Source organism: Aegilops tauschii, chromosome 7 (genome assembly GCF_002575655.3).
Source record: "Aegilops tauschii subsp. strangulata cultivar AL8/78 chromosome 7, Aet v6.0, whole genome shotgun sequence".
Taxonomy (NCBI): domain Eukaryota; kingdom Viridiplantae; phylum Streptophyta; class Magnoliopsida; order Poales; family Poaceae; genus Aegilops; species Aegilops tauschii.
The window spans coordinates 630,280,205-630,352,293 of NC_053041.3; the positions used below are offsets into that span (position 1 = coordinate 630,280,205).

The window sequence follows — 72,089 nt, forward strand, 5'->3', positions numbered from 1 at the left end:
CATCATTGCTTGGGTGGCGTTCGAGATAGATGAGTACTTTAGGAACTCCACAGTCGGTGATGTTAGCGTTCTTGCGCGTGCAGCTGAGCTTTTCGCAGGATCAATGTTGTTCTTCTATGCTCGTCGTTTAACTTGGAAAGATGACAGACGTAGGGGCAGAGTCAGGGACCAGGTAGACAGGGCCTCGACCTAGGGGCGTGGCTGGCTGACCCTTTGCCATGTATAGGTACAGCTACAGTACATGGCATTGTTTGTCATTATACATACATTGTTTGCCTCGGGCATCACTCCAACCTGAAGCCACTACTTGGCAAACAAATTGGTCCTCGAGATGGTGACGCTGGACTTGAGGCAGTGACGCAAATGGTTACTAGCGTTGATGGGTTCTTGCTCGCTGTTCGGCGATGCCATTGGCTCGTCTACCACTAGTCGATAACGGTGTGGATTCCAGCGAGTACCGAGAAGGAGAGCACTCACGATGTTACCGAGGAGCACGTTGTTGCAGTCCTTCTGTTCCTTGGCATCCAAGTAGTAGCGCCTAGTAGCAGTCTTGATCTAGAGACTAGAGTTGGGAGGTGCATGTCCATAGATCGCCGGCGGGTGAGAAGAATCCATTCACGACTCCGTGCTAGCAGCCAGTCACATAATTCTTCCCACAGAATATGTTTTAGTCTATAAATAAATCTATCTTAACTTGAGTTGTTGCCCCACACGCACATGTGGCACCCACTTATTGGCCCTCTACAATAATTCTTGTTGGGAGCCCCACAGCAAAGCCTGACTCGTCAGATTGATTTCCATCGCTATCGAATTCGCTCATGGATAATCAACCGACCAGCCAAAGATTGCCCTCCGCCACTTGCTGTGAGCGTCACTATTGTATATATTCGCGCTTCCTCTATACTGACGAGTACTTGGAAACAGACAAGAAGCAAAATAGTCTAGCTCGGCTGAAGTCATTTTCTATAGGTTCCCTCAATAATATGTAGCCGCCACATGTATAGTCTACTTGGTATTCTGAATAGTACATATTCAGTATATGAATTTGCTTTTCACTATTCATATACTAGAAACAATAACTAATAACATTTAAAATATTGTTTGATGAAACCCAAAGTAATGCTAAAAGATTTTACAAATTCAAAATAATCATCTCAAAACGACTTTGATATAATATCTTTTTTTGGGTTCGATTTTTTTTCAAATATTTCACTGATATACAAAACTTTTGAAATAATTTTACCAAAATTTCAGAAGCACAAATTCAACTATTTCATACATATTTCAAAACATTACAAATATAAATCATAAATAGTCATGCTAATTTCAAATATTTTTGTCATATTTAAATCATTTTAAGAAACATTCCGCACACAAAAATCAGTTTGAAAAAACATTTATCACAAGCTTCAATTATTTAAAAAACAACCTCACTTTTGATCCATAGTTTTCTCACACATGTTTCAATTATTTCAGACATATTTCATTCGATCTCAACCTTTTAAACATACACCAACAAATTTTAAAAAGTATTCCACGCACAATTTCACAAATAGTTTTTTGCCAAACATATTTTCAAATAATACGAAAATTCGTATTTCAAAAAACTATTTTGTACTTTGTTAAGTCTTTTTTAAAGAAAATCTGCTATGAAGCATTTTCGTTGTTCCTTTAGAAGCTGGCTCATTTTGTTTAGAGGAAACCTGGGCTCACTTCGGTAGAAACAACGTTAAGTCTTCTATTGGGCCGAAATTCTTGAAGACGCGCAGCAAAGCCTTTTCCCGACGCGGCCCATCACTTAAACCCATAAACTCTCCTCTCCATCTCCCCGTCCGCCTGCAGCAGCTGCTAGGGTTCCTCTCGCCCGCCCCGCCGCCGCCCGTCCACCCGCCGCCGCAATGGCCGCCGACACGTCGAAGCCGCTCTTCCCGGCGGCGCCGCACGCCTCCCTCCTCCCGTCCCACGGCAACGCCAACCGCCTCTCGCCGGAGGCCGCCTACTGGCGCAACTTCCGCTCCTCCACGCTCGACACGGGCTCCACCGCCTTCTCCGTCACCCACCTCGCCTTCTCCCCGGCGCGCGCCCGGCCCACGCTCGCCGCCGCCTGGTCCTCCGCCGTGCACCTCTTCGCCGGGGACCCGCTCGCGCCGCGGCCCAAGGTGACCGTCTGCAAGGACGCCGCCGCCTACTCGCCCTCCTTCCGCTGCGACGGCGCGCTGCTCGCCGCCGGCGACGGGCGGGGCGTCGTGCGCGTCTTCCGCGTCGACAAGCCCACCGCGGGGCCCCTCCGGACCCTCTCCGCCCACGCCGCCCAGACCCGCGTCGTCCGCTACCCCGAGGCCGGCGGCGACAAGGTCCACCTCCTCACCGCCGGGGACGACGCGCTGCTCGCCTACTGGGACGTCCCCTCCGAGACGCCCGTCTTCACCGTCCCCGCCGCGCACCGCGACTACATCCGCGCCGGCGCGCCCTCCCCCGTCGACCACAACCTCTTCGCCACAGGCTCCTACGACCAGAGCGTCAAGCTGTGGGACGCCCGCACCGGGAAGGCCCCTGCTTTGACCTTCTCCCACGGCGCCTCGGTGGAGAGCGTGCTCTTCCTGCCGTCCGGCGGGCTGCTTGCCACGGCCGGAGGTACCACGGTGAAGATTTGGGATGTGATTGGTGGTGGTCGGCTCGTGCACTCGGTGGAGAGCCATGTCAAGACGATTTTTGCGCTCGCGCTCGGGAAGATGGGCGCCACCGGGGAAACCCGGCTGCTTAGCGCAGGGAGTGATGGTTATGTCAAGTGCTTTGATTATGGGGAGCTCAAGATGACACACTCGATGCGGTATCCCAAGGAACTGCTGTCCGTGGCTTGCTCACCGTGTGGGACGGTGCTTGTTGCCGGGTCTTCAAAGGGAGACATCTTTGTGCGCAGAAGGAAGAAGAATGCAACAGAGGAGGAGGAAGAGGAGGTTGTAGGCAGCGAGTTCGCTTGGACAATGCCCAAGCCAGAGAAGCAGGCGCTCAAACCGAGCTACTACAGATACTTCCTCCGCGGCCAGAATGAAAAGGCCAAGGAGGGCGACTTCGTGATTTCAAGGCCCAAGAAGGCGAAGTTCGCAGAGCACGACAAGCTGCTGAGGAAGTTCAGGCACAAGGACGCTCTGGTTTCAGCATTAGCCAAGAACAATCCGAGGAGCGTCGTGGCGGTGATGGAGGAGCTGGTCGCGAGGAGGAAGCTGGTGAGATGCATCGGGAATCTGGACGTGGCCGAGCTCGGGCTTCTCCTCGACTTCCTGCATCGCAACGCGACCCTGCCGAGGTACGCAAGGCTGTTGCTTGGGGTGGCGAACAAGGTGCTGGAGATGCGCGCGGAGGATATCATAAGCGAGGATGGGGGGAAGCTGAGGGGGTGCATCAGGAACCTTAAGCGGATGGTCGTGGAGGAGATTAAGATACAGCACACGCTGCAGGAGATCCAGGGGATGATATCTCCCATGCTCGCGCTTTCTGCGAATAGATTAGAGTGAATTTTTGCTACCTGGTTGGGCTGCCATAAGTGCTCGTGTATGTTCATTTACGCTTCATAGACAACGCTTGCTTGTTGGTGAAATTTTGGCTTGTTTCTACTGAGTGAGATCCTAGTGCCTAGAGACTTTTGATCAGATTGTTCTTCTAGTATGTCCCCTTATTTTGATGATGTTCAGTATCGATTCAAGTGATGTGGTCGCTTATTCCTTGTGCTTCTCTTCCACAAAAATATTATCAATCATTCAGTTTCCAAGGTGAGACCATGTATCCTGTGCTGATCATCGTGCCAGAGCTAGAATGGTTACATTTGTCTGTAACAAATTGATAGTTTTGCTGTTCCAGAGACTGGAGCTTTTCTGTGTCTTTTTTCTTGCAGGCCGGTCTTGATATTTTTGTAAACTTTGTAATGCATCGTCAAATGACTTCTGGACTATGGCAATCCGTCTCCTGTCACGACAAAATTTGTGGAAGTTGGCTGCTGCTTTTGCACTCCTTAATCCATCCCAAAACATGCTACTTTCACCTTGCATCTGATTCTCAGGTATTTTGAATCTTACCTATTTCAGTTCTCAATTCAATGCTCTGTGATTACCACATGGCCATAATCCTGACTTGTGATCAGATTATTTCTCTAGTATGTTTATTTTGATGATATTCAGTTCAAGTGATGTGGTCGCTTATTCCTTGCGCTTCTCTTCCAGACATATATAATCAATCATTCAGTTTCTAAGTTTTGAGACCCTGTGGCCTGTGCTGATCATCGTGCCAGAGCTAAAATGCAAGAAATTGATGGTTTTGCTGTTCCAGAGAGCATCTCTTGCCCTTTCCTCAAAAAGCTGTAACTTATCAAAATTTTGTGGTTTAAGGAGTTTCTGAAATGCATGAAACTAGAGTAGACGGTAGCTGTATAGCGACCATTAGTTTTTCTTATAGCTTGTTGAATCATGTACTGGGAGTGACCTGAAGCTCATCCGCATGATACACTGGGTTGTACATGAGAACTGCTGGTTTTATCGACAAAACAGGTAGAGAATACTCAAAAGAACCTTGGTGTGTTGTCAGGCACTTGGTATGGAACATAATACATTCAGTGGCTATTAGGTCTTGCTTGCTCTCTGCATAATTCTCTGGTGGAGCCTACCAGATTATATAACACTTGCAAAAAATGCTGCTGCTTACCCTACTAGTTGAAAATGTACTGGAGACAGCTATTGCTGTTTTATTCAGTGATTTCATTGATGTTCTGAGAGGCACTCGGCGGTACATGGCAGAAGTTGAGTACGCCAGCATACATGCACTGACTCTTGTGCATGTCTATGGAAACACTGAAGAGAGAGGTATCTTTCATATATGTACTCATGTGTAGTGTATAGCTGTAGTGATTTCAGATTTGTAACAGCCCCTTGTGCTAAGAGGAATGACATGTAACACCGAAGTTTCCATATTATACTGTAAATCATGCATTAGTAGCTAGCTGATGAATACAGCTTGTGATGAAAACCACTCTATTTTAATCTATGTGTTGTGCTGAATGTTGAGTTACATGCATCTGTATTGTTTAAGTTACAGGTTAGTTGCGGGTCTCTCAAATCGTGCCTCTGCATAGAGTGCATTTATTTACAACTAGAAGTAGCTAGACATTTGTTCATTGCACTTTGAGACTTGAACTATTTGTGTGTTATCCAAGATAGTAAGAGATTGTTTTTTCTTTTTCATTCTTCTTGCAAGCCTGTCTTGATATTTTAGAAATTTTTGTAATGCATCGTCAAAAGAGTATTTGATAATGGCAATCCGTCTCCTGTCACAGCAAAATTTGAGAAAGTTGGCTGCTTCTTTCATACTACTTATTACTTAATCCATCCAAAAACGTACTACTTCCACCTTTCCATCCGTCCCTCGGAGTGAAACCGTTTTATTGATTCTTATCTCTTTCGATCCTCAATTCAATGCTTGTTGCTCAACAGAATTTGTAGTTTATCTGCTTGTTCATGAAGTGGCATAATTTACCAGTTCCAGCTTCTTGGCTTAATTATATGGTTGCATTTTTCCTATGATTTATCACTGGACTTGATTTTGTCAAGTGTTGCCTATTTGGTTACTCAACTTATTGTCTGAACTCTGAAGTGTCTACCAAGTACCTGGACAAATTTGTCTCAATATAGTTCATTTGTTGTGGATGATATATGATCAAATTTAGTTTCATCATATTTTCCCTTCTACTCCCTCCGTCCCAAAATTCTTGTCTTAGATTTGTCTAAATACAAATGTATCAAGTCACGTTTTAGTATTAGATACATCCGTATCTAGAGAAATCTAAGACAAGAATTTGGGACGGAGGGAGTACTTATTGCAGATCTGATGCTGTTTCCCCTAGTGAATGCTTAAACCCCCTTTACCCATTTGTGAATTCTTGGGATGTTAGATGGGCTACCTATGATTCCCTGAATCTTGTTTTGTCTACAGATGGGAAACCCAAGTTTGAGTTTGAGGTGGAGCCCACCAGGAAGGGGAGATATTTGACAAAGAGGCATTTGAAGCTTCAGAGGAAGTGGGAAAAGAGGAAGAGGAAGGAGGCCAATAAAAATGATCTACGGCAATATCAGCCCAAGAGGGAAAAACAAAACAGAAATTCCCTACAGCTGAAGCCTGACTCAAATATAAGATCAAGAAGGTATCAACAAAAGTTAGCCTTGTTTTCTCTTTTGCTATTTGGTTTGATTGGTTACTGCCTCACTGGAACATTTTAACAATGTGTGGTTTCCTTCGCAAGGAAGTTGTTTGCTTGCCTTTTCTATATTTGGCATAGGACTTGCTAATTGCTACTTTATGTGTTTAGATCGTAAATTGGAAGATGCTTAACATTAATAAACCTGAACATGGTTTGACAGTTAACATTCATATCTACGTTTATTCAGCAGCCTGTTTCCTGTTCATATGTCCATAAAACACAGCTGGTGGCAGCACTTGGATATGATCATTAGCCATCAGGCTGACTATATATGTGCACATCTTTTCAAGTGCCCACTGATACATGTCTTCTTTTTACCCCCAGGCAGTTGAAAAATCAAAATATGAACAATAGCTGGTGACAGTTCGTCGTTTCGTTGAGAAGGAGCTCAGACTATACTATCTGCATGTTGCACTCTGTGGAAAAAGACAATCCCAGAATGGTGATCTGGTTCATGGTGGTAGCAAGGAAGCTTCTTCACTAGGAATAGAGGAATTGGATCATGGAAAGGACCAAGGACCGCATCTGGCCTGTTACGGCCCCTGATGCATCAACGACAGCGTCCACTGAACAAGAGTCTGACGAGGAGGTGTCGGTTCCTGGAGACGGGGTTCAGTTAACTGAAGAAGGTTCAGAGAAGGAAACTGTCAAGCCCTGCCCTGACGCACCACCCGCGTGGTTCGGCCCAACCCCAAGGTCACCGGCCCGAACTGGATGCGCTGAGCATAAAGGCAAAGGTAGGGTTGTCTATGATGTTGCGAGTGGAGATGATATATGCAGTTCTGAAGACGACGGTGTTGTTTCTGATCATGGGGTGTTGTATCCAGGGGAGTGAGGTGCAATTGCCTGACTCTTGCGCCTTGTGGAACCCTTCCTAACATTGAATTGCTTCAGACTGAGCCACCACTGTCGTGTGCTCTTTCTTACTGACCAACAATAGTCTACAACAAATCCCCGTGCATGGAATCTTGCAAAATCTACTCGATGTGTCATTAGGTACAATTTTTATTTGAGTTGGAATCACTGTGACTTATTGAAGTTACCACGCCGGTAGGCTCGAAATAAAACATGGGCAACTTTGTTCGCCGAACATCGCATCCAGCAAACCTTGGACTCCATGAAGTCTTGAAGAAGTTCGTTATCATTACGCACCATTTCTTATATTCAGTTCTAATAAACGTGATTATTGTTTCTCGGCTGAATATTGGTCGTTAAGAAGCCACCTCGACATTCTTCGCCTGGCTGAAGAATAATTCATGGAATAGTCTCTATTTTTTTTTCTTTTCTTTTCGGAAAACATGATTTTTTAATAAAACGAAATGATTTATTAAAAATAAAAAATAATAGCATTTTTCTGAACATTTCTAAATGCATTTTTCAAATGTAACAACTTTTGGGAATTTTGACCAGTTTTTAAAAAGTCTGAATATATATAACTGTGTGCTTACTATAGAACGATTTTTACTATGTTGGGTATCTGTAGATATATAAGTTTGTTGTACTTTTCATTTTTGTTTTCTGTTCCTGTTTTATTTTATGTTATAATAATTTGCGATTACAAAAAGGATCTAAAATTGCAAAAAACATTGTTAGTTTTGACTTCTCAAAAACAGTTCTGGAATTCAAAAAAGGTCCATGATTTCAAAAAAATTAAAAATATATTTTCATGAACAATTTTTTATTTTTATGGAAAAATTATAAGCATTATTTTATAATGATGAACAATTTTTAAACTTGAATAACAACTTTTAAATTCGGTAAAAAATGAATTTGTTGAACTTTTTTTGAAAATGATGAACACAATTTTAATTTAATGAACATTTTTTAGGTCGGTGAACAAATTTTGATGACCATTTTTAAATCCGATGAAAATATTGAATTCAATGAACCCTTTTTTTTACATAGATGAACATTTTTTTTAATTCGATGAACAAAAAAATCTTCGTGAATTTGAAAAAGAAATTTCACAAAAAAAGTGAAAAAGTAAAGATGAGAAAAGTAGAAAGAAAAAGGAAAAAGGAAAGGAAAATGAAAGGAAAAAAGAAAGAAAAAGAAAATACGAATAAAAAAGCAAAAAATGGGCTTGCCCATGAGAACTCCCAGCACGGGAGGGGTGGGGTGCGCGGTAGCGCCGTATAGGCTTCCCCCATAGAGAACACTTGGTATTAAAAAAAAGGGAGTGTCTATATTACAAACGACTGAAATTGAATTGGCCTTCAATCAAATATACCAACCAGTAAAAATCTGAGACCAACTGAAAAAAAAAACTTGACTGAAAATAAAGGGGCATTCAACCAATTTTTTCAGGCACAACAAACATGGCACGTGTATGTATGACCTATGCGCTCTATGATCCATGAGCAAGCAATGAAAGGGCCCAAAAAGCAACACTGCCAGGTCAGTACTCTCACGACATTCTCCATGTTATTGACAGTTTTGTTTTCTTCACAATACTATTGGAAGAAAACCTGAAATTGTCATGGCATTCTCAAGGATATGAAGTTGATACTTGTGGAAGAAACTCCTGAACACAAACATACTATAAATTCATAATTAGCTGCTGTAAAATCATCATCAACCTGCTGTACACTGATAAACACAAGATGAACTAATCACATACTAAACGTTTCATCGTCATGAAGCTTTAAATACAGTGGCTTCAGTTGAAATTTACAGTCATCTCACTATGAATAAACAGTAACTTTTAAAGTGTATCACATATTCAGCTTTGATGAATTTTACAGTGTTCATTTTACTAAAATTCCAGTCAGTAACAACCAGATCACAACAAAGATACTGGAACTTCAGTAAAAATAAGGAGAAACAACCAGTAACAATGTGTGCTTTATGATCAGATAAGAATGAGAAAGAGGATGGAGGAAGAAGGGGACAGAATAGCTACACAATCAGGAAACTACAGTCACACCAAGAAGATAAACTGTAGGTCAGTACTCTCACAATCTCCTTCAAATAGTTCTTCCAGTAAAAAATGTAGCACTGTAAATTCAGGTAACTGTATAGTGTAAAATCTATCACTGTAAAATACAAAAATCACAACCTTTAGGCTACTACTATAAATTACAGAAGTTATAGGATTGTAGAACTTCAAACAGGGTAGTGTAAATTCAAACATAAGGTCACTGTAAATTCAAACAATCAAAAAAATTATAGTGCGGTAAATTATAGAAGCTATAGGACAGTAAATCCATCATCAGGTTAGTCATCAATTAACTATAATTTACTACGAATACAAACAAAAAGTAGACTTCTATGAATACTACAGTACTGTAAAATCCGAAGGTTGAGGTCGGTTGTGGCGCCCATGCATTGCATCGGAAAAAAATCGCACGCCCTTATGGTTGTCCGGATCTTCTACTTGAAGACGGCTAATCATTACGCCGTCGTCCCAAGCTCTTCCGCGCTTCCCTTGTTGTTTGATAATCTATCTAGCCCTTTTCTAATGGACCACTTGGCATGCTGTTTACAAAGCACATATCAGCACACTATAACACTGCCAGTAGTATTCATACATGGAAAGCCCACGCAACGTTCAATCCTTCTTTACCGGGTCTTTCTCTTATTGTCACGTTGTAACCACACCCCTTAACCCTCTGCACAACTGTCATTCCTTGTTCACCGGGTCTATCATTTGCCACGTTATACCCACACCTCACCCTCCTGCTGTTCTATATCTGTAAGCATTTTGTTGATCCGCTAAACATCTTGTTTCAGTAGATAAGTCGAGTTGTATAGCCGTCTAACTCGTATTATCATTGGTGCTTACTGAACCACATAAGAATTGGACTCTTGTGATCCTGAATATTTAATTTAAAAAATCCGTGACAAAAAATGCTCAACATTAAGAATATTTAATTTAAAAAATCAGGACCTGAACGATTATATGCATAAGCCTGATGGTTGCATATAATACAAAGATTGTTGAACCGGTGATTGCTAAGAGGTCAATTTCATGCATCAAATATAAACTGTAGTAGAATTTGATAATTATAAGCTTGCAAGGAAACCTGGGTACAGAAATGACCTATTGGGTGTCGCCTTCTAGGAAATCTACCCTGTTCTGAAGGCTTGTGTAGATGAATTATTTTCTATGTATATACTTGTACACGCTTCGCCTTCGCCCGCTAATAGCGGCTAAGAAGCATGATCAGCTAGATCACCATCACTGGATTTAACCAGAACAAAAACCAAACCATTTTATACATGAATATCTATAAGACTGCAGTCAGAACTAAAAGTGCCCGATTTTAAATATGGGTTGGGTGGCCTGCAGGAGTGCAGTACTTGAGAGACTATGCTAGTGTAGTAAACATAAATTTGGCCGGTCAGCTTCTATAGGGAATGCAAAACACTTATGAAATAAGAAACAGAGAACATCTAAGCAGAAATAAGGTACATGTTTGCTTACGAATGGTACTAACATGATATATTTTCTGCCCGCCGGTAAGTTATCAAGCAAGATCATCAAATGTTTCTTTGTAGACCACATTGTGAGTATTGCCAATAGTTTTCAGGAGAGTTATTTTCAGTCAAAGCTGGAATATGAAGACTGACTAAGAAATACTCACATCAGTCAAAATAAAAATCCTGGGCTGAAACTTTGAGATGTACATAACTACTATAATGTAGCAACGAACCCATACTCTTTTTTCATTATCACTGCTGCTTTTAGACACTCAAGCGGACATTTGTATTGGCGACTATAAGAAAACTGAAAAAAAATATTACATAGAGCGGGCGGTGAGGTCCCAGCTGGGGGGAGGGGGGGGGGGGGGAGGCGGCGGGGTGGCACTCGGTAGGCAGAGCGACCGATGACGGTGTGGTCGCATGCGAAATCATAGTCAGAACTTTGCATTTGAAGGTACACGCTCAAAGGAAAAAAATTGCTCAGTGCCAAAAGTATCAAATGCCTAAAACTGAAAATCACATCCTGAACTGAGCATTTTATTAAGAATCAGCAAAATAAGTTAAAGACAATAGTACGAGAACAGGTGAACGGTGATCTGATTTCAACACAAAATACTCATGAAGAAATAAAATGGGTGGACAGTGATTTGGTTTCTAAGCATAAAACTGATCATGTTTATGCCACACATTAAGCACATAATGTGTGCGTATTTGGAGCCTGAAACATCTACCAACTAAAACTACTCCCAAAGGCAATCTTCAAGTTCAATCTTAAGACGTAACACATAAAGCTACAGACTACAATTTTGATGCACAGATTTAGCTCACTCAATTCAGTTTAGAGAGCACCAACACCCAATTCTGGAAAAAATAATGTGAGGCCCAATTCTCCCGATCCTTACATCTGTGAATCTGTGATCCCCCGCTGCATCAAGCATCAACCATCATGAGATTGATTCCTTAATTGATCTGAAAACTATTGCTTGGATTAATGTACTGTTAGAACTTGATATATATCAGAGGAAAGGAGGGATAAAACCTTGAGGAGCTGCATGTCCATGGCGTCCTTGACATCTCCTTGAAGAATCCCTTGACGGCGACGACCGTGGTGGATGGGGAACTCCCATGGCGTGCCCCAACTGCATCTCCAGCAGAGGATATGAAGAGAAGGTGAGATGTAGGGGCAGCGGATCTCGGCCAAGAAGGAAGGAAAGAAGAACTTTGGACCACCGGAGACGCGCCGGCGAAGCCATGCCCGAAACCCTAGCCATGGGTGTGTGGTTGCGAGCGGGCTGTAGAGTCCGGGAGCAGAGAGTCTAGATGGAGGGGAGGGAGGCGCGGACCGTGGGCAGCTTGGAGCGTGCCGCTCTGCGCCGGAGGTCGCCGGAAGCAGCCGGCATGGGCGGCGGCCGCGGCGATGACTTCATGGGCGAGGGAGAGGAGGCGAGCCCGTGTGCGCTGCGTGTGTGGTTGTGTTTTCTTTTTTTCTTTACAAATCTGCTTGGACTGCGCGTTGAATAGTCCAAACGACAGGGGGTTTTACGCAAAAATGAATCGTTTTTCCAGAGTGCCACTTAAAGGGACTGCGGGTTGATTTCAAAGAAACAGAGTTTTTTTTAGCAAAACCACCAGTGACGTACGACCAGAAGCAATGCGTGGTTTATTACTACTAGCAAACACGCCCGTGCGTTGCAACGGAAGATAAAAAATTTAGAAAAAAATTTATGCGTTAGTCTAATAAGTTGGACTTAATACCACGACATATGAGGTTCCTCTATTTTAACACGGAGGCTCACCATGTTGCCACTTATCTTTTCTCTCACCCTCGCTAATGATGGTCGCGATGTCCAGTGATCACAATGCATTTGACGTAGTAAATTCCAAGGCTATGAGCTTGCCACTTCACGCCACACTTGTCATTATGTTGCGCAAGGGAATGTTTAAAACTTAAATTTTTCTATCTCATCAACCACAAACTACTAACACTGCTTAGACATATAAAGAGTTTTCAAAAACTAATCAAATCCTATACATAAAAGACTTTTGAATCGGCGAACAGTTTAGCGAATCGAAAAAGTTCTTTTTTGAAATTTTGGATTTTTTAAATCATAAACGTTCGTTTTGTTTATGAGAATTTTTTGAAATGCATGAATAGTTTTCGAATACTTCAACATTTTTTGACTCGACATTTTTTTAATCTATGATTTTTAAAAATATTGGAGAACTAATTTTAAATTTTGTGAATTTTTTTGAAATTTTGTGAATTTGTAATTTTTTTGAACTTTTGTTAACAAACTCTAAAATTTCATGGATTTTTTTCAGATACACGAATGTGTTTCGAATACATGGTTATTTTTTAAAAATCATGAACATGATACTATTTCCTGACCACTTTTTAAAATCATTATTTTTATAATTTGTGAACAGTATGTAAAATCACCGACACTTTTTGAATCTGAGAAAATTTGATGATTTTCCATTTTTGAATGCACAAACGTTTTATGATTTCTTTAACAATTTTTTGAAACTCGTATCTTTTAAATTTGGAATATCCCGAATGAGAAACATATGGAATATCCCGAATTTTCCATTTTTGAATTCACAAACATTTTATTTTCTGAAACGGAAATAAAATGAGAAAAGAAAAAAGAGAAAAATGAAATTAAAAAAAAGATATGCGAAGCCACGCACATGGGCCGGCCCATTAATACAGTGAACGTTTGTGAGAAAAGGAAGGGAAATAGAGCAAAAGGTGGGACTCGAACCCTGGTCTCCAGGGAAGAAAAGCAATGAGTTAGACACTGGAGCACTCATGCATCTATGTTTAATAAGGGAGTCATACCTTTAAAGAATTCAGGACGGAGGTGACTTTTGAAAAAAAAATCAAATCGTTTTCTTTACTTATGGGTGGCATAGTGGGTAATTTATAGCAACTTTGGGGTTATTTTTTTTGACGAACGACAGAAACTCAATTCTCTTTATTATTAGGTAGAGATAATAAGGTAGAGATTATGGTTTCGCCACTATGTCTTCGCTTCCATGTCAACATGTGCTGCTCCCCTCGGATGAAGGCAGTGGATCGGAAGGAGGCCAGGCACGAGACTTGACATCATGTCCGTTGAAGGGAAAAGCATTGGTTCCCGCTCGAGAAGGTACGTAGTCATGGTGGGCGGTGGCGCAGAGAACCGAAGCATGGTGGCCGGAAGCGAGCATCCCGATGGAGTTGGACCTTTGCCAACATGATGGAATTGTCTTCGATTCCTTGTTAGCACAACAACGAGAAAGCAAGTACACAGTACAACGCCAGCGGAACCCAAAGCAACACAACTGAACTAGAAAGAAAAATAAAAAAAATTCACTAGCTTACAAACAGGGTCCACTAGGGAAAAAAGCTCAAAACTCTCTTATCTCTCCATTCCTTAGGATCTTATCAGATGAACTAAAAAATAAAATAAAAATATGTTTTTCGCCAGCTGATAAACAATCCACCAAGACAACAAAAAACTCAAAGGGCTCACTATTCTGGAAAATCATGAGTGCAATTCAAACTTTTGGGGGCAAATCCCAAACCATGAGTTTCAAACTCCCGACCTCTTCATGTATTACAAGTTGAGTTAACCAACTAGCCACCATACATGTTGCGATTAGCTTACTTCTTTTTTTCTTTTTTAAATATAACGCTATAAAAAGCAGCGTTTCTCCTATTTGTTCTTTTGTTCTCTTTTCTTTTCATTTAAATTTTTTTAATTTTTAATTTTTGCTTTTTGGAAGTCCTGAACTTTTTTCATCAAATTAGCTGATTTTTTCAAATTTGATGAACTTATTTCAAATTCGATTAACTTTTTTCAAATCTGATGAACTTATTTTAAATTTGATTAACTTTTTTCAAATCTGATGAACTTCTATCAAATTCGATGAACTTTTTTTAAAATTTAAGGAACTTTTTTCAGATTGAATATTTTTTCTAAATTCAATTAACATTTTTATGAAAATTTTAAAATTTCATGGAAGTTTTAAATTTTGATGAAATTTTCTCAAATTAGATGAACCTTTTTTGTTTTGATTTTTTTTATTTTTTTAATGAAATTTTGTGAGCGCCCTATAGGAGCTCCCCACTTGTCGTGTCACTTCGGGTTGGTTAGTTATTCTCTTATCCTCTCAAAGGCACCCCAAATAGATTTATGGTCCAGAATAAATTAGTATAAATAATTTTTATATTAAAATTTTATACTTTTTAAACTTATCTGTACCATATTATAACCTTAACAGATATAATTATCTATTGTTTAGTTGACAAGGTTAACCACATAAAAATAATCTTAAATATTAACTATAAAATTCTATGTCATACAACTCTTGTGTACTAAAAAAGCTGGATCTACTAAATTTCAATTGTATGTTCTATGTTGTAATAAAATTTCTCTTTTGAGTTGATTATTTATGATAAATTATATAATCTACACTCATATGTTTGTGTGTGTATACTGTGCTCATATATATATATATATATATATATATATATATATATATATATATATATATATATATATATCATGGTAGAAATCTCTAAGATCCGTGACAAATATATATCTTATACTTATTTATTTGTGTGTTTATAAATGTGCTCGTATATATTTTAATATTTTTAAATATTATGCTAAAGATCTCTAAGATGTCTAGTAAGCATATTTGTAGAAATTCTAGAGTATAAATTGAACAATTGACAAATATGTCTTCTAAGATGTCTAAAAATATAGTATTGTATTAGATTCTTGTTTGGTATATATTTTTTAGGGAATTCTTGTTTGGTATCTGGTGGGTATCAATAGAGAAAGTTCTAAATCCATGTGGTATCCAGCAGCGAAAATTCACTGGTATAAAATGTCACCAAACTCTTGCCCACCGAACATGATATCAATAGATACACGTATCCATGGATAATATCTACACTGGCGCAAATATTGATAAACTCTTAATGATTAGTTGTTATACGCTTTGTTTTTGTTTAGTAGTATCATAGTATTTCATAAGGGATCTCTTATATTTTGAAGAGTTTTTAAGGGGTCTTATTTTGAGATTTTTGAAAAAAACATTATTTTTTTATAACAAATTCAGAAAATGTACGCCCTAGATTTAAAATTTCAAAACTATGACCCCGTCGGCTTGGCTGAATCCAAATTAGGATATTTCGGTCTTTCCTAGGCCGAAACAAGCTCTTCGGTCTATTGTGGGCAGAAGAGGTGTGGATAGGGGCCACAAAGTGACTGTCGGTGGCCCTTTGACTGAAGAGATTAACTTCGGCCTGGCGTCGACCGGAGAGGTGGACTTCGGCCTACCAGTGACTAAAGAGTTCTTTTCGGCCAAGCTGTGACCAAAGAGATCGGGATAAGCCGAGCATCTTCTTCCTCCAGCCAGTTGTTTCCTCTCTGACTTCTCTCTCTTCCTTCTCTCGCGATTTGCTCGATCTCCTCTATTTTCCGGCCAATCTCGCATCCAACCCGTAGAAATAGTAGAGCATAGCCTTTCCCAACGGCCTAGGGTCCTATCTATCCATGGGGTAGATTTTTTGGCATGAAGTGAGCATAGGAGAGAAGGAGCCATGGTGGGGGTGGAGGTGCGGCTGGGGAGGAGGTGGTGCGGCTTGGGAGAGGGGAGGAGGCGCTGGCGGTGATGAACCTTGCTGGGATGTAGTTGGAGTCCAACCTCCGGTAGCCGAGGGGGAGGCGGTGGTGGTGTCGGGTGGTGCAAGAACCCCGGGAGGTAGCCGATGGCGCTGAGTTGAAGAGAGGAGCAAGAAGCAGGCGACCCACACGTTGAAGGTATAACCATGTCGGCTAAAGATATTGGAGTACACACACCACAATGGCTATTTCAAAGGTTGCTCGATGAAGAATGAAGCAAGGTTCAATGCCTGGTTTTATAGGTTCGATGCACACGCATGCGGGAAATGGTTGGCGGGAAAATAAGAGGTGAACGATGGCGGGAAATGCTTGGCGGGAGCGATAGTGGTAAAAGAGCACTCTTCGCCCTAGTGTAAACCGAAGAGTGGTGCCATGCAACTTCGGTATGCAGTTCACGCGAAGAGGTGGGCCCCAGCGAACTCTTCGACCTGGTGTAAACTGAAGAATTCTTTCGGCCGTTTCCGCATCTTTTCGGTCTACAATACACAAAAGTGTTGTTTTCGGCCTACGTACGACCGAAGAGTATCTCTTCGGCTTCAGCTGGGCCGACGGGGTCATAGTTTAATTTTATTTAATCTAGGGCATACATTTTCCGAATTTGTTATAAAAGATATTTTATTTTTTTTTCTAATTTTGAGACCACAAAGGACAGGGTGGACCTAGCGTTTAGAAAAAAATAGTGATGGACCTGGGTCTAGTGACCCTGGACAATTTTGTCCACGTTATTTCACTTGAAAAAAGAAGAACAAAAAAAATAATTCTACTAAAAATAATGACACTTCATTCTTGTGGTTCACAATAGTATACTCTCGTTTCAAAATAGATAACCCAATGAGTCATCTGCTCCTATCTTCGAACGGAGTAACGGAGGGAGTAGATATCTCCCATTCCCTCAATCCCACGGGACGCCGGCCGGAATCCGCCGCCGCCGCCGCCGCCTTCACTGTGTTTTCTTGATTCAAGCGAGCACCGCAAAAAGCCATGCCCCTCCTCCACCTCCTCCTCTTCCTGCACCATACATCGCTGAAGCGCTCTCGCGCCGGATCCCGGCGGCCGTCGGGGCGGAGGATTGAGGGACCAAGCCGGGACTTTTCGAGGCCGGCGGCGGAGCGCCAAGGGAGGAGGCCGCGGCGAGTAGAGGGAGGGAGCGAGCATCCTCGAGACAGAGCGCATCCAGATCCACATGTGCGTGCGTGTCCCCGGAAGTCAAGAACAGTAAGCGTCTTCTTGCTTCTATTTTCCTCACGAGCACGTCCTGCCCAGCCCAGGCCATTATTGCGTTTGAAACAAAGCTCCTAAATTCGTCGTATGCGCCAGATTGGTCCTAGAGCAGGGCGTACTCTACTCTCCACCCCACCCACCCCTGCAAAGTTCTAATAATGGGGCCAGAAACATGCATATTTGGGGAAGAACACTTCGTCCTATGGCCATTGGATTCGCGGAGATGCCATTGAAGAAGCCCCACCATCTTTCTCAGCTGAGGCCATCATTGCCGGTGCCCACCTCTGCATGCTCTCTGCACTTTGGTACCTCTGCTCACAAGATGAACAGCGCTCAAGCCACAGGTGAAGTGAAAAATTGCTTGCTTATTTGCTCCCACATGTACCAGGCATTGTTTCCTTCCATGCTCCTCACAAGCAAACAAACACACTTTTGTTCACACCATATTTGTCCTCTCCACCTTGCGAGGCGCTCCAATGGCGGCGACGGTGGTGGTCAACATCGTGGTCGGGCCGCTGGTCAAGATCGTGCTGGAGAAGGCGTCCAACTACCTCCTCGACAAGTACAAGGTGATGAAGGGCATGGAGGAGCAGCATGAGATCCTCAAGCGCAGGCTGCCCGCCATCCTCGACGTCATCGCCGACGCCGAGCAGGCGGCAGCCCACAGGGAAGGGGCGGCGGCCTGGCTCCAGGCCATCAAGAAGGTGACCTACCAGGCGAATGAAGTGTTCGACGAGTTCAAGTACGAGGCGCTTCGTCGCAAGGCCAAGAAGGAGGGGCACTACAAGGAGCTTGGCTTCAGTGTGGTAAAGCTCTTTCCCACCCACAACCGCTTCATATTCCGTAACAGGATGGGAAGAAAGCTCCGCAAGATAGTGCGAGCCATTGAGGTTCTTGTGGCTGAAATGAAGGACTTTGACTTCAAGCATCAGCAACCACTGCGGGCATACAACCAGTGGCGACAGAAGGATCATGATATCTTTGATCCGGAGAAAATCACCAGTAGATCGAGAGCCAAAGATAAGAAGAAGCTTGTTGATATACTGGTTGGTCAAGCTAACAATGCAGATCTCACAGTTGTTCCCATCGTTGGAATGGGTGGTCTGGGAAAGACCACGTTAGCTCAACTTGTCTACAATGACACTGAAATTCAGAAGCATTTCAATTTGCTGCTATGGGTGTGTGTCTCTGACAACTTTGATGTGGATTCTCTGGCTAAAAGTATAGTTGAAGCAGCTCTCGAGAAAAATGGTGCAGAAGCAGCTACTTCCATGAGGACGAAGACACCGCTGGATGGCCTTCAGAATGTAGTGAGTGGGCAAAGGTACCTCCTTGTATTGGATGATGTCTGGACACGAGAGGTTCATAAATGGGAGCAGCTCAAGGCCTGCCTTGAACGTGGTGGCATGGGGAGTGTGGTCTTGACAACAACTCGTGATAAAGGAGTTGCGGAAATAGTGGGTACTGTTGAAGCTTATAATCTCGGAGCTTTGGATGGACAATACATAAAGGAAATTATCGAGACAATGTCGTTCAGTTGTTTGAAGAAGGGAGAGGAAAGGCCAGCCGTGTTGATGAATATGGTTGATGAGATTGTGGAGCGATGTTCTGGCTCTCCTTTAGCTGCAATGGCTCTGGGCTCTGTACTGCGTAACAAGACCAGTGAAGAAGAATGGAAAGATGTATCAAGCAGAAGCAACATTTGCACCGTGGAGTCTGGAATCTTACCGATACTCAAGCTCAGTTACAATGACTTGCCGCCACAAATGAAGCAATGCTTTGCTTTTTGTGCTATATTTCCCAAAGATTACGAGATTAATGTGGACAAGCTGATCCAACTATGGATTGCACATGGCTTTATTATCCAAGAAAAGCAAGTTCGTCTTGAAAACATTGGCAAACAGATTTTCAATGAACTAGTCTCAAGGTCATTCTTTCAGGATGTGAAACAAGTCCAGACCACAATCGGTGAAATTGAACAGGACGGGGCGTGTTATGTCAGAAGTACATGTAAAATCCATGATCTTATGCATGATGTTGCACTGTCTGTAATGGAGAATGAATGTGCCTTGGCAACTGAGGACCCAGGCAAGATTGGATATGTTTTCTCAACTGAGGAACCAAGTCAGAGTGAGTGGCTTCCAGACACGGCTCGGCATTTATTTTTGTCATGCAAGGAACCAGCAAGAAAATTGAATAGTTCTCTCAAGAACAGTTCTTCAGCCATCCAAACACTTCTGTGTGATAGCTTTATGAGCAGATCATTGCATCATTTGGCAAAATACAGCTCCTTGCAAGCATTACAGCTCCGTTTGTTGGGATCATTTCCGCTGAAACCAAAACATCTGCATCACCTGAGGTACCTAGATCTCTCAAGAAGTTTAATAAAAGCACTTCCTGAAGATATGAGCATTCTATACAACCTGCAAACGTTGAACCTCTCTGGCTGCGTATCTCTTCGTGAACTTCCAAGACAAATGAAGTATATGGCTGCCCTCCGCCACCTTTACACTCATGGTTGTCCAGAGCTGAAAGGCATGCCTAGAGACCTAAGAAAACTCACATCCCTACAGACACTTACATGTTTTGTTGCAGGTAGTGGCTCTAATTGCAGCAATGTTGGAGAGCTCGGGAATTTAAACCTCGGTGGTCAACTAGAGTTACATCATCTAGAGAATGTGACAGAAGAAGCTGCAAAAGCTGCAAACCTCGTGATGAAGAAGGAAGTAACAGAACTGACATTAAAATGGACTGTTGGATCGGATAACGTTGTTGATGAACCTAGCAGTCGGGATGATGCGAAAGTGCTCGAGGAACTTAAACCTCATGATGGGCTGCATGCTATAAGGATACACACCTATGGAGGCACCACCTTTCCAACATGGACAGCTATGTTGCAAAACATTGTTGTGATCCATATTTCTCATTGTAAGAAACTGCAATGGTTCTTTAGTGGTGACATTAACACATCCTTTGCATTTCCAAATCTGAAGGAGCTTACGTTGCAAGAGCTTGTCTGCTTTGAGAGATGGTGGGAAATAGATAATGTAACGCAAGGAGAAGTGGTGATGTTTCCTCGGCTTGAGAAGTTGCGCATTAGTCAGTGTGAAAAGTTGACAGCATTGCCAGGGCAACCGACCTTCCCAAACCTCCAGATCACTCGTATTGAGAGATGTCCAGAGTTGACGACTAGAGTTGAATCACCAAAGCTCAGTGTATTAAAGATGGAAGGACATGATGTACAGTTGTTTCAGTGGGTAGCCAGGCATATGACTTCATTGACCAATGTTGAACTGCATAGCCTTGTGGACAGTACAGAAACAACCTCGGCGGTGGCTGAGGATGGTTTGAGGGAAGTTCTGGATTGCAAGGAAAAATGGAATGATCATGATTTTCCTCTGACAGTTTTGGTGCTACAAAACTTCAAGTCAGGTATAACAGAGCTGTGTTCATGTTTTGTACACCTGCAAGATTTGTCAGTTTGGAGGTGCCATGCGCTCCTCCACTGGCCAGAAAAGGAGTTTGAAGGATTGGTATCCTTGAGGAAGCTTGTGATTCACCAATGTGAGAATCTGACTGGATATGCACAAGCTTCTACCGAGCCATCAACATCGTCAGAAAAGAGTCAGCTCCTTCCACGTCTAGAGTTACTAGTGATAAGGAAATGTGAAAGTTTGGTTGAGGTCTTCAATGTCCCTGCATCTCTCAGGGTAATGGAAATTCTTTATTGCAAGAAGCTTGAGTCTATATCTGGCAGGAGGCTGCTGCAGGGACAGTCAGCATCGTCGATTCACCAAGGGCCATCTAGTATAGCAGAGGTGTCATCATCACCATCATCTGGAGTTGGGGTGGAGAATTTAGAAACGTTAAAATTAGTCGAGTGTCATAGCTTAACAGGGGTCCTGCGTCTCCCTTCGTCCCTCAAGGTTCTAGACATTGATAGCTGCAGTGGGCTGACATCTCTGGAATCTCACTCCGGAGAGCTTCCATCATTGGAGTACCTCTACCTTTGGAGTTGCAATAAACTGTCATCCCTACTGGATGGGCCACGAGCATACTCTTATCTCCAAAGTCTTTACATTAAGAACTGCCCTGGTATAAAGGCGTTCCCTACAAGCCTGCAGCAAAGGCTGGGCAGCATCCAGGAGGAATACACAGATGCTCATTATTATGGAAGTAAGCATGTAACACTTACTTTCTCTATTACTTCTTACTAGTGAGTATTAATTGTGCTATTTAGATAACTATAATAGCATCACTCGTAGGACGGCAGAAAAATGAAGCAAATTAAATAGTCTTTTAACCTAAATTTGTCATTTCTCAATTTATTGATGTTCTTCTAAGCGCAAGTTTTTGCATTATTAACGTTTGCAGATAAGCCAAGGCCTATCCCTATCCTGCTGAAACCAAAGACATGGAAATGTGCCATCCGTAGAGATTAGAGGGCTATAAACAGAATCACGGGACGAGAATACTTCCACAGGTTTGTGATGTAGAAATATGCCTACACTGCGGGAACCTTTGATTGGTTTTCTTATTTCTTGCAAAAAGAATTAAGCTGGTGGAATTGTTTGCAGAATTCTTCCAGCATACAGGGACTGGAAAGAGAGATCACTTGGGGTGGAGCTATTCTCTTGCTGAGAGGCCCACAAGTTGTTGCCATGCTGAACTGCGAGATCCGTAATCAGGAAGCGCTTCTAATACTATTGGCTATCAATCATTTCATTCTGTTCCCAGAAGATCTTGTTGGAATAATTACTTGTATTTTTCCACCTCTGTTTACCTACGGTCATGTCCTAGGCACTGTCAGTTTTCTGTGCTAGGCACCGTCAGTTTTCTGTTGAAATTCCGTCGCAGTTTCCCTGTTTTATCTGTGAACCTGTATAAACAGAGTACCGCCATTTAGAGTCAGTATTCCGTTTATCGCATATATATAGGCAATGTTATTTACGAAGCTGTTGATTCTCTCTTGTACTATGCACCAGATTTCATGGAGGGGATTATCCCAGATGTAGCTTGCCTGTCGTCTGTCGGCTTTCAACAGGAAAAATGCATGTGGAAACAGAGGAATGACATTTTTCTTTGGGCGATGCATGTGGTCTCGTCTACAGGTTCTCTGGCACATCTGGAAGCACCAATGTTAACCTGCTGCTGGGGTTCGGCCACAGACCCTGTCGTGGTGGTCAGGCAACTGTTGAAGACTGTTCACTGAATCAGGCTGCTCTGTTAATTTTTTTTTCAGTTTCTGATGTTTTTTTGCAGTGTTTCTTCAGCTACCTTAGCAACGATATGTATCTATCTGGAGTCTTTTGACGCCTGTTACCATGCGTTTCATTTTCAATGAAACTGGGACAGGGCGTGGGCCTTTTGATCGGGTTTTTAAATTTTTATTTCCAGCGCAATCTAAGCTAGATATAAGATTTCAGTTTCTCAAGATACGATGTTCATCCGAATCCATCCTGACTTGTTCTTTTGTTTATTGACAATTATATGCATTTGAATCTGTTGATTAGTCCTCATACTCTGCTTTTGTTTGTTTCTCAAGACCAGCTGTTGGAATATTCTTCTCAAATGAGGTTAGGAACTTTGGTATACACAATTCGACGTCGCGAACCGCTTCAGGTTGTAAGTACTAACTAGAGAGCTGGGACTTCAAATTTTCAAGATATGTTGAATTGTTGATGTCCATCGCCAATTTCGACCTGGTAACTGCTCGTCAGAGCAAATCAACAATTTCAGAACCCACACACGCAAGATACATATTGTACAATAGCAGTGTGATATGTATAATATTATCATGAAGAGTGAGGAGTTCGTCAGTCCAGAGAACAACCAAGGGAGATATGTACAATAGCACTGCTCTGCTTTTTCTTCTTTTTTTTTTCTTTTTCAGTTTTCAGTAGTACTCCTATAGTAGATAAGAGCCTCCTTCCTAACGGCAGACAGAAGTCCGTCATCCTCATCGCTCATCGTCGTCGAGGAGGAAGATGTAGACAAACTTTGCTTGATCATCATCAGGAAGTTCAGAAAAAGGAATCGTGTAAGAAGTAGTTCAGAAAAACATTTGCATCACTCTAAGCAACCAATGAGGTACTGGCTACAACAAAACTACAAAAAGGACTGAATAATTACATGACAGAATGCAATGAACACGACGATCAATTAGCCGTAGCTCGATTAAGAAGAGAGGTTTATGGGAGTCAAGAAGGGCTGAGATGTGCTTATGTTTTTTCGCAGTGGGTTTCAGAGATAGTGTGTGGTTTTCAGGCCTGAGCATCCGGACTGGTCACCGACGGTATTTCGGTCCTACTCGTCGGTGATCCTGGCCTCGATCGGGCAGCTTGCCCATGTCCTGCCCTCGATCTCGAAAACGTCGGTCAGGGGCCTCAGAGAAACATGCGTGATACTGTCAGGCAAGTGCTGCAAGGTGTTGTGAACTTGTTTTGAGTCAATTAGCCATAGCTCGATTAAGAAGAGAGGTTTATTACATGATGAGGCGAGTTCATCAGTCCGGAGAACAAAGTGCAAGCCTGTTCATTACAGTGTACAGTAGTAGCACGTACTGTATTTTACATCCACCAGGAGAACAGAGATCAAAAATAATAATGCAAAAGGAAGTAATAAGAACAAAATTAGTGTTGGTTCTGTAGATATGTCAGGCTCCTAGAAAACGCAGCAGCAACCATGGAGCAAACACAGGCACAGCGTGCATACAGATTCGGGCATGCAAAGGAGAAGTTTCCTCATCCTCACCCTCCACCTGAGCTTCCTCCTGCCCAATTGGCACGATCTGTGCTTGATCTGGAACACGTTCCGGCAATCCTGAAAACGACAGAATGCTTCTTCAGACAGAGCTCGCAGACCACAGAGCAGCATCACCAGAAGGTTCAGAAACAAGGAATCATGTTTCATGTGAACAAAAGGTTCAGACAAGCAAGATTCTGGATGTTTTTTACACGACAGAATGCAGCCAACTGGAAGATCAATTTTCAGACCTGGACTGGAGGCACACCCAACATCCTGATTGAGAGGTCACCGACGGCGTTACGGTTATGCTCGTTGCCGGTGATCCTGACCTCGATCGGGAAGCTTGTCAATGGTCGCCCTCGGCATGCCGTTGGTGCCATTGATCTCTCCCGAAGAGTCCACTGCATTCCTCTGTATGTGTTCGGAGAGACATGATAGCGTTCAGTAACTGGTTTCAGACGCAATAACTCCAGTCCAGAGTCCGGACCACCGACCGGATCGACCTGCTCGCTGACAAGCCTTCCCGGAGTGAGGAGGCTGTACATCACATTAACTAAGCTGCATTGCCCAGTAATGACAACAAGTTGGCCTATAAAGCATGTAGTCAAAATCTGTGTGCTTTGATTATTTAAACAGTCAAATGATATTCACATTGTAAGGCGAAAGTAATATTCTCAAACTTGTCATGAAAAACGCTATCATATCATAGTATTTTTAAAAATATTTTTCTTTTAATATACACACATCAAATGTAACGGCCATTTACTCCCTCAGTTCAAAATTAAGTGACGCGGGGAGACAAATTTTGACTGTGGTCTCCACATTTCAAATCTCCAGCTCCAGGGTCCCAACTCGCGATCATCTCCTCCTCTGGATCCCCAGCTCCATGCTGTTAAGCTTACTTCAAAACCCCCTGGAAAGACTCAGACGTATGGCTCAAGAGGCCCATGCATGGACAAAAAGGGGGGAACAACAATTTTTAGATAAATTGTGAATGTCAGGACTTGAATTTAAGACCTTAGCCCCTAGTACCATGTTAACCTTCATGTACTAGCCAACGCAACTAAAAATCTGAACTGATGAAAAGAGCTAGACAATCCACGTATACACTTCAACACAGGCTACCCGCCGGCCAGCGCCTCCAGCACCCCACCCTAGGCACCAGCACCTCGCAGCAGAAGAAGAAGAGGTTGCTCTAGGCTCCAACCACCTCACTGCGGAAGACGAAGAAGAGCTTGCTCCAGGCTCCAACCACCTAGCCGCAGTCATGTTTCCTTGAATTTGAATTTGAGCCCTGAAGAAGAGGAAGAAGGAGCACAACCTGAATAAGAAGAAGGTGCTCCTTTCCAACATGGAGTAAAAATGTGACTTGCAGTATGTTCGCAAATATAAAACCTGTTTACAATTTGGACCGTCGACTGGAATATGAAAATATGAGTTGGAGTATGTTTACTTTCATGCTCAAACTATGTGAATATGAAAATGTGACTCGGAGTTTTTGGGAAGGATGCATTTTCAGGAATTGACATGCTCAAATTAATCATGCTGCTAGAACATGCATTTAATGAAAATTAAGCACGCTAGAACTCATGATTAATTTGAGCATGTCAATTTCTAGCATACTCAGTTAGGGCCAGTTCTTTTGTTGGCTTTTTTGGGCTTCCGGAATAAGCTGCCCCCTACCCAGCTTATCCTAGAAGCCCAACGGATATTTTTTATTTAGAAGCCTACTAGTCAAGTCTTAATTACTAGGCTTCTAAAAAAATAAGTTTGTTTGGGCTTCTAGAATCATGCTGCTAGAACATGCATTTTCAGGAAACTGGCATGCTTAGGTACTCGATGAAACTTTGAACATGCTGCTGGAGAAAATTAATAATGAAAGTTTAAATTCATCGATGTTCTCATGCACTTAGACACACCCGAAATTACTCATGCACAATCTATGTAATTCAGTTTAATTTACTCTGTCAAGCTGTGCACAAGTGTACTCCTATTTAAAGATATGTTGTCAAAGAACTCTGTCAAGAGCTGGTGTATGCCACAATACCGAATGCAGTTATAAAAGAAATGCAGAATCTGACAAATGTGTTCTCAAAGGCAGCTATAAAAGATAGGCAGCAATGACTATCAATTTGATCTCCAACAAATTTTGAGAATTTTCTTTTAAAATTTTGAACAAAACTTTAAAATTGGGGAATTTTTTTTAAAAACAAAATATAAACAAAATACAACAGACAAATGAAAAAGGCGCATGTTTTTTGTAAAAAAAATTGATACTCTCAAGAAATATTCATGAATTTGAAAAAAATTGGATTTGAAAAATGTATACGTGTTTTGGAAAAATGTTGCAAATAAAAGGTAAAAGTTCACTAGAGTCTTAGCGAAGAACTAAAAGAAAGTTTATGGATTTGGAAAACCTTCATGAAATTTGGAAGAAAAAAGTTCGCAAAGTAGGAAAAGATTCACAAGTTTGAAAAAAATCGCATTTTAAAAAAAGAGCCTTGCTTCGGTACCCCCCCCCCCCCCCCCGCTTAACGTATAAGGGCATTTTGGGCATACGGTGTTTAACGTATCCCGCACCATATGCGGCGTGCCCATACAGGTAGAGCCGAGCGCACGGCTCGAGCCGATACGGCCGGCTCGCATCTACCCCCTCCCGTCGCACGAAAAAAAGACCCACGGCCTAGCGTTGATCACGCGGCCCATTCCAATGTCGCCACGTCCGGCCGATCACCGCCCTTCCCCGCCGATCGCCGCCTTTCCCCGCCGATCTAGCCGCGATCACGCTGCCAATTCCAACGTCTCCCCGTCCGGCCGATCGCCGCCTTTCCCCGCCGATCGCCGACCATTCTCCCTGTCTTCACCCGGGATCTGGCCGCCATGGACGTTGTTGGAGTCGCCGCCGTACGCGATCTGGCCTCCGTGCAGGTCGTTGCGGTGACGTGGCCTACGCGGACGCCGTCGCCGTCCGCAACGGCGTGATCAACCTCTCCGGGAACGTCCTCGCCATCCGCAGCCAGGCCAGCGTCTAGGTTTGCCATCTAAGCCGTCTAGTTTGTCAATTTTTTTTGTAGTTGCAAATAATTATCTGCAATCACTTGTTTGTTATGAACTATTCATCGGTATGACTGTAGTACATTTAATTTGATTTTAAATTGATAGATCAATTTTTATTTTAAATGTTCCAGTGTTGGTAGTGAGGTCATTCAATGGATAAAGAAACTAGATTTACGGATGCGTTCTTGGAGACGAGTGAGTGGTATGGTAGCGATAGTGTTGAACGTACGAATTGTAATGAAAGTAAAAATGATGATGATAGCAGCGACAATGAATCCTGGTCGTCGTACGATAATTTACCTGAGGAGGATTTTCAAAAGAAGGAGGAGGGTGCTTGTATAGTGAAAACGTAAGTGACATGTACATTCATTTCGTCGGACGAAGAACCATATGGGTACTTACATGTCATGGTGTTGAATCTTTCGCGGATAACATAAGTCAGCTTCGGTCCAAACTTTTAGATGTCATACAATAATAAAAACTTGTTAATGACAACATACACTTGCTTATGTGTAATATTGTAGGCTAACTTCGATGGTTGGAGTGGTGATGATGGCTATGAGCATGAGGATGCAGCTAATATGGACATTGAGGAGGCTGAAATCCAGCAACGTGCGCTGGAGACACAGTTGAAGGTTATGGGCATAACCTTTGCATCACAATGGGAGGCTTACACGTTCTACAATAACTACGCCAAAGACCGTGGATTCAGTATCAGAAAAGATAAGGTGAAACGAGGAAAAGGTCTTTCAACCACTATTCAGTATAGGCGGTACATTTGCTCGAGGGCAGGAAAACGACTGAGTACATTTTTAAACCCGGAGGGCCGTACCCTCAGGCTAAGACCTGAGACTCGTTGCGAGTGTGGCGCACATTTAGTTGTGAAGTTGGACAAAGGACGTGGAGTTTGGTTCGTGGCAGCTTTTATGGATGATCACAACCATTTGTTGGCTAGAGCAGATGAGGTGGTATTTCTGCGGTCACATAGAGTGATGGGAGATCACCAGATAGCTGAGATCTTGGCGATGGAAGGAGCTGGGATCAGAAAGCATATCATCGTCGACAACTTCATTAGCAGGTATGGTTCGTACGATAAGTGTGGGTTTCTGAGACGAGACGTCTACAACCTATGTTGCCGTGAAAAAATGAAGTTGATTGCGAAGGGTGATGCTAACACGACAATCGGGATTATGAGGAGCAGAAAGGAGAAGGATCCAGACTTCTTCTTTGAGTACGTGCTCGATAAGGAGGGCCGTTTAAAGAGCATGTTCTGGTGCGATGCACAGTCACGGCGGGACTATCAGTTGTATGGAGGTGTGACTGTGTTTGACAACATGTATAAGATGAACATATATGGTATGCCATTCATCCCCTTTGTTGGTGTAAATAATCACCGTTGCACCACAGTGTTTGGTTGTGCCATTGTGTCCGACGAGACCGAAGCGACGTACGTGTGGCTGCTCCAGACATTCCTGAAGGCCAATTGTCAGAACAAGCCAAGGTCAACCATCACAGATTGACACTGCAATGATACGAGCTATTCGGTTGGTTTTGGTTGATGTGTTGCACCGTCTCTGCTCATGGCACGTGGGAAAAAATATGCAGAAGCATCTTAATTACAAATCACTAAATGAGTTCAGGGCACTCTTGTACTACTCCACCTCTCCGGCCAACTTTGAGGCGAGATGGCACGCTTTTGTCCTTAAATGGAAGACTGATAAAACAGAAGAGTGGCTGCGTAGGATGTACAGGAAGAGGAGTCTGTGGGCAGCATCATATCTGTCAGATGGTTTTTTTTCTGGGTATGCGCAGTAATCAGAGGAGTGAAAGCCTTAACTCTTGTCTTCACCTTCACCTGGACGGCGGTATGACTATTGTTGATCTAGTTGTGCATTATGAGAATTGCATAGTTCGACTACGTGAGAACGAGGCGCATGATGACTGTGTTTCTAATCAGTCATTGCCACCATCAGTCACAGAATATAAGGACATTGAGAAGCATGCTGCCAAAGTATTCACTCATGCCAATTTTTATATTCTTCAACAAGATCTGAAGAAGATGGGAGAGCTTGAGATTTTTGAGACGCTAGTTGGAGTTGCCACACCTTCATCGTGACATGGAGAAATAACCGCAAATTTCAGTTCATTGTGAATTATCGAGCTGAAAACTCTGAGAATACTATAGACTGCAATTGTGGACGAATGCTTCGGAAAGGGTTGCCTTGCAAACACATTTTGTATTTGTTGGTTCATCTGAAAATATCTGAAATACCTAAGTGTTGCATCCTTAAGAGGATGTCAAAAGTTGCGAGAGGTGGGCTGCCTGCACAGCGGAAGAGTGACATGTTTGGCTGGGGTTGGACAGGGGCAGAGCAGCGTGCTCGCTATAGTCAACTCAGTATAACAGGAGCAGAAGCTTTCCATGTTGCATCAAATGATCCATTCGTCTTTGATGAGTTGATGCAGTGTCTGCAGAATATAATAACTAAGAAAAAGGTCCCTGATGATGATGCTGTTGGTAGTAGAAGGAATGTGCATGAGGAGCCACGTGAGCCGGAACAACATGTTGATGTCATAGGTGATCCCGTGAAAGTTTCCACGAAGGGCGCCCCTAAACAGAGCAAGACAGGGCGGATAAAGAAAGATCCAAATGTTACAAAAAATGAAGACCGAAATCATTTTCTGAGAGAAAACTCGGTCCTCTTTGTGGCATATGTCGCGAAGAGGGCCATAGACGGCAAACGTGCCCCCAGAATGAAAAGTAAGTTTTACATTTTTTTAATTATTTTTTGTTTCTCTCTTTACAATTGTCTGATGAGTTGTTGACAATTTGTTATGTAGGAACCGGGCATAAAGATGAAGTATTAATAATCAATGGAAGGCACTGGGACAGAGTTCAATTATCATGTCGTTGTGTTGCTACACGTACTATATTTGCAGACAATTTTTTTACGTTTTATTATCGCTTTCGTGTGAGACTAAACATTTAAATGCGTGTCCAACTATCATTGGTACTATTTTGTGAGACAGAATGTTATAAGTGTGGGCAACTAGTGTTATTTGCGGCTGTGATGTTATACGTACTGTTGCTGTTTGCATTTGCGGCGGTCATTTTTTCTTTATAAAAAATACCCCCGCCGTCCTGAGTTGGCGACAACAAGGCACAGTGGCGCGATGTGGACAAAACGTGCATATGATCCCAGAACGATTCTGGTGGCAGCAGCGGCGCTGGATCCGATGATGATCGCCTGGTAGCATGATTGGCGCGCCATCCCACGAATATTCCAGCCCAGCCCGTGCGGTGGCCGAGAGCTGAGGCAGTGGCGGGCCCGCGCAGTCCAGCTAGTGCGGTCCGGTGCGATTCGTCGTGCGCCATGCGCGTGTCTGGTGGCCCAGCCGCCGACCGAGCGACAGCCGCAGGCCCGGTCGCAGACGTCTCGTCTCGCCCGACCGAGCGGGCACCTGCCGAGGATGCCACTTGGCTTTCGCGGGCTGGTGCAATAATCCCGAGGGGGATTTCTAGCGATCTGTTTCCCTCGGATCGTCGGCCCATTATCGACGCGCGTCGGGCGCGTGGGCCGGCCCTTTAAGGTCGCTTCGTGTGAGGTTGGGGACACTGGCGCGTTGCGGCGACTAGGTTTAGTCCCACCTCGCCCGCCGAGAGACACCACGACCGGTTTATATACCCGCGTCGTTGCCGTTCTCACAAGCTCACTACAAACCACTACAATGAATGCCATGTTGTACGCCGTGGCCATGCCGCTCGGTGTCCGAAAGGCCATCCCGAAGGCGTTCTAGTAAAGTCTCCATGTGCGCGCCCGGCCACGGCCTGGGCCTTTTTTTTAAATATGTTTTTTTTCACATAGATTAAATTTTTATATGTTAAACAGTCGAGAAAAGTCATGACAGCAGTAACACATTCATACAAATATATCATATTTGACACATAACAATTAAAATGCCATGTCTCATAACCTTTAACAAAGTAGCATAACGAATAAACTGAAAGTGCCATGTCTCATATCCTTTAACAAAGTAGCATAACAAATAAATTGAAAGTGCCATGTCGCATTACAATCGAACAAAGTGATAAGTACCCAACAACGGCAGGGAAACCTTCTACGGGAGTAAAACCCTACCGATGCTAATACCTATTCCTTCTTCATGATTTTAACAATTTTCATCTTGACCTTCTCTAATGTGTTCACCTCCGAAAAAATAATTTCCGCGACAATACGTGGCCTTGACGCATTAATCTCTTTCTGGTCAAATTCATATGTCCAGCGATCTCCGTCCCAGTGTTTTATGCACCACATCACAAAAAGTCCACAAGACACTCTGCAATAAACACGTGCGATCAGCTTAGGACGTAGCATGCACTTGCTTGTACTAGTTGTATGCAGTATGAACTTACCCATCTTTTTGTCTCAGCATTTCGTACTCATTTATTGGCCACGATGAGACATCTGGATATTTTTTTCCTTGAAGAGTTGAGTTGGCCTCCATAACATCCTTAGAAATTTCAGCTCTCTGAAACAAATTAATGAAACCATAATATATTTGTTCCAATATAAACCAGAATAATGTATGTCGCAATATAAACCAGAATAATGTATGACCCAATATTTTTTTAATGTGAGTGCGAAAATTATAGCGTACCAGTGTGGCAATCATATTGCGAATTCTTTAGCTAATTGCGCCATTAGAATTTGATTCAAGAACTGGAAACTCCTCCTTGACGGTGTGCATCACTATGGTATCCAATGATTCTCGTTAACGTGCATAGAAAAATACGCCTACATAACAACCAAATGATGTTAGTGCAATTAAAAACTATTGACTAAGAAAAACTAATAAATATGAAAGCAATACCTTGTCCCGTGCGAAATACGGATCCATTACTCTCGTGAGGACTTTTGTTTTCTTTGTAAGCTTCTCTGAGTTTATATTATTTACTGACTTGGTCTTTCCCCTTGCCCTATTCAACATAAATTTGGGGAACCACGTTGTTGATATGTGACGATCAGCAAAACCACGGTGTTGTAGGTGCTTACAATATGCATTGATGATCTGCATACACTAGTATAAAATTTCTATCAACTTCTGAAGTACAAATAAGGGTTCTATTAAAAACAAATCATACTTACAACGCCATTCAACCATTTAAACGTGAGGACATCATGAAGCATAGCTGGCGTGCATATGTCCCCATCTGGTGGCGGCACATTAACCACGGTTCGGTGCGCATGCTTCTTTGGCGATGCAAGAGTCTCAACAAAAACTTTGGCTGCTTCTATGTGATCCGGAGTCATATTAAGAGAACTTGCTAGAATTGAATGTGATGACGATGCAAACAGATCTAAAGCAATGCAGTTACAGTCAATTAAGTAATAAAAGAAATTACATAACGTCTGAATGAATAATAAAGTAGTATTTGACTTACTTTTTTTAACACGTTTCTTGCGGGTAATGAGAAGGTCCTAGGGGGATTGACAATATTTCGATGGATTTCGTTTGCGTTTACCTTCATTGTCCTGACTGCCATCACCATTAGCTACGTTGCTCTTTGCCGGGAAACTCTCAAACGTTTCTTCGGACTTTGTTGGTGACAAACCACCCATAGACTCACCAGAAATATCAGCATTCTGCGGGGTTCGGGACATAGACGGAAAATCTTTTGTCCGTACAGTTGATGCCGAAGATGGAGAGTTTCCATTATCATCTATAATGAAAGGATCAGTAGCTTCACCTTTACCCGGTGTTGTCGCCGGAGCACCTGTGTCATCAACGGGCACGGAGGTATCATTCATACCCGTGAAAGATGTTCCTATCATTACGTTGGTAGGTGATTCAACATCTAGCCAATATTTTGACTTGTACTTGCCATTCTGCATCCCAACTCCTTCACCTACATCATCAAATTCGTCAACGTTGTCCCTCTTATTGGGTTTGTACATCACACCTTCTGTGTTCAACCTTTCCATTACCATCTACAAACACAAATGAAACACGATAAGTAGTTGAATAATTAAAGCACATTCAATACAACTTCTAAATTACCTGTGCACATCTTTCGGGAATATTGAGAACCTCCTTGTCAAGCAGCTTTATGTATGTCATCACACGGTCCATACTATAATTCGTGTTCGATGAAACCACCGACATGCTTGGCTTTCTACTCCTGCCACCACCTTTCCGTTTAGTTTTCTTCGTTTCTTCCTCTAGGACAGTCCCTTCACGTGCAACCTTAGCACATCTGTACTCTTCGCTAATGCAGTTTTCAATCTGTACAACAAACAATAAAATGAATTAAATAACGAATATACTTAATTACTATGTGGAACAAATAAGGACTATACTTATTGACTTACATTGCCGGTACCCCGCCCGTGTATGTTGTCATAGTCGTCTCGCTTTTTCCCTTCCGTTTCTGGCCAGTTAAGCATTAGTGGGTATTCACGAGACAAAGGATCAAATGCATCCACACCAATTGGCTCGAGTTTTTCCCAGTATATATACGGCATGATAATAAACACAATTAGTCCGACACATATATCACATATAAAATATATGTACATACAACTATTACCAAATGACTTGTACCTGAAGAAGAGCCAAGTTCCCGATAGGCCAATGGAATTTTTCAAGATCTTCGACCGTTGTTTAATAGCATCCATGCACACCCCCAACATGAAATCGTTCCAACTGTATGACTTGATAGCGTTGACGTCCTCCACCATTTTGTAATAATGATAAGGAACAAACTTGGTGGATTGTGGTGCTAAGACTGTACCCATAAGAACCAGTATGGCCCTTCTCACAAAATCATCATCATATGACTGACTATCAACAATATTTTTTATCAAGTCATCGATCAGGATTAGGCCTGTTCTTTTGTCTAGAAACTGATTCGGAACAAATTTTTTGGCGTCTAGTTGTACCGTTGCTATCATGCTAATCACATCACCACCCTCGTTACATAGCCCGAATATGTCATAAACATCTTCATTAAGCACAGTGATGTCGTCAGTATTTGGCCGAATAATAAATCGCTTTCTACTAGTATCATATGTTGTAATAATAAATTCCAATAATTTTTTGCTCATTTTCACCGAAGGAATTCTCAACATACTGTCCAAATTTGTGCCACGTAGCCTCATGCGCTGTCTGGGTGTGAATTTTCCCACCAATTCGCGCCACTTCTCAACCGAGCAGTACACGTCTCTGTATTCTTGCATTCTAAATAAGATGAACGTTATTTGATTAGTTACGAGATTTAAAAAACATTACATGTGGTTTAATACCATACCTTCCGGCGACGCGAGGTGCATCAGCAGCCCCGTTGGCTATCCCCACCCGGTGTGTGTTAGTCATGGCAGCCGCACGCCCTCTACCCACATCACTGCGGTGGCCGACGACCCGCCCTAGGGTTCTGGGTGCGGGCGACTTTGCCGAGATGGCCCGGCCGGGCCGGGCCGAGATCCAAGTCGCGCGCGTAGATGCTGGAGTGTATGGCCGTCGTGAGAGCGGCAGGGAAGGGAGTTGGGACGGCCACGGCGGTGCGACCGTGGGATCTGGGTGAGGTCGTGCGTGGAGGCGGTGGGGTTAGGCGGTCGTGGGGCGAGGTAATGGCGGCGTAGTTTCCATGCCCATGCACGCACGTACGACGTCATAGACGTGGTCACGCCATAGTGGGCCCGTTGGCCCGCCCCGTAAAACTTCCGCCGGCTGGCTCATGATGCATTTATTGAAAACAAATAAATGCATTGTACTTTAACATCTCTAGTTTAATACCACATCGCTAAGCCGGCGCGCCGTTGACTCCTTTATATACTTTTATTTTTTGACATGAACAAACATCTGTGTTTGTGGGACTCTATTTGGAGGATATGCATGATCGATGTGAGACTTCACCTGCTCAGAGCTTGTGAAGGTTCACAAGGATCATGCGTATTCTTCAAAAAGAGAGCCATTATCTCCAATGTTTTTTTAACGACAGAAAATATTAATGCTTTTTTTCTGAGAGAAAATATTCATGCGTTTTTTTCTAACTCAACCATTCAACCATTCAAATTTTTGCACACTCCCGCATCATCAGGGCCATCATGCGTGCAAGTTATCATAAATTTTCGACACCGTATGAATTTCTTAGGGTTTTCCCCGTGAAACGCACTGAAAACACTGACCAGGCGTGACGCAACGTGCGTTTGGTGCCCGAATTCATTCTAATCTTGTGTGGGGTCCTACGATGGGCATGCCAACTGCCTGCCAAAATTGGGGGACATTTCATGCATGCCACCTCGTACCACTTATGCAACCAGCACTGATCGGATATGAAGGAGGTCAGCTCCGTAGTGCATTTTCTTTTCTGACTCAGCCGGTGGACCCCAAACTTTTTGCACACGCCCGCATCACCAGGGCCATCATGCGTGCAAGTTTTCATAATTTTTCGACACCGTACGAATTTCTTAGGGTTTTCCCCGTGAAACGCACCGAAAACACTGACCGGGCGTGACGCAACGTGCGTTTGGTGCCCGAATTCGTTCTAATCTTGCGTGGGGTCCTACGATGGGCATGCCCACTGCCTGCCAAAATTGGGTGACATTTCATGCATGCCACCTCGTACCACCTATGCAACCAGCACTGATCGAATATGAAGGAGGTCAGCTCCGTAGTGCGTTTTCTTTTCTGACTCAGCCGGTGGACCCCAAACTTTTTGCACACGCACGCATCACGAGGGCCATCATGCGTGCAAGTTTTCATAATTTTTCGACATCGTACGAATTTCTTAGGGTTTTCTCCATGAAACGCACCGAAAACACTGACCGGGCGTGACGCAACGTGCGTTTGGTGCCCAAATTCGTTCTAATCTTGCGTGGGGTCCTATGATGGGCATGCCCACTGCCTGCCAAAATTGGGTGACATTTCATGCATGCCACCTCGTACCACCTATGCAACCAGCACTGATCGGATATGAAGGAGGTCAGCTCCGTAGTGCGTTTTCTTTTCTGACTCAGCCGGTGGACCCCAAACTTTTTGCACACGCCCGCATCACCAGGGCCATCATGTGTGCAAGTTTTCATAATTTTTTGACACCGTAAGAATTTCGTAGGGTTTTCCGAATAATTATTAAACATTTCATAAATTATTAGTTATAGCAAAAAACTCATTATTTTCTAATAAACTGAAATATGTTAGTTCTTACTTATAAATTATAACAAAAAACTCATTATTATTTTTGACACAAATAACAATAGTAAAGTTTTCATATGTATAATTTAAATACTAAATTAATTCTTGATTAAATAATGTTTTTAAAATTATGGAACATTTTTAACCGATAAATTAAATAATAAACATTACATAAATATGAAAAATAGAATTACTAATATAATATAACTACTTAATAAATTCTATATTAAGTAGTGTTTTTTAATAATTGTGGAACATTTATTAAACGATAACGAAAGGCATAAATAACTAAAAAAATTAAGATTATTTTTGACACAAAAAACTAAAAAAAAGTCCTCGACGGCGCGCGTTGGCCGGCCCAATGACGATGCGCCATGATGCGCGTGGGCCGGCCCATTGACTATGCCAGTGGTGCGGGGGCAGGGTCGGTGGGGTCAGGACTAAAGTTTAGTCCCACCTCGCCCGCCGAACGACGCCGCGACCGCCTTATATACCTGCCTCCCACAACCCTTTCGAACTCATTTGAATCTCGCCTCGTCCCGCCACTGCTCCGTTGTGACCGCCCAGCAGGACGTTGCTGGGCCAAAAGGCCGGCCCTTTTGCCGCCCGTCTTGATCGGGCCGGACCGTTTACGTGCAGTTGTGGCCTGCAAGGATGGTTGGGCCATTTTTTGTCTCACTTTTTTTCGTCTCCTATGAGTCACGACGCAGGGGGAGGTGGGAGGGGCGCTTGTTTAGTCCCACCTCGCGCGCCGAGAGACGCCACGACCGGTTTATATAGCCGCGTTTGTGCTCTTTGTTAGATAAAATAGCTAATAATAATGTGATTTGACCTTACATAACTATCCGGGCAGCACAACACTGCTGCCCGGATAGTTGGGTAAAGTCAAATCACTTTATTACTAACTATCTTATTTTTTTGTATCATTTTGTCACTCCGTGCACTTTTTAGCAAATAATATTCTATATTCAATAGTGTTTCTTTATAATTATGGAACATTTTTTAAAGAATAACAAAATGCATATAACACTACTAAATTTGCACATAACAGTACTAAACTTTGCATATATGTACAATTATTAAGGGTGTTTTCCAAATTATTAGTTATAGCAAAAAACTCATTATTTTTTTTAATAAACTCAAAAATTTTAGCCATTAACGAAAAACTCATAAACAATTATAACAAAAAACTTATTATTTTTATTTATAAATTATAACAAAAAATTCATTATTCTTACTTATAAATTATAAGAAAAAACTCATTATTATTATGGAATTTTTTTATAGATTAATGAAAAACACATAAAAAATTGAATAATGAACATTACATAAATATTAAAAATCTAATTAACAATTCTATTTTAAGTAGTGTTTTTTAGCCATTAATGAACATTACATAAATATTAAAAATATAATTAATAATCTACACAAATAACTGAACAAAATATTTGCTGGTCGTCGCGCGTTGCCGGCCCAGTTACGGTGCGAGACGGCGCGCGTGGGCCGGCCCATTGACGCTGCGGTGGTGCGGGGGCAGGGTCGGCGGGGGTCAGGACTAAAGTTTAGTCCCACCTCGCCCACCGAACGACGCCGCGACCGCCTTATATACTTGCCTCCCACGTCCCTTTCAAACTCATTTGAATCTCGCCTCGTCCCGCCACTGCCCCGTTGTGACCGTCCTGCAGGCCGTAGCTGGGCCGAAAGGCCGACCCTTTCGCCGACTGGCTTGATCGGGCCGGACCGATTACGCGCAGTTGCGGCCTGCAAGAATGGTTGGGCCTTTTTTTTGCCTCCTATGAGTCACGGCGCGGGGGAGGTGGGAGGGGCGCTTGTTTAGTCCCACCTCGCACGCCATACAGCCGCGTTCGTGCACTTTGCTATATGAGACAGTTAGTAATAATTTGATTTGACTTTGCACTGCCAGGGGCGGCACTGCCGTACAACCCGGGCAGTGTAAGCTCATTACACTGCCCGGGCAGTGCGTCAGAGCTGCCAGTTGAAGTGTAAACTCAAATCACATCATTATTATATGTCTTATTTTTTATCGTTTGCCACACTACACAAATTTAGTCTCAACCTGTCCAAAAGAAGTTTTTTTTTCGACATTTTTCAAATGAACCCGATTTTTTTTCATAGTGTTGTACCATCATGACTAGTATGGATGACAAGTTTCGTGGCTTTTCGCCACTTTATGAATTTTTTATAATTTTTTCGGTGAAAACACCTAAAACATTGACCGGACGTGACAAAACGTGCTTTTGGTGTCGAAATACGATCAATTTTTGGATTCAGTGTGGGAGTGGGCATACTAACTCACTTGCAAAATTTGAGGTCATTTCGAATATGTCAAAAAATTGACCTCGTTCTCCGGAGCCCGTTCGGGTAGGAGTGAAGGCCCGTCTGAAAAGGAGTTTTTTTCGACATCCTTCAAATGAACCCAATTTTTTTCATAGTGTTCTACCATCATGACTAGGATGCATGACAAGTTTCGTGGCTTTTTGCCACTTTATGAATTTTTTATAATTTCTTCGGTGAAAAAACCTAAAACACTGACCAGACGTGACGCAACGTGCTTTTGGTGTCGAAATACGATCAATTTTTGGATTTAGTGTGGGAGTGGGCATACCAACTCACTTGCAAAATTTGAGGTCACTCCGAATATGTCAAAAAATTGACCTCGTTCTCCGGAGACCGTTCGGGTAGGAGCGAAGGCCCCGTCCGAAAGAAGTTTGTTTTCGACATCCTTCAAATGAACCCAATTTTTTTTCATAGTGTTGTACCATCATGACTAGTATGCATGACAAGTTTCATGGCTTTTTGCCACTTTATAAATTTTCTATTATTTTTTTGGTGAAAACACCTAAAACACTGACCGGACGTGACGCAACGTGCTTTTGGTGTTGAAATACGATCAATTTATGGATTCAGTGTGGGAGTGGGCATACCAACTCACTTGCAAAATTTGAGGTCATTCCGAATATGTCAAAAAATTGACCTCGTTCTCCGGAGACCGTTCGGGTTTGAGCGAAGGCCCCGTACGAAAAGGGATTTTTTTCGACATCCTTCAAATGAACCCAAATTTTTTTCATAGTGTTCTACCATCATGACTAGGATGCATGACAAGTTTCGTGGCTTTTTGCCACTTTATGAATTTTCTATAATTTTTCGGTGAAAACACCTAAAACACTGATCTGACGTGACGCAACGTGCTTCTGGTGTCAAAATACGATCAATTTTTGGATTCGGTGTGGGAGTGGGCATACCAACTCACTTGCAAAATTTGAGGTCATTCCGAATATGTCAAAAAAATTGATCTCGTTCTCCGGAGACCGTTCGGGTAGGAGCGAAGGCCCGTCCGAAAGAAGTTTTTTTTCGACATCCTTCAAATGAACCCAATTTTTTTTCAAAGTGTTGTACCATCATGACTAGTATGCATGACAAGTTTCGTGGCTTTTTGCCACTTTATGAATTTTCTATAATTGTTTCGGTGAAAACACCTAAAACACTGACCGGACGTGACGCAATGTGCTTTTGGTGTCGAAATACGATCAATTTTTGGATTCAGTGTGGGAGTGGGCATACCAACTCACTTGCAAAATTTGAGGTCATTTCGAATATGTCAAAAAATTGACCTTGTTTTTCGGAGACCGTTCGGGTAGGGGCGAAGGCCCTGTCCGAAAAGGTTTTTTTTCGACATCCTTCAAATGAACCAATTTTTTTTCATAGTGTTCTACCATCATGACTAGGATGCATGACAAGTTTCGTGGCCTTTTGCCACTTTATGAATTTTCTATATTTTTTTCGGTGAAAACACCTAAAACACTGACCGGACGTGACGCAACGTGCTTCTGTTGTCGAAATACGATCAATTTTTGGATTCAGTGTGGGAGTGGGCATACCAACTCACTTGCAAAATTTGAGGTCATTCCGAATATGTCAAAAAATTAACCTCGTTCTCCGGAGACCGTTCGGGTAGAGCGAAGGCCCCGTCCGAAAAGGTTTTTTTCGACATCCTTCAAATGAACCCAATTTTTTTTCATAGTGTTCTACCATCATGACTAGGATGCATAATAAGTTTCATGGCTTTTTTGCCACTTTATGATTTTTTTAATTTTTTCGGTGAAAACACCTAAAACACTGACCGGACGTGACGCAACGTGCTTCTGGTGTCGAAATACGATCAATTTTTGGATTCAGTGTGGGAGTGGGCATACCAACTCACTTGCAAAATTTGAGGTCATTCCGAATATGTCAAAAAATTGACCTCGTTCTCCAGAGACCGAAGGCCCCGTCTAAAAAGGAGTTTTTTTCGACATCCTTCAAATGAACCCAATTTTTTTTATAGTGTTCTACCATCATGACTAGGATGCATGACAAGTTTCATGGCTCTTTGCCAGTCAAGACATTTTGTACGATTTTCATGGAGAAAACACAGTAAACTACTCTTCGGACATGCCGCAACGTGCGTTTGGTGTGGGAATACGTTCAATTTTTAGTTGTGTGTTGGGGTGGGCATAACAACTCGTTTGCAAACATTGAAGTCATTCTGAAGGGAGTTTTTTTAATGTATATACACATAATTTATAAAGTATAAATAAAGGTACATGTGTATAAATGATGACCCACAAGTATAGGGGATCTATCGTACTCCTTTCGATAAGTAAGAGTGTCGAACCCAACAAGGAGCAGAAGGAAATGATACGCGGTTCTCTGCAAATTATTCTCTGCAAGTACTGAAATAAGTGGTAACAGATAGTTTTGTGATAGGATAATTTCTAACGAGCAACAAGTAACAAAAGTAAATAAAGTGCAGCAAGGTGGCCCAATCCTTTTTATAGCAAAGGACAAGCCTGGAGAAACTCTTATATGGAGAAAAGCGCTCCCGAGGACACATGGGAATTATCATCAAGCTAGTTTTCATCACGTTCATATGATTCGCGTTCGGTACTTTGATAATTTGATATGTGGGTGGGCCGGTGCTTGGGTGCTGTTTTTACTTGAACAAGCATCCCACTTATGATTAACCTCTATTGCAAGCATCCGCAACTACAACAAAAGTATTAAGGTAAACCTAACCATAGCATGAAACATATGGATCCAAATCAGCCCCTTACGAAGCAACGCATAAACTAGGGTATAAGCTTCTGTCACTCTAGCAACCCATCATCTACTTATTACTTCCCAAGGCCTTCCTCTAGGCCCAAATAATGGTGAAGTGTTATGTAGTCGATGTTCACATAACACCACTAGAGGCTAGACAACATACATCTCATCAAAATATCGAACGAATACCAAATTCACATGACTACTAATAGCAAGACTTCTCCCATGCATGTCCTCAGGGACAAACATAACTACTCACAAAGCATATTCATGTTCATAATCAGAGGGGTATTAATATGCATAAAGGATTTGAACATATGATCTTCCACCCAATAAACCAACTAGCATCAACTACAAGGAGTAATCAACACTACTAGCAACCTACTAGTACCAATCCCGGACTTGAAGACAAGAATTGGATACAAGAGATGAACTAGGGTTTTGAGGGGAGATGGTGCTGGTGAAGATGTTGATGGACATTGCCCTCTCCCGATGAGAGGAGCGTTGGTGATGACGATGGCGATGATTTCCCCCTCCCGGAGGGAAGTGTCCCCGGCAGAACAGCTCTGCCGGAGCCCTAGATTGGTTCCGCCAAGGTTCCGCCTCGTGGTGGCGGAGTCTCGTCCCGAAAGGTTGCTTATGATTTTTCCCTTGACGAAAGACTTCATATAGCAGAAGATGGCCGCCGGAGAGCCAACAGGGGGCCCACGAGGCAGGGGCGCGCCCTGGGGGGTAGGGCGCGCCCCCCACCCTCGTGGCCAGGTGGGTCCCCCTCTGGCGTACTTCTCCCGCTCAATATTTTTTATTATTTCCAAAAATAACTTTCGTGGAGTTTCAGGACTTTTGGAGTTGTGCAGAATAGGTCTCTAATATTTGCTCCTTTTCCAGCCCAGAATTCCAGCTGCCGGCATTCTCCCTCCTTATGTAAACCTTGTAAAATAAGAGAGAATATGCATACGTATTGTGACATAACGTGTAGTAACAGCCCATAATGCAATAAATATCGATATAAAAGCATGATGCAAAATGGACGTATCAACTCCCCCAAGCTTAGACCTCGGTTGTCCTCAAGCGGAAGCCGATAACGATAAATATGTCCACATGTTTAGAGGTAGAGGTGTCGATAAAAATAAAATACGGACATGAGGGCATCATGATTATTCTCATAACAGCAACATATATAGATATTGTCATATGATTTCTTATGCTCAAGTAATAATATATTCACAATGCAAAAGTACAAATCATAAACTTTGTTGAGAACTAACAAACTATAATCTCAGTCATTGAAGCAATTGCAATTTATCATAACATCAGAAAGAGTCTATGTCAGAGCTTTCTAGCAAGTCCACATACTCAACTATCATTTAGTCTTTTATAATTGCTAACACTCACGCAATACTTGTGGTTACGGAGTTTTAACCGGACACAGAGAAAGATAGGGGCTTATTGTTTCGCCTCCCAACCTTTTACCTCAAGGGTAACATCAACAATAATAACTCATGCTGACTTACATCCGATTAGATATATCTATCAGGATCTTTCCAACACCCTGTGCTTGCCAAAGGATAAAGTATAAAAAGGAAAGGTGAAGATCACCATGACTCTTGCATAAGGTAGAAGATAATAATAAAAGATAGGCCCTTCGCAGAGGGAAGCAGAGGTTGCCATGCGCTTTTATGGTTGGATGCACAAAATCTTAATGCGAAAGAACGTCACTTTATATTGCCCCTTGTGATACGAACCTTTATTATGCAGTCCGTCGCTTTTATTTCTTCCACATCACAAGATCGTATAAAGCTTATTTCCTCCACACCAATCAATCATACATATTTAGGGAGCAATTTTTATTGCTTGCACCGATGACAACTTACTTGAAGGATCTTACTCAATCCATAGGTAGATATGGTGGACTCTCATGGCAAAACTGGTTTAAGGGTTTTTGGAAGCACAAGTAGTATCTCTACTTGGTGCTAATAATTTGGCTAGCATGAGGGGGAAAGGCAAACTCAACATGTTGGATGATCCATGACAATATACTTTATCTCAGATATACGAAAACATAACCCATTACGTTGTATTCCTTGTCCAACATCAACTCTTTAGCATGTCATATTTTAATGAGTGCTCCCAATCATAAAAGATGTCCAAGATAGTATATCTATATGTGAAACCTCTCTTTCTTTATTACTTCCTATTAATTGCAACGATGACCAAAGCTATGTTTGCCAACTCTCAACAATTTTTAATCATCATACTCTTTCTATGTGAAGTCATTACTCTCAATAAGATCAATATGATCTCTTTGTTTCTTTTTATTCTTTTTCTCTTTTCTTTTATTCACTCAAGATCATGGCAAAATAATCAAGCCCTTGAATCAACACTAATCTTTATTATATAGCTCACGGACTCGATTACATAGAGGGATCATAAAGGGAAAACTCAAAACTAGATCATACCATAAACTTCATTCTACTAGATCAAGATACTACTAATAGGATCGAACTAAGGAAAACGGTAAAGATAGGAGTGTGATGGTGATACGATACTGGGGCACCTCCCCCAAGCTTGGCAGTTGCCAAGGGGAGTGCCCATACCCATGCGATTATGTCTCCTTTGCTGGTGAAGAAGGTGGAGGTGATGATGGATAGTCGCACATCGAGCGTAAGAGGTCCTCCAGCTTGTGGATAATGCCCTTGAGTGCAACGATATGCTCCTTCAACAAAATATTTTCACGTGTGAGATACTTGTTTTGTATACGAGCTAACTCAATCATCTTGAAAGCTTCAATCTCAGTTGGGGTAAGAAGATTGTGATCAAGTTGAAGGATGTCTTCTGCTGCCAGAGCTTGGTCCTCCGTGGCCTTCTTGATCCCTTCATCCTTGTTGATCTGCATGGGTTCTTCCCTCTTTAGCTCTATCTTCATTAGCCAAGCATCGTTGTCACCATTGTTGGAGGAGGGGGACGACATGATGCCTGACCTTGACAACCCTGACAGAAAACAGCTCGAAACAAGAACAGAGGATATTTGCGTGATACAGGAGGTAAAACCTTTGGGAGATTATATAATGAATTTTTACCGACCAAAATACGTATCGTGCAAGAAAACGGAGTCCGGAGAGCGCACGAGGTGCCCACCAGGTAGGGGGGCGCGCACAGTAGGGTAGGGCGCGCCCTCCACCCTCGTGGAGGCCTCGTGTCCTTCCCAGACTGCTTCTTATTTTTCTATTTTTCCAAATATTCCACGGAGAAAAATTGCCTTAAAAACTGTTTTGGAGTCGGTTTACTTACCGTACCACATACCTATTCCTTTTCGGAGTCTGACACGTTCCGGAAAGTGTCCCTTATGTATTCCTCCGGGGTTACGGTTTCAATAACATTGGATTCAACATTTATGGGATTACTTGAGATATAATGTTTAATTCTTTGACTGTTCACCACCTTCGGATTTGTGCCTTCGAAGTTGTTGTTTTTTATGGCACCGAAACGATAGACCTCCTCAATAACGTAAGGGCCTTCCCATTTAGAGAGAAGTTTTCCTGCAAAAAATCTTAAACGAGAGTTGTATAGCAATACATAATCACCTACATTAAACTCACGCTTTTGTATCCTTTTGTCATGCCATCTTTTAACTTTTTCTTTAAACAACTTGGCATTTTCATAAGCTTGGGTTCTCCATTCATCAAGTGAGCTAATATCAAATAACCTCTTCTCACCGGCAAGTTTGAAATCATAGTTGAGCTCTTTAATAGCCCAATATGCCTTATGTTCTAGTTCGAGAGGTAAGTGACATGCTTTTCCATAAACCATTTTATACGGAGACATACCCATAGGATTTTTATATGCAGTTCTAGGCCCATAATGCATCATCAAGTTTCTTGGACCAATTCTTACTAGACCTATTGACAGTCTTTTGCAAAATTAATTTGAGCTCTCTGTTACTCAATTCTACTTGACCACTAGACTGTGGGTGATAAGGAGATGCAATTCTATGATTAACATCATACTTAGCAAGCATTTTACGGAAAGCAACATGAATAAAATGTGAACCACCATCAGTCATTAAATATCTAGGGACTCCAAACCTCGGAAAAATAACTTCTTTAAGCATCTTAATAGAAGTGTTATGATCAGCACTACTAGTTGGAATAGCTTCTACCCACTTAGTAACGTAATCAACAACAACTAAAATATGTGTATATCCATTAGAGGCAGGAAAGGGTCCCATATAATCAAAGCCCGAAACATCAAATGGTTCAATAACATGTGAATAATTCATAGGCATTTCTTGACGTCTACTAATATTACCAATTCTTTGACATTCATCACAAGATAAGACAAACTTACGGGCATCCTTGAAGAGAGTAGGACAATAGAAACCGGATTGCAATACCTTATGTGCAGTTCTATCTCCAGCGTGGTGTCCTCCATAAGCTTCGGAGTGACACTTGCGTAGGATCTGTTCCTGTTCATGCTCAGGTACACAACGTGTAATAACACCATCTACTCCTTCTTTATAAAGATGTGGGTCATCCCAAAAGTAATGTCTCAAATCATAGAAGAACCTTTTCTTTTGTTGGTATGTGAAACTAGGTGGTATGAATTTAGCAACAATATAATTAGCATAATCAAAATACCACGGAGCAGTACGAGAAGCATTTATGACATTTAATTGCTCATCAGGAAAGCTATCATCAATAGGTAGTGGGTCATCAAGAACATTTCCTAACCTAGACAAGTTGTCTGCAACGGGGTTCTCAGCTCCCTTTCTATCAACAATATGCAAATCAAATTCTTGTAGCAGGAGAACCCATCTAATGAGTCTAGGTTTAGCATCTTTCTTTTCCATAAGATATTTAATAGCAGCATGATCAGTGTGAATAGTTACTTTAGAATCAACAATATAAGGTCTGAACTTATCACAAGCAAATACGACTGCTAAGAATTCTTTTTTAGTAGTAGCATAATTTCTCTGAGCATTGTCTAGAGTTTTACTAGCATATTGAATAACATTTAATTTCTTATCCACTCTTTGCCCTAGAACAGCACCTACAACATAATCACTAGCATCACACATAATTTCAAAGGGTAAATTCCAATCAGGTGGCTGAACAATAGGTGCAGAGATCAATGCTTTCTTAAGTATTTCAAATGCTTCTACACAATCATCATCAAAGACAAATGGTATATCTTTTTGTAATAAATTAGTCAGAGGCCGAGAAATTTTTGAGAAGTCCTTAATGAACCTCCTTATAAATCCGGCGTGACCAAGGAAACTTCTTATACCTTTGATGTCCTTGGGACATGGCATCTTTTTAATAGCATCAACCTTGGCTTTATCAACCTCAATACCTCTTTCAGAAACTTTATGCCCCAAGACAATACCTTCATTAACCATAAAGTGGCACTTTTCCCAATTCAAGACAAGATTAGTTTCTTCACATCTCTGCAAAACTCGATCAAGGTTGCTCAACCAATCGTCAAAAGAGGATCCATAGATGGAAAAGTCGTCCATGAAAATAGCACAAATCTTTTCACAAAAGTCAGAGAATATAGCCATCATGCATCTTTGAAAGGTAGCAGGTGCATTACATAAACCAAAAGGCATACGTCTATAAGCAAAAGTACCAAAAGGGCAAGTAAAAGTAGTCTTTGATTGATCATTGGCTGACACAGGTATTTGAGAGAAACCAGAATAACCATCTAGAAAGCAAAAATGTGTATGTTTGGATAATCTTTCTAGCATTTGATCGATAAAAGGTAAGGGGTAATGATCATTTTTAGTAGCCTTATTTAATTTGCGGAAATCAATTACCGTCCTATAACATGTAATAATTCTTTGCGGAATCAATTCATCTTTATCATTAGGAACGACAGTAATACCTCCCTTCTTAGGGACACAATGGACAGGACTTACCCATTGACTATCAGCAACGGGATAAATTATACCTGCCTCCAGAAGCTTTAGTATTTCTTTTCTTACCACTTCTTTCATCTTAGGATTCAGCCTTCGTTGATGATCAACAACTGGTTTGGCATCCTCTTCCAAATTTATTTTATGTTGACATAGAGTGGGACTAATGCCCTTAAGATCATCAAGAGTATATCCAATAGCAGCACGGTGCTTCTTCAGAGTTTTCAATAATCTCTCTTCTTCATGCCCTGAAAGGTTAGCACTAATAATAACAGGATATATCTTCTTTTCATCAAGATAAGCATATTTAAGAGTATCAGGCAACGGTTTAATCTCAAACACGGGATCACCCTTGGGTGGAGGAGGATCCCCTAGGATTTCAACAGGCAAATTGTGTTTCAGAATAGGTTCCTATTTAAAGAATACTTCATCTATTTCCCTTCTTTCATTCATAAACATATCATTTTCATGGTCTAGCAAATATTGTTCTAAAGGATCACTAGGAGGCACGGCAATAGAAGCAAGACCAATAATTTCATCCTTACTAGGAAATTCTTCTTCACGGTGTTGTCTACTAAATTTAGAGAAATTAAACTCATGGGGCATATCACCCAAGCCAATAGTAACAACACTCTTTTCGTAGTCTATTCTAGCATTGACAGTGTTCAAGAAGGGTCTACCAAAAATAATGGGACAAAAGCTATCTTGTGGGGAACCAAGAACAAGAAAATCAGCAGGATATTTAGTTTTCCCACACAAGACTTCAACATCTCTAACAATTCCAATGGGTGATATTGTATCTCTATTAGCAAGTTTGATGGTAACATCAATACCTTCTATCTCAGCAGGTGCAATTTCATGCATAATTTCTTTGTATAGGTCATGAGGTATAGCACTAGCACTAGCACCCATATCACATAAGCCATGATAACAATGATCTCCTATTTTAACAGAAATAACAGGCATGCCTACCACAGGTCTATGTTTATCTTTAGCACAAGGTTTGGCAATTCTAGCAGTTTCATCGCAGAAATAAATAACATGCCCATCAATATTATCAGCCAAGAGATCTTTAACAATAGCAATATTAGGTTCAACTTTAATCTGCTCAGGAGGTGTATAAGTTCTAATATTGCTTTTACGAACCACAGTTGAAGCTTTAGCATGATCCTTTATCCTAACAAGGAAAGGTGGTTTCCCAACATAAGAGGTAGGAACAATAGGATCATTATAAGTGACAGTCTTTTCTTCAACCTTCATAGGTGCAGCTACTTTTACTTCTATGGGAGGATGATATTTAAACCACTTCTCCTTGGGGAGATCAACATAAGTAGCAAAAGATTCACAGAAAGAAGCTACTATCTCAGAGTCAAGTCCATATTTAGTGCTAAATTTATGGAAAACATCGGTATCCATAAAAGATTTAACACAATCAAACTTAGGTGTCATACCTGACTCCTTACCTTCGTCGAGATCCCAATCTTCAGAGTTGCGTTTAATTCTATCCAATAAATTCCATTTGAATTCAATAGTCTTCATCATAAAAGAACCAGCACAAGAAGTATCGAGCATGGTGCGATTGTTATCAGAAAGCCGAGCATAAAAACTTTGAATAATTATTTCTCTTGGGAGCTCATGATTGGGGCATGAATATAACATTGATTTAAGCCTCCCCAAGCTTGAGCGATGCTTTCTCCTTCGTGAGGCCAAAAATTATATATATAATTGTGATCCCGATGAACAAGATGCATAGGATAAAACTTCTGATGAAATTCCAATTTCAATCGTTTGTAGTTCCATGACCCCGTATCATCACATAGCCTATACCATGTCGATGCCTCTCCCTCCAAAGATAAAGGGAAGACCTTCTTCTTAACAACATCATCGGGTATACCTGCAAGCTTAAATAATCCACAAACTTCATCCACATAGATTAGGTGATCATCAGGATGCTTTGTTCCATCTCCTGCAAAAGGATTAGCTAGCAGTTTTTCTAACATACCCGAAGGAACTTCAAAGGGAACATTTTCATTTTCAGTAGGTTCAGTAGGTTGAGGAGCAACTCTTCGCTCTACTGGTCGGGGTGAAGATACCCCGAACAAGCCCCTCAGAGGATTACTTTCCATAGTAACAAGTGACAGTAAATTTCAGCACACTATATAAATTTTTCCTTACCAAATTCCACCTACCAAAGGCGCTTCACTCCCCGGCAACGGCGCCAGAAAAGAGTCTTGATGACCCACAAGTATAGGGGATGGGATCTATCGTAGTACTTTCGATAAGTAAGAGTGTCGAACCCAACCAGGAGCAGAAGGAAATGATAAGCGGTTTTCAGCAAAGTATTCTCTGCAAGTACTGAAATAAGTGGTAACAGATAGTTTTGTGATAGGATAATTTCTAACGAGCAACAAGTAACAAAAGTAAATAAAGTGCAGCAAGGTGGCCCAATCCTTTTTATAGCAAAGGACAAGCCTGAAGAAACTCTTATATGGAGAAAAGCGCTCCCGAGGACACATGGGAATTATCGTCAAGCTAGTTTTCATCACGTTCATATGATTCGCGTTCGGTACTTTGATAATTTGATATGTGGGTGGACCGGTGCTTGGGTGCTGTTCTTACTTGAACAAGCATCCCACTTATGATTAACCTCTATTGCAAGCATCCGCAACTACAACAAAATTATTAAGGTAAACCTAACCATAGCATGAAACATATGGATCCAAATCAGCCCCTTACGAAGCAACGCATAAACTAGGGTTTAAGCTTCTGTCACTCTAGCAACCCATCATCTACTTATTACTTCCCAATGCCTTTCTCTAGGCCCAAATAATGGTGAAGTGTTATGTAGTCGACGTTCACATAACACCACTAGAGGCTAGACAACATACACCTCATCAAAATATCGAACGAATACCAAATTCACATGACTAATAATAGCAAGACTTCTCCCATGTCCTCAGGAACAAACGTAACTACTCACAAAGCATATTCATGTTCATAATCAGAGGGGTATTAATATGCATAAAGGATCTGAACATATGATCTTTCACCCAATAAACCAACTAGCATCAACTAGAAGGAGTAATCAACATTACTAGCAACCTACTAGTACCAATCCCGGACTTGGAGACAAGAATTGGATACAAGAGATGAACTAGGGTTTGAGGGGAGATGGTGCTGGTGAAGATGTTGATGGAGATTGCCCTCTCCCGATGAGAGGAGCGTTGGTGATGATGATGGCGATGATTTCCCCCTCCTGGAGGGAAGTGTCCCCCGCAGAACAGCTCTGCCGGAGCCCTAGATTGGTTCCGCCAAGGTCGCCCCGAAAGGTTGCTTATGATTTTTCCCTTGACGAAAGACTTCATATAGCAGAAGATGGCCACCGGAGAGCCAACAGGGGGCCCACGAGGAAGGGGGGGGGGGCGCCCCCACCCTCGTGGCCAGGTGGGTCCCCCTCTGGCGTACTTCTTCCGCTCAATATTTTTTATTATTTCCAAAAATAACTTTCGTGGAGTTTCAGGACTTTTGGAGTTGTGCAGAATAGGTCTCTAATATTTGCTCCTTTTCCAGCCCAGAATTCCAGCTGCTGGCATTCCCCTCCTTATGTAAACCTTGTAAAATAAGAGAGAATAGGCATAAGTATTGTGACATAACGTGTAATAACAGCCCATAATGCAATAAATATCGATATAAAAACATGATGCAAAATGGACGTATCAATAAACAATTGTGAGGTTTATTATATATTTCATAATTTTTTATAATGTATAAATAAACACATTAGTAAAAGATATTTTCCGAATATTAATTAAAAAACAAAAAACAATATAAATCACACGGGACGTCTGTCCGGTCAGTTTTTCGTTTATTTTGCATCTTTCCTTTTATTCTTTCACAATTTTAGGGTTACAATATTTTAACAATTTTCATAATGTTCGAATAGCATGACAATTCATTACATCATCAAAATGAAACATAACAATTTTTTTAGATAAACCGATCCAACTTCATTCATAATTGAAGATAGACTTAAACCGATCCGACTACATAACTTAGAACCGAATTCAAATTTAAACATAAACTTAAATTAAACATTAACTTAAACCTAAAACTAAACATAGTCTACTCCTCGTCGCTGCCGCCGGTGAGGTCGATGACCGGCGCCATGCCGCCGTTGCCGCCGTCCTCGCCACTGAAGTCGTCGTCCGACCCCCACAAGTCCGCCTCCTCCCGTGCCTGCTGCAACTGCACTGCCGCCAAGGCCGCCTCCCAGTCCGCGGCCTCGCGCGCCGCCGCCGCGGCCGCCTCGTCTGCCGACTGGGCCAGCACCGCAAGCAGCCCCGGCGTGTCGTCGGGGTCGCCGTCCTGCATGAGGGCGGCCTGCTCCGTCGGGATGGGCACGAGCACCGGGGCAGGGGCGGCTGCTCTGCCGGGGACTGTGGGGCGGGAGCAGGTGCGGCGTGGCGGCGGCGGCGGACCTCGCCGGTAATGTCTGTGACGGGGCGGCCGGCCGCCGCATCCCTGAACGCGCCGAGGACGACGTCGAAATCTTTGCGCCGCCAGAAGCCGCGGCGGGCCCTTCGGTTGTACCGGCCGGCAGGGAAGGCACGGAGCTCCGCCGTCGTCGGCGGCGGGCCAAGGGTGGATCTGCCGTCGGCGCCGATCCTCCATGGCCCCGACACCTTGGTCGCCGGCGGCACCATTAGGCCGAAGCGCGTGAGGTCCTCCATGTCGCCGGTCGTGAGGCTGGACGCCCAGGCGCCGCCCGGCCATGCGCCCTCGTCGGAGTCGCTCGAAGACATGGCGGGCGCGGTGGAGTGGAGAAGATGGAGTGGCGCGGAGAAGAGGTAGGGAGGTGGGGTGGAGAAGGCCGGCACGGGGGTCGCCTTTTATAGCCGGTGGGGAGAGGGTGGCGTCGGTGGAGCGTCGGTGGGAGCGTCGGTGGAAGGCGGGCGGCCCGACGCGGAAGGCGGGCGGCAGGCGGCCGTCACCGCAAGCGCGGCAGCGGAGGCGCGGCAGACGAGGCCATCAGGCGGGCGCCCCGACGCGGCGGCGGGCGGTAGGTGGCCAGTCGCAGAAGGTTAGCGCAGGTGCGGCAGAGGCGACCGGTCAGCGACCGTCGGTAGCGCCCGGCGCGAGGAGGCGGCGCCGGCATGCATGCCGGATTTAAGGCGGACATGCAAGAGTTAGTGAACCACGACGGACGCACCGCGTCCACATGCACGCCGGTCCACCACTGCCCGATCAACGCCGTTGTGGGCCCATGCCATTGACCCCGACATTGTGGGCCCATGCGTGCGGCTCGGCTCGATGGCTGTCGGCGGCTGCTCGCTCGGCAGCCCCGTATACACGGGCGCACGGGGGTATCGGCGTCGACGCGCGGGGGCAGATTTTTTTACATAAGACGATCGTGCCCCTGGCCCCGAAGGGGTATGGGCTAATCTCAGCCCTTGATGTGTTTAAGGGGGGTGTACCGAAGCAGAAGTGTTAAAAAAAATCATGCATTTAAAAAATCATAAAAAAGATAAAGGTAAGATAAACAGGAAAGGGAAAATGATATAATATAATTAAAAACCCAAGTAAAAATGAAAGAAAAAATCGGCCAAACCAGCTAGATAGAAAAGGAAAATCGGCCAGTCGTGCCTAATAGCAGGTGAGGTTTCCCAGGTGGTTAATGCGTGTGGTTCAAAACCACGAGGTTTTCAGTTTGAGTCTGACATAATGGGCTTATTTATTTGAAGTTGCTAAAAAGATACAATTTAGGCTGAATGCTTATTTTTTTTGAATGTTGCTAAAAAGAAAATAGAACAGAAAATTGGGCCGAGCCCAGGTCAGAGGGGGTGTGTACAACGTATATGTTCCGACGGGCATACGAAAGTGGATACAATTTAGGAAAGATCCATATTGCCCTTTATACGTTTATTAGTAAGGGGTGTACCGAAGCTGGGCTCAATGATTTACGGTATTTTCCGCGCTACAATTTTGGTATGTAACTCTAATTTGCCGAAAATACCTTCTGTAGTCTTTTTTTCTTTTCATGGAGCTTTGAGACTCCAAAAAGGGCAAGGTCAAAGAGCACGCTTCGGAATTTTCGAGACGGATCCAACATGCTCAAGTGGATTCACCCCCACCCTCCCACCGACCGTCCGATCGACCTTAATCTTTCGTTCACGGACTTGTTTGGACCTAAACTACCTATATATACCCTATGGTATTTCATTTTGCAACGGATAGAGACGGAGATTGGTCTGTAATCCGCCACTAGAGGAATATTGGAGGGGGGGCCGCTACCGGAATCGCCTTCGCCCGCTTCTCCTCCTTCACCAATGCCTCCACGTCGCTCTCCGCCATGAGAGGGGACTAGTCCAGCTCCTAGACTGTGGGTTTGTAGTGTTAACTTGATCGAATCTCTCCATCTATTACGATTGTCGTAATCCGTATGAGCTGCCCTGCAAGACTACGGTGCTATTGATGTAATTCCTATGGTGGATGTTGTGTATGAGATGATACTTGTTATACACTTACTGTTGTGTTGGGACGTTTATAGCTTATCATTCTCTAGAAACATATTATTCATGCCTAATGCGTATGTTTGCTTATTGTAAGTCATGAGATTACCATGGTAATGCCTTGTTTGCCCACATCACGAGGTGCTTCACAACGCCGAATGTAGGGTAGATGAGAGGGATGGGAGATGCATGACAAATAAAACCTTTGCATTAGTGTTGTAGTGTGTTTGCACATAAAAGAGTATGATGTATGTAGATGTGCATGGTATTGGAGGGTGTAGCCGAGTGACAGAAACGGTACCGCTATGTGACGGCAACCACCACCATGTCGATCTACCGTAGAGTTGATGTGTGCCTACAGAGCGGTGGCCTGGAGCTTTATTGCGCTCGATGGCAGTACGTCGACTTCCCGGCTGTCTACTACAACAAGTTTTGCCTGACTCCGGTTAGGGAGGTACGGGGTCACCTTCGGCTCGCTTCAGTGTTTGTAGTCGTCGCTAGGTGGTCTACGGATCTGGATGTACTTTTTATTATTTGTTGTGTTAATTGTACTGCCATGATTGAATATGAATAGATCGAAAGTTTCCCTGAAAAAAATTAAACTAAAGAGGGTAAAGAGTACCCTAATGTTGGCTCACTCGCATCTCTACTCTCTAGCGGCGGGGCAAGGAGAGGAGGAGCAGAGCGGTGGCGGTGGAAGCGAAAACGATCAACGGCAACGCGGAGGAAGCCGCGGCTGAGAGACAAGAATAAATGTCCTTTTGGTACTTGCATGTGTACAAAATTGACCTGTTTGCAAATGTATTCAGTTGTCTAAGGTTAACTCCTGTGCAAAATTGACCTGCCTGCAAATGTATTCAGTTTTCTAAGGTTGAATAATCATAGGATAAGACAAAACATTTTGGTAGTCCTAGCTAGGTAGGATCAGTGTTCAGCTATCAGAAATCTTCATCAGCAAAACAATTTTTGAAGCTAATAATGTTGGAGAGTCACGCAACCTTCAACCATTCCATGAGTAACAGAAAGAAAGAAAGAAAGGGGCGGTCTATTTAGGCAGCATGACTATGCTTAAAATTGGTCAGAAACAAATTAACAAGAAGGGCAAAACAAATATGATCTTCACAAGCACAGCTAGATTGATAATGTGAGACGGAACATTTATTTCAGTCTATCTGGTATCGTAGTACCAGTACAGCAGCGATGGCCTTTATTTCAGTCTAACAGACAGAGCTAGCTACTACCACTCGGTACATCTGGGCAACTACCACTCTCTCACTACATCATGCAATGGCCATTCTCAGGCACATACCTCACGATTAAAGGAGATCTCCATGTTTGCTAAATCATACCCAACATTGGTATTACGTTGAGCAATCATGCCTAACACTGATTTCCTCTCATCGATAGAAATTCCCAGACAAATGTAATCACCTGCGTACCCTTCGTAGAAGAGAGTGTCGCCAAACAACTCCAGCTCCGCCCCTCCTTGGAAGCCCAGGGTCACTGACACACCCTCCACATCCGACATCTCACCATCGTAACAGTTGATGCCGGGGTTATTAGTGGGATCGTACACCCTTGTGAGTGTGAGTTCATCGTCGATCCTCTTCAGCAGAGGGTAGAAGATGAGTGCAGGAAGGTAGACCAGGGTGGACCCTGAATCCACCAGAATGGGCAGGAACTCCGCCGCCTCTTGCCGAGTAAATATGGGCACTGGCTGATTTTGATCTAGACGGCTTCCTCGCTGGTACGTCACGCTCTTGAGGGAGATGATGAAGTGGGCGCCGTCCTGCTTGAACGGGACAATCTTGCCCGACGTGACAGCATGGCTGCCGAATCGGAGGTAGCTTGTTGTTTTCCTCCACTGATCCCGGAGGTCTCTTCTCTCCGGCGATAGAGCGCAGTAGGAAAATTTGTCGACGCCGGCCTGAGCGACGAAGGAGAACGTACCCATGCCGAGGCCGAGAATGCCGGAGCTGTATTCCCGGACGGCGGTGGTATGTTCCTCCTGCGCGCAGCCAAAGACGATGTCTTGCTCGAAGTTGTAGCCGCCGTCGTCCCCCGCTATGCCGTTCCCAAAGCGGAAGACGTCAGATCCCAGGTAGCCTGACAGCCTGCTACCATCGCCGTACCGCTTGTCGAAGTTGCACAAATTGTTGTCCGGAGTGGGGTAGGAGTGGCTGTATTGGCACCATGCCTCCCGTGCTCGCACATCGGGTCTTCGCAGGGAAGGTGATGGTAGGTGCTCGATTTGACTGGGTTGAACGGACGGTAGTAGCTCCTGGTGCAGTTGCGGCACGGAACGCACTGCGTCCATGACAGGTCGTCGCCGGTGTCGAATAATACATATCTCGAACGCGCTTCATCTGGTGGTCCGCCACCAATGCGGAGCTGCACCAGATACATGGAAAACTTCCGGCGGTGCCGAAACGGCACCACAAACTTCTCCTCCTCCATGGCGGCCGCGGCCGTGGAGGCAGAGGCCGCCAACTCCATCTCCTCCTCCACGACCTCTGCCATGCTCTTCCAGTGAATGACGGGGAAAGAGAATCCAGCCTCCCCATCACTGGAAGGAGCCACCCGCAGCGTCGCTGGAGAAGAGAATGACGATGATGACTATGACTACCAGGATGAGGTAACGGGAAGCCATTTGCAGAAGAGTTGAGCTAGAGGTGGAAGGAGGTGTGTGTGAGTGCGATGCTTCTTGGCCTTCTCACTCCAAGTGAATGCAGGTGTGTGTGATCAGTCAACCTCCAAACAGCCCTGCGGCAGTTCGCTCATGCATTTCTTCTTTTGCATTCTTTCATTTTGTGCCCCTCAAGTTATTCCGTCTCCGATTGATTGATTTTTTTTGTATGTTCAGAATACACAGATGATGTATTCATCTACAAAAAGTGTCACAGTGTTCAAGTATGTATATTCAACTTTATTGAAAACTCAAACTATTCCAAACTTTGACCAAGTTTACACAAAATATTATATTACAATAATTATGAACCCAAATAGCTACATAATTAAAATATATTTCATCTTGAATCTAATGATTCTAATTTGGTTGACATAAATTTTGGTGTGTTTTTACTAGGACAAACGGCCGTGTGTTGCAACGGGGGATTTTTTATAGCAAAAATGCTCAAGTGTGGCAGCAGAGAAGTTTTTTTTACATGCCCCTAGCCCAATAATCATGACTCAAGGCCCTCCACATCTTTAGGCCCTCTATTTCAACACGTCGCCTCACCTATATTATCGCCTATCTGCCTTCTTGCTCTGTCCGACAATGCTTGCTATGTCAATCTAATCGCAATGTGTCACAGTATTGGACATCCCTATCTTCATCACCGCATGACACACATGTCATTGATCCGCGCAAGCACAAAGAATGTTTAAAACTTATAAAATTAACCCATACGTGAGGGCCGCCCTCCGCCTATGCACCCTCTCTTATACTCACACTCACTTTTAAATTGCATAACTTATGTTCAATATGTATGAACATTATTTTTAAAACACATGAATACTTTTTAAGGGCACGAACTACTTTTTAAGGGCAAACTAGAGAAGATCTTCCCGCCAGGCTTCTTTACTCCAATGACACATCTCATTTTCCACCTCGCGAATGAGGTATTGTTGGGGGCCCCTGTGTAGAATCGTTGGCAGTACGGCCCTGAGAGACAGAACAAGCATTTGAGACAGAAATGCATAAACAAAGCTAAGATTGAAGCTTCCACAGCTGAGGCAGTTATCCTAGAGGAGGTGGCAGACCTCAGGACAGTGTACTATCCGGACCATGTTCCCACGCTGCACAATAAGGTGTCTCGATACAATACAGAAGAACCCAAGTATAAACCCAAGCTGCCTCTATTCAGCGGGCAAGGTGGCAGGGCTGGATGCTTGACACCTTATATCATGCCACAAGATGAGTGGGAAGATGTCATGTTCTATATCTTGCACAACATCAAGGAAGTTGAGGATGAGTGGATGAGGTAATACCTTTGCACCATTCTTTTAGTCAATTCGTTATGTTCACTTTGCCTCGTTCTAATACCGCTTTTCTTAGTTTAGTCGATTCGTTGATGAAGAGTGGACGGGAATGCTTCCTCCTATTGAAGCGGAGGCACTTGCTCTTCTTCGAAAGGGTGCCGATAGAAGGAAATTTTTTGCTGCGTGGTTCATGGACAAAGTAAATTTTCACACTTCCCTATTACCTAGTTCACCCTACAATTCCAATTAAACACATGCACCCTATAATTTCAAGTAAACTTGTAGGGAAAAGTGCCGAACACATCAATGGATGAAGAATTGAGATGTGTTTTCATGGGTTTTAACAGTCGGGTCATGACATGCGAAAAGTATGATGTGAATGGGTATCACTTACATATAGAGGAGCACCAGAACAGTCGGCCTGATCCCAAAACTATAAATACCGGAGTCTTCACTGAAGGAGATAATAAAGTAGATTACTACGGAAGGGTATGAAAAATATATGAGCTGACATTCAAACGTGGCCACGAACCCCTAAGTCTCACTGTGTTCAAATGCCGATGGTTCGACCCCAAAAAGGGTCTGAGACATACGCCTTCTGTTGGTTTAGTTGAAGTTAAACTATCAATCGTCTATGTCGGAGCTGATCTCTTTATCGCCGCTACCCAGGCCACACAAGTATATTATCTGCCTTACCCATGCCAGAAAGAGTACCTAAAGGGTTGGGAAGTTATGTTCAAGGTGTTGCCACAAGTTAAGCTACCGGACCCGAACGATGATGATTACTACAACATAAACCCCATGACATACGAGGGAGTGTTCTTTCAAGAGCAACATCATGACGTGGTCCGAAACAAGGACGATCATGACTTGAGTTATGTTGACCTGGACCAAAACGATGACGACACACAGATTGATGGTGAGGCAGTTGTGAATCAAAGAGACATAATTATGCTTGAAAAGTTAAATGAAGATGCTGACGATGAGGAAGAGCCTCCACCTCCTTCAGACAACGAAGAAGATATGCGTCATAGTGATGATGAGACCGGTCGACAAATAGATTACAATAGTGATGACTCATATGGGTTCTAGAAAATGTAAGCTCTTTTAATGATGATTGAGGTAGATTACAATAGTATGCTTAATGTGCGCTTCTGTTATTAATGTTCTTTTCTGTATGCTTAATGTGCTCTTCTCTTATTAATGTTCTTTTCTGTATATTTGTTTATTTGATATCCTTACTAATTGTTTATTCTCTTCTCAATGTAGGTTTGCTAATCATGGGCAAGTCCAGCGGCGCCGGTTTCCACAACAAATTCAAAGCACTTACTCGGAGTGGACGAGCCCACAAGGTTCCCCCCAACTACGCGATGATGACACCTCAAAGGGAGGTCGAGGGGTCGGGGGAGGAGACTGACGATGCCATGGACCTAGGGTAGGGTCATAGGCCTGACCTAGATACCCTACCCAAGGTCACTACCCTAGAGTCAAGAACATACAAAGTATGGCAAAGGACTCCGACTGAAGCAACCTTGGAGTGCAATCCACTCGTTACCTCACTCGGATATCCCAATTCCATTCGACCAAGAAGAAGTCACTCGACCATACAAGAGACCACTCAGAGTGCAAAAGACCTAAAGCCACTCAGGATGTCAAGGGTCAGGCGTTCACTCTGTAGTATTAAAGATCATTTATAGCTCTTTATAGCTAGCATTACCAGTAACGCCCTGTCTTAATGTATATTGAACTCCGTGTAACGTGGGATGGCTGGGGTCCTGGCGCGCTTTATATAAGCCACCCCCTCCACTGGCACAACGGTTTGCACCCCCTGTAACACACACACACACACACACACACACACACCCATATTCCAGTCGACGGCCTCAGGGCACTGAGACGTAGGGCTTTTACCTCCTCCGAGAGGGGCCTGAACTCGTAATCTCGTGTGTACAACCTCGCCGTAGTTAGGGCCTTGCCTCCTCATACGTACCCCTTACTCTTACTGTCAGACTTAGTACCACGACAGTTGGCGCCCACCGTGGGGTAGGCGTCTTAGCGACTTCCGGTGAGGTTGCAGTTTTTTCGATCTCCATCAACATGGTTTCTGGTGGTGGATTGGCTTTGGGCCGCGAGATCGGTCTCGGCGCGCTCGTCTTCTTCGCCGACGACTCCGCCTGGCTCCAGGAGGCCCCCCTCGACGTCGAGGCCCTTCCCGTCCGCAAGGCGGTGCACTTTCGCGCGAGTGCTTGTGGCGTCATCCTGCGGCAGCCGTCGACCCAGTATCGGTCGGCTCCCTCATCATCTTTTCTCCCCACTGCACGCCGTCGCAAGCAATCCGGTCACTCCCGGCTCCAGCGCTGGGTGAAACACGCGGTGGCCCGTCAATCGGCCACCCCCCAAGTCACGGCAATCGAGCCCGACGAATCCCTCTACGATCCAGTCGACTGGCTCCGCGGACACTCCGAGTGCGGGAGCAGCAACCCTGCGGTGGAGGTCCTTATGTCGATTCTCATCGCAGCCCGCCTGGGTACCGCCGCAGCAGTGGAGGCGACGGTGGGGATGGTCCATTGTATGTTCATGATGAGTATGAACCCCAAGCCCTCACGTCGGAGCAAAGGGATGAGCTGCATCGCCGCAACGTGGAGGCGCTCCAGACCCCCATCGTGGGAGAGACTTCCGAGGCTCGGGCCCTGGAGGCCGCGCGCTTGGCCACTTTGGCCGAGCGCACACGTCTTGAGAACCTTCAGCATTCACTCGATGAGCAGGCCCGTCGACTGGTCCCGAATCCAGTTGACGACAACGACAGTTGTTTCCACCCGAGCCCTAGGCATACCGCACTCTGATTCAGAATCTTATGGCTGCAGCCCGCATAGCAGAGTCGGTTCAGCCGTCCCAATCAGAGGCTGGAAGAGGTTTGATGCAGATCCGAGCGCTGCTCCTGACAGCCGGTGAGCAAAACACAACAGTTTCTCAGTCGCGCAACAGGATCCATAGCTGGCCCGTGGTGGCGGACACAGTCCAGTCGGCTCACCGCCCAAGATCGCCTCCGCGGCGTGAGGGCCGAGGGCACCGCCAATAGCAGTACCTGGGTCGGAACCACGAGCAGTATGATCATCGACTCGGCCGAGATGACCGCTGTCGAGTGCCTACGCCACCTCTGAGAGGCGGGTCGTACGCGCCCGGCAGTATGATGACAGGCGCCCGTATGGCGATGAGCGAAGGATCCCAGTCGACCCAAGAGAGCCTGGGTTTGATGCAAGATAAATTCTTGTGCAAGGTCTGGTTGACAGGAACAGGGCACATAGAGAAGGACACGACAAAGATCATCCGATTGGCAGCATAGTACATGTTTCTGGGCCTGAATGTTTCAGCACAGCCATCAGAGCTGCTGAGATCCCTCCCAACTTCAGGTTGGCAATGTGAGTAAGCAAGTTCACTGGTGAGTCGAAGCCAGACACTTGGCTAGAGGACTACCGAGTGGCTGTGCAAATTGGTGGCGACAATGATGATGTGGGCATGAAACACCTCCCCCTGATGTTGGAGGGTTTAGCCAGAGCTTGGCTGAATCAATTGGCCCCTGGTAGCATCTTCAGTTGGGAAGAATTGGCCCGAGTATTTGTCAGGACATTTAAAGGCACTTGCAAACGACCTGCAGGGTTGACTGAACTACAACATTGCATCCAGAAACCAAATGAAACTTTGAGGGATTACATCCAGAGATGGACCACTCTTCATCATACCATGGAGAATGTGTCACAACATCAAGTAGTTTGCGCCTTCAAGGAGGGTGTTCGGTACAGAGAGCTTAACCTGAAATTCGGTCGGACAGGGGAATGTCTTTGGCTCGGATGATGGAAATAGCCACTCGGTACGCTAACAGCGAGGAAGAAGACCGACTCCGCAGTGGCAAGAACAAACCAGTCGCCCAGGATGCCGGAGGAGGAAATTCCAGTTGGAAACAGAAGCGCAAAGCCGAGCCCGCAGGTCCTGGTAAGGCTGCAGTTGTGAATCAAGGGAAGTTCAAAGGGAAGCCCAAGGGGCCTTGGACCCCTAAGAAAGTGAAAGATCAAGCGGGAAATGATGTGCTTGATTTACCGTGTCATATTCACACCAAGAAAGATGAAGAGGGAAATCTGATTTATCCCAAGCATACCAGTCGACAGTGTCGACTCCTGATTGAGAGCTTCCGAGAGGATCAGCCCAGTGAGAAGGAAAAATAATCTGATAAGGATGAGGACAAAGAGGAGGATGATGGTTACCCCAATGTCAATGCCACCTTAGTGATTTCTGCTGACATTGAGAGCAAATGTCGACAGAAGGTTATCAACAGAGAAGTAAACATTGTTGCTCCGGCAACGACGACATATTTGAAGTGGTCACAAACTACAATCACATTCGACCAGTCCGATCACCCAGCACACGTTGCTACTCCAGGGCGGCAAGCGTTGGTGGTCGACCCGGTCGTTGGGGGCACTCGACTGACCAAGGTATTGATGGATGGTGGCAGTGGTTTGAATATTCTGTATGCTGAGATCCTTAGAGGGATGGGCATTCCGATGTCGAAGATCAGTGAAAGCAACATGCGATTCCATGGAGTCATCCCATGAAAGAAACCCAATTCACTCGGTCAAATCGCTCTTGATGTGGTTTTCGGTGATTCAAAGAATTACCGCAAGGAAAAGTTGACATTTGAAGTCGTGGATTTTCACAGTGCCTATCATGCTATTTTGGGCAGGCCTGCATGTGCTCATTTCATGGCTCGACCATGTTACGTGTACCTCAAACTGAAGATGACTAGCCCCGATCACAGTCACTGGGAATCGGCAGAGAGCTGAAGAATGCCTCCAGAAGGGCTCAAAGATTGCCGATGAACAAATGGCAGCAGTAGAAATGGAAGAGTATTAGAATACTGCAGATCCGAGTGATTTGTTGCGTGCTAAGAAGCCTGCTTCAGAGTCTGCATTTCAGTTGTCCGATGAAACCAAGCCTGTCCACATTCACCCGACCGATCCCAATGCTGCTCCGACTCATATCTCAACAACACTCGACATCAAATAGGAAGAAGGGCTCATCCAGTTCCTTCGTGAGAACTGGGACATCTTCGCATGGAAACCATCTGACATGCCGGGTGTACCCAGGGGACTGGTTGAGCACCGTTTGCGAGTCGATCCAAAAGCAAAACCCGTTAAAGAGCATCTCCGTCGGTCTGTCGTGGAGAAGAGGAAGGCAATTGGTGAGGAGGTGGCTTGGCTTCTGGCAGCTGAGTTCATCCGCGAGATATACCACTCCGAGTGGCTCACCAATGTTGTCATGGTCCCTAAGAAAGACGATTCACTTCATATGTGTATCGATTTCAAGCACATCAATCAGGCCTGCCTGAAAGATCACTTCCCCCTCCCCCGCATCGACCAAATTGTCGACTCAACTGCGGGATGTGAGCGTTTGTCCTTTTTGGACGCTTATTCCGGGTACCATCAGATCCGACTGTATGGGCCCGATGAAATAAAAACAGCTTTCATCACCCCATTCGGGTGTTTTTGCTATGTAACCATGCCTTTTGGTCTCAAGAATGTTGGCGCCACATTTATGCGCATGATTCAGAAGTGTTTGCTCACACAAATCAGTCAGAATGTGGAAGCGTACATGGATGACATCATGGTCAAGTCACGTAAAGGTTCCGACCTACTGACTGACCTCGCTGAAACCTTTGCCAACTTGAGAAGATATGATATCAAGCTTAACCCGTCAAAGTGCGCATTCGGAGTCCCAGGTGGAAAGTTACTCGGCTTCCTCGTTTCCGAACGAGGGATCAACGCAAACCCGGAAAAGGTTGGAGCAATCCTCCGAATGAAAAGCCCCGTGCGTGTGCACGACGTTCAGAAGCTTACTGGTTGTTTGGCTGCATTGAGCCGATTCATCTCTCGTCTCGGTGAAAAGGCATTGCCTGTTTACCGACTGATGAAAAAGTCTGACAAGTTCAAGTGGACTCATGAAGCTGAAGCAGCGTTTGTAAAGCTCAAAGCCCTACTTTCTACCCAGCCGGTGCTTGCTGCCCCAATCAGCAATGAGCCTCTACTACTATACATTGTAGCCACTGGACAAGTTGTCAGTACAGTGCTCACGGTCGAGCGGGAAGAAGAAGGCAAAGCCTACAAAGTTCAGCGCCCAGTGTATTACATTTCTGAAGTCTTGACACCGTCCAAGCAGAGATATCCACATTATCAGAAGCTTGTTTATGGAAATTATTTGACCGCGAAGAAAGTTGCACACTACTTCTCAGATCACTCGATTTCAGTCGTCAGCGATGCTCCGTTATCAGAAATTCTGAACAATAGAGATGCAACTGGTTGAGTGGCAAAGTGGGCGATTGAACTCCTTCCGTTAGATATCAAGTTTGAGGCAAAGAAAGCAATCAAGTCCCAAGCAATAGCAGATTTCCTCGCCGAGTGGATTGAACAGCAACAACCGACTCAGATTCACTCGGAACACTGGACTATGTTCTTTGATGGGTTGAAGATGCTGAATGGTTCCGGTGATGGAGTGGTTTTGGTATCCCCAAGAGGTGACAACACTACTGCAGGATGCTGCTAACGCGACACTACGATCAGAGACCCTTCGAGAAACTGTGTGCGATGCAATAATCGCAAACGGTGCAGTATGAAAACCGTCAGAAATGTATAAAACGTTTGTGATGACGGATGCATCAAACACGGTTCAGGTTTTAGTTGCGTGTGCGATGAAGGGCATACGGTTCAGTTCAATTAACTGTTTGCGATGAGGAGGAACAAAAGAAATGGGCAGCCATACGAAGGCGTGTGCGATTCACAGCATATGGTTCACTCGGATGAACTGTTTGTGATTAGGCAACACAAAAGAAACGGTTAGCCAGATCAAGGTGTGTGCGATATACGGCATGCGGTTCACTCGGATGAACTGTTTGCGTTGAGACATGAGAACAGAAATGGTTCAACTTAATAAGATGTGTGTGATACGCGGCAAACAGGTCTGTAATCAGAAATGTGTGTGAAGACCGATAATAACACAGACGGTTGCTGCTAATAAGACGTGTGTGTTGTGCGATGGGATTGCATACAGAACAACAACATATATATATATATATATATATATATATATATATATATATATATATATATATATATATATATATATAGACACACACACACACACTTATAAGGACATGCTTGCATAACCAAGTTAAACATCCACTTACATAGGTGGCTACTACAATCATGGCATTTGCACACACCAAAGTAAACTATTACATGCATAATTACATAGGTGGCTACTACACACATGACATGTCCACACACCAATAAAGTAAACTATGTATTACATGCATGATTAACTAGCATAAACGATCATTTGATCATCATCTACTTCTTGTGACGCTTGCTCTGCTTGTGGCTCGATCCGGGCCCATCGATTTGGGTAACGAGGCCCCGTGCCAGGATACGGGACTTGTTCTCTGGGCATCCTGCTTCATCTTTTCGTAGTAGGGGTCGATGATGGCCGAGGCGAGTTCGACCAGGGAGTCCTGCTTCGTGCTGCCCAGACCCTGTAGTGGTCATGGATTTCGACAAGGTTCTTGCAGGCCAAGCCCGTAACACTGAGCGCTTTTACATCGTCTTTGGTTTCACCATGGCAAACTTGTAGTCGGTGCTGTTGACAAACCTGTTGAAACGGTCGCAAGGCTCTGTGGCCATGCAGTAGTGGTAGATGAGGACATGATGGTGCACGCACAACTGGGTGACGGCAACCTTCAGATCAATGCCGGGACGACCGGCGGTGTACTGGAGGTCGATGCCGACCACCTTGTAGTTGTCTCGAGCAAGCAACTGCTCAACGCTGTTGATGTAGTCATCCACCACGGCGGGGTCGATGGTGTACACCACTGAGAGATCCGTCTCCCTCGCGTGGGTCTCCACTCTATGCTCGCCGAACTCCATTGGAGCGCCGCCGGACATCCCTTCTCTATGTGTCGTCATGGGTGTGCTTGTTGTGTCGTGGGGCGCGATTGAAAGGTTGAAGAGACTAAGATTATAATGGTCGCGGGAATTAAAGGGGAAGCCAAACGGCCAGGAATATCGGCAGGCTCTGATGGCAGTTCTAATTTGCAGCGCGTAACTCCATCGTGCCGCATGTAACTGCATCGCGTGGCAACGCGCGCGGCGCAACCGCATGCATATGGGGCCCCGACGTGATCGTGCGCATGCCCAACCGCTGGTAGAGCCCGCGTGGAGGGACGCGAGCAGAGCGCTCCGCGGTCGCCTCAAGGAAAAGCTATCCACAAGCCGAGCACGCCGACGGACGCGACAGAGCACGCAGCGGCGCCTAACGGCGAGCAGAGCTTGCTGAGGGACGCGAGCAGAGGATGGCACAGTGATACGTGGCAAATAAGACGAACTGTGCGAGCGATGTCGGAGACATCAAGCACGAATCAGATTAGAGTTGCGTGTGCGTTACGTGGCAGACAGTTGATCCATCAGAGCTGTTTGTGATGGAATAAGCCGTGTGTGTTGCGGGCAAACGCTTGCTGGTGTATAACCTTAAATTTAACCAAAAAAGTGTTAATGCATGTTACAAAAGTTGTATAGCTGGAAACTATGTTCAAATACTACTCCAACGGTATAATCTATGGTGACATGCATTCTCATTTTATTAGTTAAATCCTACTTATAAACTAGGACGGGGGTATAGTAGGTAATTAAATCGCAAACGTTTTTTATTAACTGTATGTGTACGTGTCCTCTCGTCCTCCTCTCGCACATCTTGTCACCCCGCTGCCACGGCTTACATCGCAAGCTTGCGCACCGCGCGGGGGCGTTCTATTGGCCAAACGGTGGCGCCAATGAATCGTCGGTGAGCCCGTTCCGACGCAACCTCGCAGGTTCCCGCGCAAGCTTCCCGCCGGACTCGGTGAAATCACCCAACCTCGCAGGTTCCCGCGCAAGCTTCCCGCCGCGTCGCATTTTCCCCTCCCTCCTTGTAGCTTATCTCGTCTGCTTCTCCCACAATCGCCAATGGCACCGGTCAGTCGTCGTCGCTCAGCCACTCCGCCGTCATCAGAGGACAGCTCCAGCTGGGAGGCTACACCGCGGCGGCGGCGCAGTCCCCGACGTAGTGTAGTGCGTGTGGCGTCCCTGTTGAGTGTGCGCGGAACACCCACCACGCGCTCCGCCGCCGCTGCCCGTCGGCAGCTGTTGCCGGCCGCCGTTGCCGCCACACCACCATCGAAAGCCAGGGCCATCTCCCGCTCCGCCGCCGCGACCCGAAGGCGGGAGGTGGCCGTCGTGGCCGCCACCCCACTGCCGGCCACCGTGGGCAACAACCTCTCCGCCACCGCGGCCCGGAGGCGGGAGGTGGTGGTCGTGGCTGCCATCCCATCGTCGGCCACCGTGGTCGCCAGCCCACCGTCGACCGCCGGGATCATTACCCGCTCTGCCACCACCGCCCGAAGGAGGGAGGCGGAGGTGGAGGCCCGCACGTGCGTCAGTGACCTTGCGCGCTACATCGAGTTCCTGCGGGAGGAGGAGGAGCGCCTCGTCGAGCACGCAAAGAGCCTTACCGCAGCCATGGCTGCAGCACACGCCGACACAGAGGCGAGGAATCAGGAGATCTACGAGCAGTCCGGCCGCTTCGAGAGGGATCGTCTGGAGCGGCAGTGGGCGTTCGAGCTGGCGAGAGTCGCTGAACGTGCAGCAGCGGCAGACACCGTATTGCATTTGTCCAGCTCGTCGGTAGGCTCCTCCTCCTTCTCTGCCTCTTACTAAGCGTGCTCGGCAGAGGAGAGGCAGCCGGAAGTAGCACAAAGCCCCTCCATGGTAGTAGTAGTGTTTAGGGGCTATTTTGTTCAGTTCATCTGACTATAGATGTGTGGTCGAACTGTACAACGTACTTAAAATTAGCTAGTATATATAGTTAAACTAGCCATTTCAGTACGTGGTAGGCAACAATTGGGGAGAAGTTTGGTCGGTTCAGCTGTCGAGTTGAACTGTTTGTATGAATTAAGAACGACTGCTTAATCTATGAATGAAATCTATGCTTAATTACTGAATTTTAGTTGCAAAAATTACATAGTGCTAATGATTTCTAGCTACATATTTTGACAAATCACAGTGTTACAAGGATTGACAAATGGCAACGTTACTAGATCAACAAATGTAAATCTTTCCAGTTTGACAAATGGCAATATACCCAATATGACAGATGCACATCTTACCAAATTGTTTGTACGTGGTTGCACACGGGTCATCCAAAACAATCGTTGCGTTGAAGGGATGAAAAAATCCTGCGCTGCTCTCACTTTGCATACGGGTGTTCTATCTAAATCGTTTGCAATCAAGAGCTGCAGAAATCCTGCTCGGCACATTTTCCCTTGGCTTCCTGGGGAAGCTGTCGGTTTGCATACGGGTGTTCTAACTAAAACGTTTGCGATGAGTGTTTTATATTTAAAAGCGAATTAAACTAGGGCTTGGGCGCCATTAATGGAGAGGATGCGAGCAAGGCGGGCGGCCATGGAAGTCAAAGGGCTCGCTTCCCAGTGAGCATGCGCAGCGTATAGCTTGCACGCTTCCCGGTGAGCCTGTGCACTCGAGGACAGCTTGCACGCCTCTTGGCTAGCCTGCGCACCGGACGGCGCTTGCACGCCTCCCGTTCAGTCATGGTCAAGCAGCTGTCCACACGGCACCTGCTACAGCCATTAAAACCAAGACACATGGCGTCACGTCAATGGTTAACAAAATTTTGGATTTACTAGAATTTAAAAACCAGGCATCTCAATGTTATGCCGGCAATCAACGGTGCCCTGGTGTTTGAAATTCATTCCCATTTCTTGCATGGGACATAAGCATGCACCCAAGGACACAGATTTGATTTTTCAATGAATTTATATGCACTGGAGCATGTGCATGTAGTTCAAATTTGAATTATGCACATAAATGCATTGAAAACTCAGTTAATGCATAAAAATGTCCAAACGAACCCCGAAAAATCACAAAAATTCACAGAACACTCCTGTTGTTCTATGTTGACACGAGACAAAAAATTGAAAGCAATAAGAGGCAATGGATATCGTTCCGTCCCCAAAGGTGGGACGTTCCCTACCGAAAACCATCATGCTTGTTGTGAGAAGCTCCGGTTTGTGAGAAGCATATACCCAAACCTGCCCCAAATGGGACAAAATTTGTACCATGGCATGTTGATACCACTCCATGATAGCATGCCAAGTTTCATGAATTTCAGACGAGTTTTGGATTTACTAGAATTTAAAAACCAGGCATCTCAATGTTTTGCCGGCAATCAATGGTGCCCTGGTGTTTGAAATTCATTCCCATTTGTTGCATGGGACCTAAGCATGCACCGAAGGACACATATTTTATTTTTCAACCAATTTATATGCACTGGAGCATGTGCACGTAGTTCAAATTTGAATTATGCATGTAAATGCATTGCAAACTTAGTTAATGCATAAAAATGTCCAAACGAACCCCGAAAAATCACAAAAATTCACACAACACTCCTATTGTTCTATGTTGACACGAGAAAAAAACTTGAAAGCAATAAGAGGCAATGGATATCATTTCGTCCCCAAAGGTGGGACGTTCCCTACCAAAAACCATCATGCTTGTTGTGAGAAGCTCCGGTTTGTGAGAAGCATATACCCAAACCTGCCCCAAATGGGACAAAATTTGTACCACGGCATGTTGATGCCGCTCCATGATAGCATGCCAAGTTTCATGAATTTCAGACGAGTTTTGGATTTACTAGAATTTAAAAACCAGGCATCTCAATGTTTTGCCGGCAATCAACGGTGCCCTGGTGTTTGAAATTCGTTCCCATTTCTTGCATGGGACCTAAGCATGCACCGAAGGACACAGATTTGATTTTTCAACCAATTTATATGCACTGGAGCATGTGCATGTAGTTCATATTTGAATTATGCACATAAATGCATTGAAAACTCAGTTAATGCATAAAAATGTCCAAACGAACCCCGAAAAATCACAAAAATTCACACAACACTCCTGTTGTTCTATGTTGACACGAGAAAAAAATTGAAAGCAATAAGTGGCAATCGATATCGTTTCGTCCCCAAAGGTGGGACGTTCCCTACCGAAAACCATCATGCTTGTTGTGAGAAGCTCCGGTTTGTGAGAAGCATATACCCAAACCTGCCCCAAGTGGGACAAAATTTGTACCACGGCATGTTGATACCACTCCATGATAGCATGCCAAGTTTCATGAATTTCAGACGAGTTTTGGATTTACTAGAATTTAAAAACCAGGCATCTCAATGTTTTGCCGGCAATCAATGGTGCCCTGGTGTTTGAAATTCATTCCCATTTGTTGCATGGGACCTAAGCATGCACCGAAGGACACAGATTTGATTTTTCAACGAATTTATATGCACTGGAGCATGTGCATGTAGTTCAAATTTGAATTATGCATGTAAATCCATTGCAAACTCAGTTAATGCATAAAAATGTCCAAACGAACCTCGAAAAATCACAAAAATTCACACAACACTCCTGTTGTTCTATGTTGACACGAGAAAAAATTTGAAAGCAATTAGAGGCAATGGATATGGTTTCGTCCCCAAAGGTGGGACGTTCCCTACCGAAAACTATCATGCTTGTTGTGAGAAGCTCCGGTTTGTGAGAAGCATATACCCAAACCTGCCCAAAATGGGACCAAATTTGTACCATGACATGTTGATGCCGCTCCATGATAGCATGCCAAGTTTCATGAATTTCAGACGAGTGTTTGAATTTACTAGAATTTAAAAACCAGGCATCTCAATGTTTTGCCGGCAATCAACGGTGCCCTGGTGTTTGAAATTCATTCCCATTTCTTGCATGGGACCTAAGCATGCACCGAAGGACACAAATTTGATTTTTCAATGAATTTATATGCACGAGAGCATGTGCATGTAGTTCAAATTTGAATTTATATAAATGCATTGAAAACTCAGTTAATCTATAAAAATGTCCAAACGAACCCCGAAAAATCACAAAAATTCACACAACACTCGTGTTGTTCTATGTTGAAACAAGCAATTTTTTAAAGCAATAAGTGGCAATGGATATCGTTTTGCCCCCAAAGGTGGGACGTTCCATACCGAAAACCATCATGCTTGTTGTGAGAAGCTCCAGTTTGTGAGAAGCATATACCCAAACCTGCCCCAAATGGGACAAAATTTGTACCACGGCATGTTTATGCCGCTCCATGATAGCATGCCAAGTTTCATGAATTTCAGACGAGTTTTGGATTTACTAGAATTTGAAAACCAGGCATCTCAATGTTTTGCCGGCAATCAACGGTGCCATGGTGTTTGAAATTCATTCCCATTTCTTGCATGGGACCTAAGCATGCACCCAAGGACAAAGATTTGATTTTTCAACGAATTTATATGCACTGGAGCATGTGCATGTAGTTCAAATTTGAATTATGCACATAAATGCATTGAAAACTCACTTAATGCATAAAAATGTCCAAACGAACCCTGAACAATTCCAATTCTTTAATGATCACTACAGATAAAAGGTCTAGCAATTAAAACACCATCCATGGCCGCTGTGACCCCATTATGTAATTCAAATCAAGACCAAAAATCAAGTAGATCCCACACGGTTTATTATAACCAACCGTGTGAGATGCAACACAAAATATCTTCGGACCGTGTCTGAATAAGGGACCGTATCTGATGACACTTTGCGTGCCAGTTTTTTGTCTGAAGCAATTCCAAATTATCGGCTTCCGTGGAAGTATCTACCTCCCCGCCCCTCCCCTTACCAAAAGCCACATTTCCCCTCTTTCCGCCTTCCTTTCCAAGTTGAAACCTTCACTCCTTGCTTGCAGCGCCGCCGCCTCCTCGCCGGCGACCCTCCTTCACGCTCCTCGGCCTCCCCTATCCAGGCAGGTAATCCACACCCGACCCCATCCTCCTCCTCCTTAACATCCCACATGCCCCTATCGCCGGCGCGAGCACGACACCT

General features: G+C 44.1%; 4 protein-coding genes and 1 long non-coding RNA gene across 7 annotated transcripts; 3 read left to right on the forward strand and 2 right to left on the reverse strand.

Moving 5' to 3' along the window:
* The first annotated feature begins 1,791 nt into the window (after positions 1 to 1,791).
* Positions 1,792 to 3,719, forward strand: LOC109765836 (protein SLOW WALKER 1). Its single transcript, XM_020324606.4, has one exon. The coding sequence runs from the start codon at positions 1,899 to 1,901 to the stop codon at positions 3,513 to 3,515; it is 1,617 nt and encodes a 538-aa protein (XP_020180195.1). The 5' UTR covers positions 1,792 to 1,898; the 3' UTR covers positions 3,516 to 3,719.
* Positions 3,720 to 9,364: 5,645 nt separating this feature from the next.
* Positions 9,365 to 12,158, reverse strand: LOC109765838 (uncharacterized). 3 transcript variants are annotated; one of them, XR_012189907.1, is made up of 3 exons: positions 11,890 to 12,158; positions 11,709 to 11,808; positions 9,365 to 11,645 (listed from the first exon to the last, which is right to left on the reverse strand). It is a non-coding gene; the product is annotated as an uncharacterized lncRNA (long non-coding RNA). The 3 variants fall into 3 exon arrangements; XR_012189906.1 differs by having other exon boundaries at positions 11,186 to 11,594; positions 11,900 to 12,137; XR_012189905.1 differs by having other exon boundaries at positions 11,186 to 11,594; positions 11,890 to 12,123.
* Positions 12,159 to 17,204: 5,046 nt separating this feature from the next.
* On the forward strand, positions 17,205 to 22,525 carry LOC109765840 (disease resistance protein RGA2). Its single transcript, XM_020324610.4, is given in 7 exon segments — positions 17,205 to 17,565; positions 17,668 to 21,149; positions 21,151 to 21,168; positions 21,170 to 21,235; positions 21,237 to 21,747; positions 21,946 to 22,054; positions 22,149 to 22,525. Coding segments are annotated over 5 exon segments (3,765 nt in total). The 5' UTR covers positions 17,205 to 17,565; positions 17,668 to 18,047; the 3' UTR covers positions 22,014 to 22,054; positions 22,149 to 22,525.
* A 4,673-nt stretch (positions 22,526 to 27,198) lies between these two features.
* LOC109765842 (protein FAR1-RELATED SEQUENCE 5-like) lies at positions 27,199 to 28,895 on the forward strand. The gene is made up of 2 exons (XM_020324613.1): positions 27,199 to 27,246; positions 27,900 to 28,895. Exons 1-2 carry the CDS (start codon positions 27,199 to 27,201, stop codon positions 28,893 to 28,895), a joined length of 1,044 nt encoding a protein of 347 aa, XP_020180202.1.
* A 25,676-nt stretch (positions 28,896 to 54,571) lies between these two features.
* LOC109765844 (aspartyl protease UND-like) lies at positions 54,572 to 56,699 on the reverse strand. The gene is made up of 4 exons (XM_073503152.1): positions 56,402 to 56,699; positions 55,403 to 56,312; positions 54,883 to 54,938; positions 54,572 to 54,680 (listed from the first exon to the last, which is right to left on the reverse strand). Exons 1-4 carry the CDS (start codon positions 56,611 to 56,613, stop codon positions 54,572 to 54,574), a joined length of 1,287 nt encoding a protein of 428 aa, XP_073359253.1. The 5' UTR covers positions 56,614 to 56,699.
* Positions 56,700 to 72,089: the final 15,390 nt, after the last annotated feature.

Coding starts and splice junctions, on each gene's coding strand:
- LOC109765836 (XM_020324606.4), top strand. CDS start 1,899: ATGGCCGCCGACACGTCGAAGCCGCTCTTCCCGGCGGCGCCGCACGCC.
- LOC109765842 (XM_020324613.1), top strand. CDS start 27,199: ATGGACGTTGTTGGAGTCGCCGCCGTACGCGATCTGGCCTCCGTGCAG. Junction 27,247..27,899: donor GCGATCTGGCCTCCGTGCAG/GTCGTTGCGGTG, acceptor GTAATATTGTAG/GCTAACTTCGATGGTTGGAG.
- LOC109765844 (XM_073503152.1), bottom strand. CDS start 56,613: ATGGCAGAGGTCGTGGAGGAGGAGATGGAGTTGGCGGCCTCTGCCTCC. Junction 56,313..56,401: donor GACGACCTGTCATGGACGCA/GTGCGTTCCGTG, acceptor TTCCCTGCGAAG/ACCCGATGTGCGAGCACGGG. Junction 54,939..55,402: donor AGATCTCCTTTAATCGTGAG/GTATGTGCCTGA, acceptor ATACATTTGCAG/GCAGGTCAATTTTGCACAGG.